This window comes from Neoarius graeffei, chromosome 1, assembly GCF_027579695.1.
Source record: "Neoarius graeffei isolate fNeoGra1 chromosome 1, fNeoGra1.pri, whole genome shotgun sequence".
Lineage (NCBI taxonomy): Eukaryota > Metazoa > Chordata > Actinopteri > Siluriformes > Ariidae > Neoarius > Neoarius graeffei.
Genome location: NC_083569.1, coordinates 24,760,012 through 24,820,959, shown reverse-complemented (window position 1 = coordinate 24,820,959; position 60,948 = coordinate 24,760,012). Strand labels below are relative to the sequence as shown.

At 44.9% G+C, this 60,948-nt stretch overlaps 1 protein-coding gene, 6 non-coding genes and 2 pseudogenes across 7 annotated transcripts; 7 read left to right on the top strand and 2 right to left on the bottom strand.

Annotated features, from left to right (window-relative positions):
• Positions 1-3,121: 3,121 nt before the first annotated feature.
• Positions 3,122-3,194, bottom strand: trnav-cac (transfer RNA valine (anticodon CAC)). The gene has a single exon. It is a non-coding gene; the product is annotated as a tRNA-Val (tRNA).
• Positions 3,195-3,281: 87 nt separating this feature from the next.
• trnag-ucc (transfer RNA glycine (anticodon UCC)) lies at positions 3,282-3,353 on the top strand. The gene has a single exon. It is a non-coding gene; the product is annotated as a tRNA-Gly (tRNA).
• A 2,671-nt stretch (positions 3,354-6,024) lies between these two features.
• LOC132896942 (U1 spliceosomal RNA) lies at positions 6,025-6,179 on the bottom strand (annotated as a pseudogene).
• A 3,163-nt stretch (positions 6,180-9,342) lies between these two features.
• LOC132895886 (U5 spliceosomal RNA) lies at positions 9,343-9,457 on the top strand. The gene has a single exon (XR_009655873.1). It is a non-coding gene; the product is annotated as a U5 spliceosomal RNA (small nuclear RNA).
• Positions 9,458-9,645: 188 nt separating this feature from the next.
• Positions 9,646-9,824, top strand: LOC132898788 (U2 spliceosomal RNA; annotated as a pseudogene).
• Positions 9,825-12,604: 2,780 nt separating this feature from the next.
• Positions 12,605-19,574, top strand: LOC132884326 (carbamoyl-phosphate synthase [ammonia], mitochondrial-like). The gene is made up of 4 exons (XM_060918160.1): positions 12,605-12,685; positions 15,220-15,409; positions 16,900-17,057; positions 19,566-19,574. Exons 1-4 carry the CDS (start codon positions 12,605-12,607, stop codon positions 19,572-19,574), a joined length of 438 nt encoding a protein of 145 aa, XP_060774143.1.
• Positions 18,318-18,390, top strand: trnat-agu (transfer RNA threonine (anticodon AGU)). The gene has a single exon. It is a non-coding gene; the product is annotated as a tRNA-Thr (tRNA).
• Positions 19,575-27,748: 8,174 nt separating the features above from the next.
• On the top strand, positions 27,749-27,831 carry trnal-caa (transfer RNA leucine (anticodon CAA)). Its single transcript has one exon. It is a non-coding gene; the product is annotated as a tRNA-Leu (tRNA).
• Positions 27,832-27,967: 136 nt separating this feature from the next.
• On the top strand, positions 27,968-28,049 carry trnas-uga (transfer RNA serine (anticodon UGA)). Its single transcript has one exon. It is a non-coding gene; the product is annotated as a tRNA-Ser (tRNA).
• Positions 28,050-60,948: the final 32,899 nt, after the last annotated feature.

Below are 60,948 nucleotides of genomic sequence, written 5' to 3'. Positions count from 1 at the left end.
TCGACAAAATACACACCGATGTACATCACATTCTAGACAGATGTTTAACGTGCGCACAGAATAATCCATCTAAACCAGGCGCGGTACATCAGCACCTTCCCATACCTGACACGCCGTTCCAGGAATGGCAGATTGACTTTACTCACATGCCAAAACAGGGCCCCTTTAAGTATCTCTTGGTCATGGTCGACAAATTTTCACGATGGGTGGAGGCTTTCCCTTGCGGGAAAGAAGACGCTCGCACGGCGGTAAACAAATTGACGCAAGAAATCATTCCGCGTTATGGCCTCCCGGTAGGGATAGACTCTGACAAAGGTACGCCGTTCACCTCTAAGGTGACACAAGAACTGTGTAAAGACTTAAAAATCCTTTGGCGATTCCACATCCCGTACCATCCACAATCCTCCGGCATTGTGGAGCGCGCAAATAGAACAATCAAGGGTAAGCTGCGCAAGGCAATGCAAGAAACCGGCACTAAAAACTGGGTACAAATTTTACCCTTAGTCCTCGCTGACATGCGAATGACCGCTCAAGTGGCCCTCGACAACCTGTCTCCGTATGAGCTCGTGATGGGCCGGCCTTTTCCTACACCCTGGCGCAGAGGTATGCAGGCTATAGGAACGAGTGATCTTGATGTACATCTCAGTGAGTACGCCGTGGGTCTCATGCGGGTGTTGGATGAGTACTGGACGAGACTAAATTCCAAAAAGCCTCCCATTCCTGAGGCACCCACTCACCCCTTTGAGGTAGGGGATAAAGTGTTGGTAAAGAAATTTGCGAAATTAGGCGCTCCTTTGGAGGAACCGCCCTACAGTGAACCCACGGATGTGCTCGCTGTAACTCGAACGGCTGTACTAACTGACCTTTTTCCACAGTGGATTCATGCCAGTCGAATAAAGAAGGCTCCAATGTAATAGAAATCTATATTGTTGATGCTTAACAGGTTTTTGTGTTTCAGAAAGTTGCTGTGACAATAGCTGACGGCCTTTTCAGGGATCCCCTTTCCAGCATCCGGAGTGATCCGGTTTCGGCTGATCTACAAAGAGGGGATGGTCGGTGCGTCCCGCAGACTTCTGAACTGAGGAATCTGGAAGACACGTGAGCCTGGGCTACCTTCAACTATCTACATCCTGTGGACACAGAAAGAACAAAGTCAGTGACCAGTATGACTTTCCTTCTGGTATTGGTCTTAGTGCTTGGAGCAGGGAATCCCGCTCAAGCCAGCCACGAGGACAACGTTTTTTGGCAATTTGCCAACTGGACTGCTAAACAACATACTAATGAATCATGTTATGTCTGTCATTTAATGCCTGTGAGCTCAGCATCTGTGTCTCTCGCTCCTAGGTCGCAGAACGGCTCGTTTGGCGCCTTACAACAGTTAGCTCGCTCATGTTTAACTTTGGTGTGTCTGGGAGGGTATACAGTTAATCAAACACACACTCATTCCGAATTCTCTAACCACTCGCAGGTAAAAGGCTTGCACAATTGTCACAAGAACACGTCGAATAACCTAACTGATTGCTTAAAATCTATACGAACGATGCGGAAGTTTTGGATTCCAGAAATGTTTCGACCTCAAGGGTTCTCGGCTCAGGTACCACCAAAATTTGTGTTCCCAGTGTGTGTAGAACGACAGGGAAATACGAACTTTTCATTAGGACTGCTCTCCCGACAGCATTGTGGAACAATCCTGGATGAGTATAATTCTTCGAGTACATATGAAGCCTATCTTCAAAATGCCACATGTACATCTTCCCGGAACTGCTCTGTCATTGCCCCCGACATAGTAGGCACCGACCCGTTAGGCGATGATTGGTATTGGGTCTGCGGGACAAGAGTTTATCTCTCCCTTCCATTTATGTGGAACGGACGTTGTGGTCTAACACAATTTAAAAGCAAAATCATGATTGTCTTGCCATCAGGTAAGTCTCCGGGACGTCCGCGCACCAGGCGTTCTGTAAGCGACGATTCCTTCCCGCCGCCCGAACATCAATTAGAAAGCAAATGGAATAAATTCTGGCAATCATTAGTTCCCCAATACGGTCTAACCCAGGTCTGGAATCAACTGGAAGTGACTCACTATCGTCTGGCTACCTTCGTTAACGCCACTAACGCCGCCATAGAAGGCATCCGTGTCGAGTTAACAGCATTGCGCTTAATGACTACTCAAAATCGCATGGCCCTGGACATTTTCCTCGCCAAGGAGGGTGGTGTCTGTGCTATGGTAGATGATTCATGCTGCACTTTCGTCCCCGCTAATGATGATCCGAGTTTAGGTGACATTACACGTCAGCTAGAAAAAATGCGACAAGTAGCCCATGATTTAAAAATGGACGAGCAGGCCAGCTCTACTTGGGGCTGGGGGTGGCTGCATGTCCTCTTTGGGGGACTGGCCCCATACATCTCTATGATTATTCCTGTACTGGTGATTGGTCTTCTCGTTTGCATATGTGGCCCTTTTCTGTTTCGTTGCTGTATGGATAGGATCTACAATATGATGGTTGCGCACTCTGGTTACACCCCTATGTCTGCCAATACATTAGAGTCTAAACTGTAGTTATACTCTGTAAACAAAGTATAAAAGAGGGGATTGTAAGATTGTATGTGTGTTCTCGTGCATAGCTGTACTGAACTTATGACCCTTTCACACCCTGGTAAACGTGCATAATCGCGAGAACATACTCTTTTATTTTCTCTGTACCTTCTAGTTTCGCTGAAACCACATTCCTGGTTCCTCCTGTTCTAGGGGGTGTATGGTCTGCTCTTTCATGTATAATAAAAACGACTCCTTATCTGGCGAGTTGACCTTGTGCCCCCGAGCCCCTTACTTATCTTGTCACGCAAGCTTCTGATGTATATAAACCCTGCTCTCTGTGTGTATCACTGAGCAGTGCCTGAATAAACCAGATTGATTTAACTCGTGTGGTTTGTTTCAACCCTGCTCCAGAGCGCTCTTACGTCAACGCATCTGAACTGAGACAGACACAGGTTCTAACAGTGTCCATACCTTGGCTGGTGAAAAGCAAACACTTCCGTAGTTGGCACGGTCAGAGCAGAGATCACAGCTCAGCAGTCACTCAAAAAATAAATAAATAAATAAATAAACAAACCCACCCACCGCTGTTTCTGCCCAGTTTCAAACCAGGGACCTCTCGTGTGTGAGACGAACATGATAACCACTACACTACAGAAACCTCAGCGCTTGGACAGAGAAGCTGTTGCCTGGGCCTCAAGTTCAGAAGCAATGGCACATAGGCATCTGTCCCCAGGCCAGGCACGCAGCATTGGTGGTATAGTGGCTAGCATAGCTGCCTTCCAAGCAGTTGACCCGGGTTTGATTCCCGGCCAACGCACGCCCTTTAACGCTTCGTTTCTCTGATGAAAGGCAGAGAGCGTGGCCAGGCACCCTGGAGGAAATGGCAGCAACGGATCGGTTGCTTGTCACTGCCTTGCCAAGGAGGTGACTGAAGGCCGCTCCTTCTGCTTTCCGCTCGCATTGTATGCAGTCGAATGGCATCGGTTTGCGCAAACCTGGGTGTGCTTCAAGGCGTGCTTGTCTTTCGTTGGCGGCAAGCTGCTTCTTTGCATGTTTTCCACAAACAGAGGACTGCACAGTCACGGTTTGAGAGTCAATAAGCAAATGTGTCTGAATGTTGGCCGGCAAATACTCGTTGAGACATGATGAAGCATTCCAGAGTCAATGCCACTTTGCAGCGGTCTGATGCTGTGTGCAGCCCTGTTGACCTGACCTCACTCCATAAATGAGCAATGAAGTGGCAATTGAGAACACCACCTCCCCATGATGAATTGCAATGTCCATGCTTCCACAGTCAACAGAAATGCAGATCGTGCCCTATTTTGTTTATAAAGCAGCCGTCACAGAGCTTGATGGAAAACCAGAGAGGCAGGGAAACCGTGCAACCGAGGTTTTGTCCCGACGGTCGTCTGCACCTAGGAGAACATGACAACCACTAAGCTACAGAAAGCAATCCGGTCACGTTAAGGGTCTGTCTTTCTGGCTGTGTCGAGTGTACCTGATTTTAGCAAGACGATAACTGGAAGTGCCGGCAAGGGCCTTTCTGTGCGGAGTTTGCATGTTCTCCCCGTGTCCGCGTTGGTTTCCTCCGGGTGCTCCGTTTTCCCCCACAGTCCAAAGACATGCAGTTTAGGTTAACTGGTGACTCTTAATTGACCGTAGGTGTGAATGTGAGTGTGAATGGTTGTCTGTGTCTATGTGTCAGCCCTGTGATGACCTGGCAACTTGTCCAGGGTGTACCCCGGCTTTCGCCCATAGTCAGCTGGGATAGGCTCCAGGTTGCCTGTGACCCTGTAGAAGGATAACGCAGCTAGAGATAATGAGATGAGATAACTGGACGTTAAGGGAAGCAGAGCTCAAAAGGCAAAGTATGGCTCTGCCAGGTTTCTCAGGAGCGTCTATTCGCTTGTCAGGTGAAAGGGGAAACCACTGCACAGCAGAAAACACGCAAAGCTTTTTCAGCGTCTCGGTTTGGGACTGTTCCAAAAGGCACGGACGGAGCAGAGATCACAGCTTGACATTTGTTCGCCGCCAAGTTCAAAAAAATGAGCACCGATTCTGCCCAGTTTCGAATCGGGGACCGTTCTCGTGTTAAGCGAACGTGGCAGCCACTACAGAAGAAAGCAAATATCTGCTATTTCTGCAAATCTTATGAAGACAAGGAGGCTTAGGGACCAAAGCGCAGCGTGTTAAGAAAATTTACCTGGCTCCGCATGTTGCTGGTGTTTTCGTTCTGCTCGCACAGCTTTCTGACCACCAGGGAAGAAATAACAGAACAAAGCTTGCAGGCAAGCAATGTGATCCACCATCTCTGGACTACTGTTTACTTCTGCTGTGCACTGTGCAATGCCTTCTGTCGATGACGCATTCTTGATGACAAATTTCTGCTGAAAACTCATGGAGACCCTTGCTCATGCCAAGGTTCCCAGAAGCCTGACCTAAACCCGTTCAAGAACACGTTCCCTGGTGGTCGGAAATCCGTGCAAGCAGAGTGAAAATAACAGCAACATGCGGAGCCAGCTACATTTTCTCCACATGCTGCGTTTTGGTGCCTCAGCCCTCTTGTCTTCATAAGACTTCAAACACATTGTGCAACCTGCACTCCAGCACACAACGTCAGGGGAGGGGAAAGAAGGAAGGAAGGAAATAAATAAATAGGCAGCACGGTGGTGTAGTGGTTAGCACAGTCGCCTCACGGCAAGAAGGTTCTGGGTTTGACCCCGGCGGCCAGCGGGGGCCTTTCTTTGTGGAGTTTGCATGTTCTCCCTGTGTCTGCGTGGGTTTCCTCTGGGTGCTCCGGTTTCCCCCACAGTCCAAAGACATGCAGTTAGGTTGAAGTTGGGCGGCCTTGGGCTGGGGTGCCCTTGAGCAAAGTACCGAACCCCTGACTGCTCCCCGGGCGCTCTGGGCTGCCCACTGCTCTGGGTGTGTGTGTGTGTGTGTGTGTGTGTGTGTGTTTGTTCACTGCTTCAGATGGGTTAAATGCAGAGGATGAATTTCACTGTGCTTGAAGTGTGCATGTGACGAATAAAGATAGATAGATAAGCCACCAGCTCTATTTTTGACTCTGTCAGGGTTATGGAAAAGAGGAGAGAGCAGGAACGCATTCCCCCACTTTCAGAAATGATACAGTTGATATTCCTGCATTTGAGAAATTCACAAAGATCTGCACAACCCCAGTGAAATTCCCTCCATCCACAGTGCATCCTCAATAACCATTTCCTGCTCAAAACTCGTGGAAACGCTAGCTGGGTACTGAGGATAAAAAAAAGCCTGAACAAAACCTGTTTCCTAGTGTTCAGAAACCCAGCAATACACAGAACCAGAGAGATTTTTTCCACACATTAACCTTAAGAGCACAGCCCTCCTTGCTCCTCAAAAACTTCAAGCAGCCAGTAGCTCTTGATATAAAACGCCTGAACACCAAAAAAAAGAAAAACTTCAAAAAGACAAACAGCTCTATCTTTGATTCCAACAGATTTATACAAAAGAGGAGAGCACGAACACAGTCCCCCACTATCAGAAATTATGCAGTTGAGGTTTCTGCATTTGAGAAAGTTTGCACAGCCTGAGTGCAATGGCTGGGCCTCACTTTGTGCAAACCACCTTTTTGATCATGGTATTGCCCCTGCCAAGTAAATATAAGATTCTTTACCTGGCTGAGATGTAACCCTGCAAGGGTGTAGGCTGCTCCATGAGGGCAGGCAAAGCATCCGAGCAGGGTTTTGCATAATTTTTGGCCCCCCCCTTCCAAGTTATCACAAGACACTGGTGGTGATTTCATGTGCGCTCCCTCTACTGGTCAGACAAGATATGGACCCGACAAGACTTTGCACCGACCTACACGTAGCCCTTTCCCACCAACAGGGAACGGGTTCCCTTCTGGTTCGTGCACCAAAGTTTGATCCGTTCGGAGCATTTTGATCAAAAACCCATTGGTTCAGACAGTGGTTTAATTGCCTTTTGTAAGGAGGAGGAGCCCTTACACTCACAGTGGTCAATATCTCTCAAAACATTTTTATTTATCACACCATTGGTTTAATACATATTTTATCAACTTATGGCCTACTTATTTATATCTCACATCAGTGAACATATTGCTAACTTATTAAGCCTATGTTTCACCATCAATCTACACTGTAATTTGTAAAACTTATTCACAATATACACCACCAATTCACATATTAGCAATAGTTATTTACATCTCATCAATCTACACTATTATTTGCATTACTTGTTTACATCTCACACCATCAATTCACATATTAACAATAGTTCTTTACATTTCACACCATAAATCTACATCAATCAAATCAATTGTTTGCTAAACTTACTTACATGTCATATCAAACCACATATCAGCAATAGCCAGTCATTAGTCAAGTCAAGTCAAGTCAACTTTATTGTCAAATATGCTATACATGCTCGACATACAGCACAGATGAAATATCAGTCCTCTCTGACCCACGGTGCAAACTGGCAATGCAATAAATAAAAATAGAATAATTGAAAAAAACAAACAATATAAACAGTATAAACACTCTAGATAGGAACTAGACATAGACTAAACACTCAAACAGTATAAACAGTATAAATAAACAGTATAAACACTAGATAAGAACAAGACAGACTAAACACTCAAACAGACAATATAAACAGTATAAACACTCAAGATATGAACTAGACTAAACACTCATACACACACATATAAATTGGTACAAATAACCAAACAGTCAAGGGCACTTGAGGTATAGCAGGTAAACATGAAATAAGCAGTATAAACAAACTAGCAGCTGTTAAGGTGAGGTAGTGCGGAATAGTGCAAATGGGCGAGGTAAAGTGAGATGTGCGGTCCCTGAGTTCAGTGTGTTAATGAACGATGAGATGTATGTGTGTGTGTTGGGCGGGGGGACTGTGAGGATGACATATCAGATGCTGAAGGGGGGTGTGCGAGCAGAATCTGTGGCGGGGGGGGAGCTGAGCCTCTTGACTGCCTGGTGAAAGAAACTGCTCTTGAGCATGCTGGTTTTGGCCCAGAGACTCCGCAGTCTCCTCCCCGACGGTAGCAGGCTGAAGAGGCTGTGAGATGGGTGGGTGGGGTCACCTGCAATCCTGATGGCTTTGAGGGTGAGGCGGGAGTTATATATATCCATAAGAGAAGGGAGAGAGACACCAGTGATCCTCTCAGCTGCTCTCACGATGCACTGCAGAGTCTTGCAGCAGGACACGGTGCAGGCGCCGTACCACACGGTGATGCAGCTGGTCAGGATGTTCTCGATGGTGCCTCTTTAGAATATGTGCATGATGGGGGCCGGGACTCTTGCTCTCCTCAGTTTGCGGAGGAAGTCCAGACATTGTTGGGCTTTTTTGGCCAGTGATGCGGTGTTGTTGTTCCAGGACAGGTCTTCAGAGATGTGCACACCCAGAAACTTGGTGCTGCTCACCCTCTCCACTGCAGCACCGTCGATAGATAGTGGAGCATGCTGGGTGTGCTCTCTCCTGGAGTCCATAACAATCTCCTTCGTCTTCTCCACGTTCAGATGGAGTTTGTTGTCCTTGCACCACATTACAATTTAATTTACAACTTTCCAAATAAGACTTAGATCAAGTTTCTCCTGCCTTTCGTGTCTCTGTCTACATGCTCCTGGGGAGACTCCCAGAGCGTCTGGGAGACTAGGGATGTCTGAATCATTTAATTTTGTTATTTAGTCTAGTCTTAGTACCCCACAGCAACCTCATAACTTTGGCCGACCAAAGTAACATTGGATTGGGGGTCGAGCGTGCGAGCCAATGGAAAAGTCCAGGCTGCCAGTTCTCACTATCACGAGGGAGGTTTGCTAACGCTCCATGCGCAAAGATAGGTTAGCGGGCATCCATTAAATTAGCTAACTCAATTTTCTGATATTTACCTAAAAGCTAAAAACACAGAAAACTTTTTTTTTGTCTGACTTTTACTAGACTTAGAAATAGAATATTATTAGAACATCATCAGAGGGTCTACCATTGGCAATTTATAATAGTCATAATTGACATTAACATTGACTTTAGGCATATTAAAGTATGGTCTATAGTCACTGGACTTATCTAGATCTGTTACTATTAATAAGATTTAATTGACACAAAACATGATTATTCATATATACACGCTCAAGGGCACTTCCACCCAACTACAGTACATGTCTTTGAACTGTGGGGTTAACCAGAGCTGACACAGGGAGAACACACAAACAGGCCCCCGCCAGCCGCTGGGCTCAAACCCAGAACCGTCTTGCTGTGAGGCGACAGTGTGAACCACTCCATACCCCTGCTGCACTAGTTGTTTTTAAAGCCTCCCCGTCAGGGAATCAAACCCCGGTCTTCCGCGTGACAGGCGGAGATACTGCCCACTATACTAACGAGGATGATGCAATAACTCTCATTTATCAATAAAAAATGTGGTATGGAAAGCACTTACTGCTGGGGTCAACAGCGTTCCTGTCAATAATCAAACTCCAGCTGATGTTTTCATATTTAATTTATAGGCCTACATCCGTGATATTGGACAGATCACACAGCACTCAACTGTTCCTTTTCAAAATTCAACACCCCCACCCTGCTTATCTATCTATCTATCTATCTATCTATCTATCTATCGATTGATCGATCGATCTTTCTTTCAAAAAAGCTCGTTGGTCAGACATTTCTCTGCCTGTGTGCAATGGTTAAGAAAGCTGTAAAGGTGTAAGAGATTGGCCCAGGCCACCTTACCCTCTACCAGCTTTCTGCACCTCCAATCCAGTGTCACTAACCTGATCCAGTGTTAAGTGCAGCTCAGGTTTCTCTTCATTGACGCATAAATCTTTCGCCTTTTACTAAAGATTTCCATGGAGAGAAATGTTAATGAGTTCAGTATGTTTTTGTCGGCTTTGCTCTGGCGGAGTTGAACGTTTTTAGTCAACAAATATTAGAACTATTGATCTTTTTGCATAAAAGCATCTCCTACACGCCTCAAAAGCCGATGTCTCTCTTCAAAAGGATCCAGCTGTTAGGGGCGGAATCTAGCTGTGTTTACCTTTCTGGATTTTAATATGTGGAAGTGGTATATTTAAAGCTATTCACTGAAGTAGTTTATCATTTTTCCGCATTTTAACCAGTTTCGAGTGTAATATTTATTCTAATCAATTTGATATCTGATTTGTTCTCTTAACAAGAGCGTTATATCAAGCAGATTTTTTTTGGAACAAGGAGTTGGGATAGGGGTTTGCTCTTTCGGCTTCATGTACTAACCTGATGTTGTAGTACCTCTATCTTTGTTCTAGAAAAAGTTTATTTTTTCTTATTTGATAAATGGGTTTTTTAGAGTAGAGAATAAAAATAGTAGTTTGGTCCTTTTATTCTATGCTCTCGTGTGGTATTATAGTAGATTTAGGAATGGTTACCTTATTTTAAAAGAGAAAGAAAAAAATCTTTGTTTTGTCTGCCCTAACTTTTTCCCTATTTTCTGGTTTTCTCCATGCTCAACAACAGTGTAGAATTGGGTGTGGGCGGTATGGGAGAGAAATGTTAACGAGTTGAACGTATTTTTGTAGGCTTTGCTCTGGCAGAGCTGAATATTTTTGGTTATCAAGTGTTAGAACTATTTATCTTTTTGCATGGAAGCATCCCCACATACACTCTACAAGGCGATGTCTCTCTTCAAAAGGATCCAGCTGTTGGAGGAGGAGTCTAGCTGTGTTTGCCTTTCTGGATTTTAATATGTAGAAGTGGTATATTTAAAACCATTGACTGCAGTAAATTATTGCTTTTCGGCCTTTGGGTTAAGCGCAAGCGTGTTATTTATTATTAATCTGATATGTTCTGTAAATGAAAGCAGCTTTTTTTCTTCCACTACTGTAAGGAGCATTAAAAATATTTTTTTATCTATCAAATTGCTCAGATTTTCAACAGATGTTCCTGGACCCGGGATTTGTTCTGCTAACCTTGGTCCTACGTTTACAAAGTAATGGTTGAAACTATTAATTACCACATCCATATTATATTCATCTTTGTCATTATTAAGAAAGTACTTTAGATAATTTAAAGATCTTGACCCATTTTTTATAATACTGTTCAAAGTGCTCCAAATTACTTTGAGATTATTTCTGTTATCGTTTAATAATTTCTTATAATATTCTTTCTTAGCAGCCCTTATAATATTAGTTAATTTATTTTTATATTTTTTTATATCTATCCTCTGCCTCTTTAGTTTTCTGCTTTATGAACTCTCTATACAATGTATTTTTCTTTTTATAGGCATTTTGTAAACCCCTTGTAATCCATGGACATACTGTATGTTTGACTTTTTACTTTATTGAACAATTGGACAATTTTTATTATATAATGATATAAATATCCTCAAGAATTCCTCATATGCTTTATTTATGTCTTTTAGTCGGTATATTTCATCCCAATTTTGTGCCAGCAAGTCATTTCTAAAAGTGTTAATTGATTCCTCTGATCTAAGTCGTCTGAAAAGTTTTGTGTTTTCTGATTTATTATTCCCAAATTTTGTTTCATAAACTGAGAAAACTGGTAAATGATCACCGATATGATTTATCAATAGTCCACTTACTAAATTGTCATTAAAACTGTGAGTGAATATATTGTCAATGAGGGTGGCTCCGTGTGAGGTGATTCTGCTGGGTCAAGTAATTTTCGGGAAAAAGGCCATACTGTACATTGTGTTGATAAAATTGTCTGTCATTTTGTGTTTATTTGGATTGAGCAGGTGAATATTGAAGTCTCCGCATATGAAAACTGTTTTGTGACTCACTTTTGAAAACATTTCCTCTATCCAGTTATTGAAGACCTCAATACTAGAATCTGGAGCTCTATATATACAACTAACAATTACATTTTTATGTTTCTCTCTGCAAATTTCAACTGTTATGCATTCCAGTGTGTTGTCAATTACTGTTGATATACTTTCCATCACACTGAATTTCAAGTCCCTATCCACAAATATGGCCATGCCCTCTCCACTCGTGTTTTGTCTATTTATGTAGTTGAATTCATAGCCCTCCAGCTCAAAGTCCGTGCCTTTGACGTTATGTATTCAAGTTTCAGATATTGCTACGATGCTGAACAGATGCGAAAACTGATGTAGATATTCCTTGATGAGATTGAAATTTGCATACATGCTTCTGCTATTGAAGTGGATAATTGAGAGTTTGCCATCAGTTTTAATGCTCCGATTGAACTGTTCATCAGTGTAATAACAGCAGTTGTTGTTAATGGCAGAGAAGAAATTATTGTCCCGGTCTATATCATATTCCAAATCCTGTGATTTGTGATCAGTGTACACAAATGATTGTAGTTCCAGTAAATCCTGTTCCGTAATCCTCTGAGATGTGTGGCTTATGGTCCCGCTCATGATGGTCACTGATACTTTTCCAGGTCCTCGATATTTTTAACAACCAATACTTTGGCCTCCTCAGGTGTACCATTTAGCTTAATAAACACCCTGCAGTTTGTCATCCAAGTATTCTGAATTTTCCTCTGTTTCTTTAAGGCATGTGCATTCCTGGCTATATCTGCATTTTGTTTGGTCAGATGCTCGTTTATGTAGACCCTGGATCCCTTTAGCTTGTACGCTTGCTTTAATAGTGCAGTCTTATGTTTCCTGTTGACAAACCTCATGATGATGGTCTGCTTGTCGCTGGTGTTCCTCCTTGGTAGCGGGTGGCAAGCCTCAATGTTATCGCAGTCCAGGTGAATTCCCTCGGACTGCAGGAAAGCAGATACCTGTTGCTCCATGGAGCTCACATCCAGCTCTCTGGCCCCCCCCCCCGCTGATAGCTTTAATCAGCGGGGGGGAGCCTGGGGAGCTGGATGATAGATATTTGGGCTCCGTGGAGCCCGGGGAGCTTTGATAAATATTTGGGTTTAATCCAAACAGTGGCTGTTTTCACAGATGTGCTGCTTTGAATGTGGCAAAAGAAATTTGATCTTGACTTGGCTGAAAGTGCAGATGATTCAGATGGTTTGCAAAATGACAAGAAAGTTTTTCTCTGTAAAATGCAAACAAGGCAGCAGTTGGTGTTTCGGAAAATGCGAGCAGTGGTCCCACTACTGCTTGCATGCAAAGCAAGTGCTCTACCACTTGAGCTAATTCCCCTGCTGTGTTTAAGGGTTTGTCCAACTAACAACCACAAGCCCCCCAACACTGCCCTTCCTGGCCTGCTCGTTGCTCTCTGGAACCATGCCTGAGTTTCCATTGGTTGTTTGTTTATTTTCACATGGGCGACTGCACAGAAGTGGACTTTTGTTCTGGAGGAGTGTATTCTGACTCCCATTTGCATGAATACCAGGTGGTAAGCTTCAAGGGTTTTGCCACTAAAACAACCCAATCTCCTCACATGGAGTCCCTGGGATGCTTCTCACACTTTTGGGGCATGCCTCAGGAAGCATTTGTTGCTTCATTGTTCAATGAGAGCAGTTGGGTGGAAAGTGGTGAAAAGTGCCTTTTCAGGATAGCAGCTTTAAGAATACAAGCAGGTAAGCATCATATTTTCAGTTTGTGAAAGCTGTCTCAGCTGACTTTGCACTCGAGCGAGAGTTAGAATTTCATAGTGGATGGTGGGAATATGACAAGCCTGTTGAAAAATGTGAGTTGGAGATACTGAGGTCAGTGGGCAATTCAAGAAAGAAAGCCAAGCAAACTGAAAGGAATCTGTGATAGCTCACCTTCGGAGCTCATCAGAGGAGCATATCAGCAGAAAAGTAGCGTGCAGTTAGTTGATTTGGCCATTGTTGCAAACAGTGCCAAGGTTGTGGGTTTAATCCAAATAGTGGCTGTTTTCACAGATGCGCTGCTTTGAATGTGGCGAAAGAAATTTGATCTTGACTTGGCTGAAAGTGCAGATGATTCGGTTGGTTTGCAAGATGACAAGAAAGTTTTTCTCTGTAAAATGCAAGCACAGGGGCAGTAGGTGTTTTGGAGAACGTGGGCATCGATCCCACTACCTCTTACATGCAAAGCAAGTACTCTACCACTTGAGCTAATTCCCCTGTTGTGGCTAAGGGTTTGTCCAACTAACAACCGCAAGCTCCCCAACCTGCCCTTCCTGGCCTGCTCATTGCTTTCTGCAACCATGCCTGAGTTTCCATTGGTTGTTTGTTTATTTTCACATGTGCGACTGCACAGAAGCAGACTTTTGTTCTGGAGGAGTGTATTCTGACTCCCATTTGCATGAATACCAGGTGGTAAGCTTCAAGGGTTTTGCCACTAAAACAACCCAATCTCCTCACATGGAGTCCCTGGCATGCTTCTCACACTTTTGGGGCATGCCTCAGGAAGCATTTGTTGCTTCATTGTTCAATGAGAGCAGTTGGGTGGAAGGTGGTGAAAAGTGCTTTTTCAGGACAGCAGCTTGCTTTTCACCAGCAGCTTTAAGAATACAAGCAGGTAAGCATCATATTTTCAGTTTGTAAAAGCTGTCTCAGCTGACTTTGCACTCGAGTGAGAGTTAGAATTTTATAGTGGATGGTGGGAATATGACAAGACTGTTGAAAAATGTGAGTTGGAGATACTGAGGTCAGTGGGCAATTCAAGAAATAAAGCCAAGCAAACTGAAAGGAATCTGTAATACCTCACCTTCGGAGCTCATCAGAGGAGCATATCAGCATAAAAGTAATGTGCAGTTAGTTGATTTCGTCATTGTTGCAAACAGTGCCAAGGTTGTGGGTTTAATCCAAATAGTGGCTGTTTTCACAGATGTGCTGCTTTGAATGTGGCAAAAGAAATTTGATCTTGACTTGGCTGAAAGTGCAGATGATTCGGCTGGTTTGCAAGATGACAAGAAAGTTTTTCTCTGTAAAATGCGAGCACGGGGACAGTGGGTGTTTTGGAGAATGCGGGCATCGATCCCACTAGCTGTCTCAGCTGACTTTGCACACGAGCGAGAGTTAGAATTTCATAGTGGATGGTGGGAATATGACAACCCTGTTGAAAAATGTGAGTTGGAGATACTGAGGTCAGTCAGCAATTCAAGAAATAAAGACAAACAAAGTGAAAGGAATCTGTGATAGCTAACCTTCGGAGCTCATCAGAGGAGCATATCAGCATAAAAGTAATGTGCAGTTAGTTGATTTCGTCATTGTTGCAAACAGTGCCAAGGTTGTGGGTTTAATCCAAATAGTGGCTGTTTTCACAGATGTGCTGCTTTGAATGTGGCGAAAGAAATTTGATCTTGACTTGGCTGAAAGTGCAGATGATTCGGCTGGTTTGCAAGATGACAAGAAAGTTTTTCTCTGTAAAATGCGAGCACGGGGACAGTGGGTGTTTTGGAGAATGCGGGCATCGATCCCACTAGCTGTCTCAGCTGACTTTGCACTTGAGCGAGAGTTAGAATTTCATAGTGGATGGTGGGAATATGACAACCCTGTTGAAAAATGTGAGTTGGAGATACTGAGGTCAGTCAGCAATTCAAGAAATAAAGACAAACAAAGTGAAAGGAATCTGTGATAGCTAACCTTCGGAGCTCATCAGAGGAGCATATCAGTCTAAGCTGACTTTGCACACTAGCGAGAATTAGAATTTTAGATTTGATTCTAGTATGATCTTTTATTGCCATGATGGAGTTTGTGGAGGAAATGCAGCTGTTGCTAATTAGACCTGTTGCACTGGAACAGAGTAAATATCCACCCTGTTGCACTGTGTGCAGGAGGAGAACCTGAAGACGGTGCTGATGAACCTGACCAGTGCCTCGGTGCAGACTAACAATGTGGGAACCAAGCAGGCAGACACCGTCTACTTCTTGGCCATAACACCCCAATTGGTGACGGAGGTGGTCAAAGCTGAGAGTCCGGATGGCATCCTGTTCTCCATCGGCGGACAAATGGCACTCAACTGTGGTGCGACCTGTTCTGAATTATATCTCTACATGTGTAGATATAGAGTGAGAGCTACAATTATCAACAGTACATAATTACTGACACCTTTTCAGATTTACCAATTGAAAACAATTTTACAAAGGTGAGTTTCAGTTCCAACAGTTTTTATTGGTTAATTAATCAACCGGAAGACACCCCTCGCCCTTTGATCTTGTCGTCTGATGACTCGTTATCTGAGATGGAATTTTTTTTTAGCACGATGAGCAAGTTGAGGAAAACCTGGATGCTATCATTGCATGTAAGTATGGTGGAAAGATCATGGACATGTTTTTACTTCTCAAATTCACCGATATTTCATGATATCCTTGTCGAAACCTACTTTGTTTCTTACTCTTTCATTTGACAGTCGGCATTTTGTATCTTATCATGCGTTTGAGAAGTCATGTGAGGTGTTGATCATCGTGATCACTTTCACCGGTGTCCACCATTATCGACACCTTGTGGAATTAAGTGACATTTACAACTGTTATGGATTGATCTTTGTGTAGCATTGTTGAAGCAGATGAAGTACTTTAAAAAATATATAAGTGCTGTGATTTATCATAATTTTTTCCTGATTCATAACAGAATGGAATGCTTAGAGAGTATTTGGAATCTGATTGAAATAAATAGAATTAGACCAAAATCAAATTCCTAGTGTATATATATATATATATATATATATATATATATATATGTGTGTATATGTATTATAAATTACATGCTTGAAATATTCAGGTTTTTCTATTCCATTTAGAATTTTTTTTGCAGTTTGTTGTAAATATCTACCATATATTACAATATCAGACATTTTATATTTTTAGATATAGAAATATAAAGTTTTGGTTCGAGAACTGACATGCGACCTTTTACCTGGATTTTCATGTGGTTATAATATCAATTGCCTGTTGACATTTATTGGTAAACTACAAACCTACAAAAATTAATACAAACGACAATGAGTGATTTAACAAAATTTAATGTACAAAAGTACTTAGAAAGTGGGTAGAAAGTGGAACAAAAAGATTTTCTGACACAGGTTAAACATTATCAGTTCATTTGTTTACAACCATTAGGATTACTTCCTCATTTACCTAAGCACTGACTTCGATATATTTATATAAAACATATTTTGGACTTAATACAAGTCTATATAAAAAAATTAAATAAAAACTGTTTTGTTAACTTAATTCCACCTACCATTTAAAAAAAATAATTCTCATCTCAATGTCAATAATTGTGGAACGGTGTCGATAACTGTGGAACGGTGTCACATCATCTGACATGCTAAGTAATCGGGAATCAACTTATTTTTTTCCAGTGTAAGTTTGAGTGACTATTCATGCACAATTTATGTATTGAAAGTCTCTTCTACTTTTGCAATGGCCAAAAGATCATTAAGGTGTCGATGATTGTAGCCGCAGGTCTAGTTCTGGATACTTAAACTTACGACCTACGATACCCTGTGAGAGGAGTGGTGCTGTTTCAGATTGGCATGCTGCAGCAGTACAGTGTGAAGGTTTTGGGCACACCTGTAGAGTCCATCATTGCCACAGAGGACAGACAGCTGTTTGCTAACAAGCTGAAGGAGATCGATGAGAGGATCGCCCCCAGTGTGGCTGTGGAGTCAGTGAGCCCTGCTCTTCTCTCGTTACACTCCACACATGTATATCCAATATCCAGCACACGATATTCCCAGTCACCCGCTTTTAAAGGCCTATATAGATCAAATGGGTGTGCTTTTATACGAATATTTGCATGTGTAACATTATTTATGATAATATTTACTCAGCATGTAATGATATATTGCAATGATAAATCATGATACATATTTATGACAATTTGAATAAATGAATTACAAAACAATGTCAACTGTGAACTACTACTCACTTACATATACCCTCACTCTCGCTTATATCAGAATACAAGCAATTGAAGGAATAGGACACTTATTATGAATGTTGACTTCAACAAATAATTAACCCTGAAACAAGTAAGTAAAGAGCGGTGTTCAACCCAGGTATTTCAAATAGCATCCTGGTAAACCGTCATTTTGAAATAGCATTTTGCTTCTTGAAATAGCGTCTAAATCCACCCTATAAATTTCATAAAGACATTCAGTCGGTAAACAGATAGTCGATGTGCGACAGACTTGAAAACGGTATACACAGTATAGAACACCAAGCTGAAGTTTGGTACTAAGTGACTATGATTTGTGGTTGCTGAGAAAAAGGGTGTTTCGGATGGACGGAGATACAGACGAACGGACAGAGGTAAACCAGTATATCCCCACTTCTTTGGAGTGGGGGTATAAAAAAATGAATTGTAATTATCAGGCTGTGTAATCACAAAGATAGATAGATAGCTCCCAAGCTGGGAATTTTTGTTGCAGCAGCAAGTTATCAAATATGTGAAAAGAAAAAGACACACTGTGCAACATAAAATAGAATTAAAAAAAAGAACAAGTTGACTTTGCAATATACAGATAAAAATGTAACAATAAAAAATAGCTATATATGCACTTTGTACATGTGACTGTGCATTAATAGTGCTAAAATCAAGAATTGTGATGAATGAAGATAAAAACTGTGCAAAAGTGTCAGTATTGAACAGAAGACAAATAAATAAATAAAAACAAATCAACTCAAACAGTGCAAATGACTAATGACAGTAAACCCAAAATTTTGCCTCTTCAGGTAGCTTTTTATTTCCTTTGCCATGACCCGGACTCGAACCGGGGTTGCTACAGCTACAATGCAGAGTACTCACCACTATACGATCATGGCAAACTACTCGGGCAATTGGACACTTACTTTCAAGACCATACCATGCATAATTTTCAAGTTCTGCTCCAGAAACAAAACCTCCCCCTCAGACTAGCATCACTATGTGCTCCATAGCTCAGTGGTGAGAGCCCTGGTCTAGTAAACCAGGGGTTGTGAGTTCAAGCCTCACTAGAGCCTGTAAGGGACATTTTGAAGGTGGAAAGATGATCCAGATAAAAGAGGGGATATTGAGAACACTGACACCAGAAGGTGAGCAAGTACTACTCATGATTTCTCATCACCTGAAGATCACTTTCTGCTGGTGAGAATGGCCCCAGATGGACAGTTTGAAGATCAGTGAGATCACTGTGGATGAGATTGAGGACCTGAAGGTGTCTTTGGTATGCAATTTCTGCAAAGCACTTTGCACTCAAATCTCCATCAATGCACATAGTCAGGTGGTATTTGTTTATATTTGGAGGCTATTTTGCAAGATTTACCAAGTCTTGTTTTTGGTAATAGTATACAAGTTCAGATATAAATTCATAAATCTGGACTTCTTGTAATGTTTGTAGGCTGCTGTTTCATAGTTAATTATGCAGGGGAACTTTGTGCATAAAAAGATCCCTGAAACCACATGTACGAAATTGGTATAAAAGTATTACATCATTAATATGCAATTATTATATCCATAATAGCGGAGCTCCCAGCGGAGCACCATACCTAAGAAAAAATGGTAAACCCATCGAGTCGATTTTTTGTGACATGTGATGTCATTTGCGCCAATACCTTCTTTTATGTCCCCACGGCCTCTATACTATTCTCTGCAGTGATGTGCGTTCTTGATACCGATTCTTTTGAAAAAGACATGAAAGCTCTTCAAATTCATCCTCAATCTTTGGTTGGTTGTCTGAGAATGATTTAGAACCTATAGCCACAGAGAAAGAGGCGGACGAATACACAAGCCAAGTCACTCGTGAAAAAGAAGAGCAACAACTGCGCCAGCTGTTTTCTGGAACCCGGGAAGTTAATACATGGTACAAATCATAGTTTGCTATTTTTTTTTAACTGATTTGGTGTTCAGCTTTCACAGTTATGATGCAGCAGTGTCTCTTTCTAATTGTGACCTTTGTAAGCTCACTTGCTCGGCAGAAGGCTCAATAATGGCAGTAAATAGACACTTACTCTCACTTTACAGTGCTGGAGCTGCAGGAGCAGGTGGCGCACAACAGGCAGGAATTTGTTCGGATTCACCTCCAAAACTAAGTTGCTCATAAAACTACCAACCTTTTCTGGTTCTAACAGAACCAATTAGGACCATGTAAGTACACAATTTTCAGTGGACCTTTGCCACTTGATTTCCTTGTGTGCAGGAAAAGTGATTCAGTCACATTAATTGCAAAATTATGATTGTTTGTTGTGCTTTAGTCAATATTTCTCCATCCTTGATAGCCTTTCATTAAGAAATTTGAGTAAGTTCAGCAATTTCTTGCTAATTATGATAGCAGACAGCTTGATCCGACTATCCTCGGTATCACAACATTTGCTACAGAATTTGTCTCACATGCAAAGAGAATTTAATTATAGCCCTGGTTGAACAGAGCAAAATCAGTAAAGCCATAGAGATTTTCTGAAGAAAGCAAAAGTAACATGAACCTGCTTTCCTCCACACATCTCATGCAACCATCTCAAACGTTGACACTTTATTTTGGCCTGTTGGTCTAGGGCAGGGGTGGGGAACGTTTTTCCTATCAAGGGCCATTTCGAGTTTTATAACATCCTGTGGGGGCCAAACTAAATGTTTTAACCCATAACCTCTGCTGAAAATTTTAAGATGCAGCCCATTTATTTTAGCTTTCTTTCATGCTATTCAAATAAAGCAACTTTATTGTTGTAACTTTCTCTTTTATCCCTTTTTAATCTTCCCATTTTCTTTTTAAATTTTATCTACCTCTTATTGTTTTAATGCTCTGTTTTTAGTCTTGTGTTCTTATTGATTTTATATGTCCTGATGTAAAGCACTTTGAGCATTTTATGTAATGAAGATGCTACAATATAATAATATTTTACCAAGTTTTATTATTACATGTGGCCGATCTAATGTGAAGGCTGGAACTGTTTCTCTTTGGCGAGGCGTCTGATGTCAGATGGTAGAGATGACGATGCTACTCGCAGCTGGTTTTCCAGGTTTGGGTCAGTCAGTCTTGAGCGGAACCGATTCTTTGCAAGGGTCAGTTCTGAGAAGAACTGCTCACAGCAGTAGGCTGTCCCAAACAGTGATGCAAAGCAGAGGAAGGTTGTTGTACCTAGCTTTGAGCTCATTGTTGCTTTACAGCTCAGTGATTTCGTGCTGTAGGTTGTCAGGCACATCAGCTGGTTCCACATTGAATGGTGTTGCAAATATGTTCAGGTCCTTCTTGTAACTTCTCATCAGCTGGAACCTCTCTCCAAAGGCCTGGAGTAGTTTTGCACACTCCCCAGCATATTCAGATGTCACAGCAGGCTTTTGTTCTTGCAAAGTAGGAAAGTGCACAGTGTTTCCCCTTTCCAGTTGCACTTGCCACAACTTCAGTTTAACGTCAAATGATTTCACATTTGAAAACAGTGAGCTGAAAAGCTGGTTGGGACCTTGGAGCTTAACATTCAGTTCTGAGAGGTACTTGGTAATGTCCACCATGAAGGCCAAATCACACAGCCACTTGCTATCATTGAGTTCTGCGACTGGTTTGCTCTTCATCTCCATGAACTGCTTTACTTCTTCCCTCAAGTTGTAGAAGCGTGCAAGCATATCTGCACGACTCAGCGACCACACCTCACAATGGTAAACCAGGTCTCCATACTCTGACTCAAGCTCAGTCAGTAGCTCTTTAAACTGGCGACTGTTAAGTCCTCTGCTTTTAATGAAGTTGATGGTGGAAACAACAGTAGTCATCACATTATTGAGCTTCAGGGAATGTGTACACAGGCTCTCTTGGTGTATGATACAGTGGCACACAGCCAACTCATTTGGATCCAGACTGAGATGACTCATTTCTTTTTTAACCAACACAGTCAATCCTTTCTGCGCGCCAACCATGGCTGGGGCTCCATCTGTAGCCGGTCCACTTAGCTTGTCAAACTGCAGTTCGAATTTGTTCATAGACAAAACAACTTGCTCAAACAAATCCTCACCTTTGGTAGTGCCATGCATGGCTTGCAAAGATAGCATTTCCTCTCGTGTATCAAACTCAGCTGTAATCCCACGCATGCATATATTTTATATATATATATATATATATATATAAATATTTTATCTTTTTGTGTGTGAGAGTAATTATGAAATCATCTTGCAGGCCAGATCAAACAGTCTCGCGGGCCGTATACAGCCCGGAGGCCGGACTTTCCGCACCCCTGCCCTAGACCAACCAGCCAAACAACCCATAAAATTATTTAAAACATACATAAATAATAATAAAAAAAATCAGTCCGCCTCTTTCTCCATGGCTATAGGTTCAAAATCATTCTCAAAAAAAAAAAAAAAACCCACAGATTGAGGACAAATTTGAAGAGCTTTTGTGTCTTTTTCAAAAGACTCGGTATCAAGAACGCACACTACTGCAGAGAATAGGATAGAGCCCTTGTGGAAACAAAAGAATGGACTGGTGGAAATGACATCATGCGTGCAGCGCCGCTGACCTGTAAATCGCTGCGATCTAATAATGGCGGATGAGCTTTTAGTGATTTTTAGTGATTTTCAGATGCAAAAAAACATTTTTTTAAACTAATTTTTTTATTTATCCAGCAACTTTAGAGTGTATTTGAGCACATCACACACAACATTTTCTGAAGTAACTTTTATTACATGAGCACTTGAAGAACAATTCAGCCAAGTGAAATCCCTGTTACCCCAGTCCAGATCGACCACTTAAGGTAAAACCTGGGCTTGTCCAGGAGTTGAACCCAGGGACCTCTTGCACCCAAAGCAAGAATCATACCTCTTGACCAACAAGCCAAACTATTCAACAACAAACAAGCAAACAAAAAATTCCATCCTCTTCTTTCTCAATGTGAGTTTTGAATGAAAAACTGGGGTCAATAATCACTCAGAGGTCTTTTACTGCTACACGTGAAGAAACAGAAAGGCCATCCAGAGTTACTGTGGAATCAGAAAACTTACTTCTAGCTGCATGTGGTCCTAATACAAGTACTTCAGTTTTGTCAGAGTTAAGCAGAAGGAAATTAATAAGCATCCAGTATCTAATGTCCTTTCTCTTTTATCCCTTTTTAATCTTCCCATTTTCTTTTTAAATTCCTCAATTCAGATGCAAAAAATGAATAAATAAATAAAAATTTCAAACCAATTTTCATTTATCCGCCAACTTTACAGTGTATTTGAGCACATCACACACAGCAAGCCAGGGATTTTCTGATGTAACTTTCATTAGACTAGCACTTAAAGAATGATGCAGCCAGGTGAAACCCCTGTTACCCCAGCACAGATCCACCATTTAAGACAAAGTCTGGGCTTATCCGGGAGTTGAACACAGGACCTCTCACACCCAAAATCATACCCCTAGACCAACAAGCCAAATTATTTCTAAGAAGGAAGCTAGGAAAAAAAAATCTGTCCACTTCTTTCTCCTTGGCAAACGGTTCGATATCATCCTCATACAAAAAGCCAATGATTGAGGATGAATTTGAAGAGCTTTTGTGTCTTTTTCAAAAGACTCGGTATCAAGAACGCACGCCACTGCAGAGAATAGAATAGAGTCCATGTGGAAACAAAAGAACGGACTGGCGGAAATGTCGTCACGCGTGCAGCACCGCCGACCTGTAAATCGCTGTGATCTAATAATGGCAGACAAGCTTTTAGTGATTCCCTTGCCTGTAAAAGAAACAGAGTATCTTATTGCACGATGCTTCTCCCGCCCGCATTCCCTTGCCTGTAAAAGAAAGAATACCTCGCTGCACTTTGCCTCTCCCACCCATATTCCCTTGCCTGTAAAAGAAAGAGTACCTTGCTTCACTTTGCCTCTCCCGCCCGCATTCGCTTGCCTGTAAAAGAAACACAGTAGCTTGTTGCACTTTGCCTATCCCACGCATGTTGGCTTGCCTGTAAAAGAAAGAATCAAAGAGTACCTCACTGCACTTTGCCTCTCCCACCCGCATTCTTTTGCCTGGAAAAGAAAGAATCAAAGAGTACCTTGCTTCACTTTGCCTCTCCCACCTGCATTCACCTGCTGTAAAAGAAAGAAAGAGTACCTCGCTGCACATTGCCTCTCCCATCCACATTCGCGTGCCTGTAAAAGAAAGAAAGAGTACCTTGCTGCAGTTCGGCTCTCCCGCCCGCATTCCCTTGCCTGTGAAAGAAAGAAGACCTCGCTGCACTTTGCTTCTCCCTCCCGCATTCACTTGCCTGTAAAAGAATGGACAAAGAGTACGTCGCTGCACTTTGCCTCTCCCACCCGCATTCACTTGCCTGTAAAAGAAAGAACAAAGAGTACGTCATTACACTTTGCCTCTCCTGCCCGCGTTCGTTTGCCTGTAAAAGAACGAATCAAAGAGTACCTCGCTGCTCTTTGCCTGTCCCGCCCACGTTCACTTGCCTGTAAAAGAAAGACTACCTCGCTGCACTTTGCCTGTCCCACCCACATTCGCTTGCCTGTAAAAGAAAGAACAAAGAGTACCTCGCTGCACTTGGCCTCTTCGGCCCGCATTTGTTCACCTGTCAAAGAAAGAATCAAAGAGGACCTCGCTGCACTTTGCTTCTCCCTCCCGCATTCGCTTGGCTGTAAAAGAATGAACAAAGAGTACGTCGCTGCACTTTGCCTCTCCCGCCTGCATTCATTTGCCTGTTAAAAAAAGAAACAAAGAGTACCTCGCTGCGTTTGGCCTCTCTGGTCCGCATTTTTTCACCTGTAAAAGAAAGAATCCAAGAGTACCTTGCGGCACATTGCCTCTCCCATCCACGTGCCTGTAAAAGAAAGAAAGAGGACCTCACTGCACTTTGCCTGTCCCGCCTGTGTTCACTTGCCTGTAAAGGAAAGAAACAAAGAGTACCTCCCTGCACATTACCTCTCCCACCCTCATTCCCTGGCCTGTAAAAGAAAGAGAGTACCTCGCTGCACTTTGCCTGTCCCACCCATGTTTGCTTGCCTGTAAAAGAATCAAAAAGATTACCTCACTGCACTTTGCCTCTCCCGCATGCATTCACTTGCCTGTAAAAGAAAGAGTACCTTGCTTCACTTTGCCTCTCCCGCCCACATTCCCTTGCCTATAAAAGAAAGAAAGATTACCTCACTGCACTTTGCCTCTCCCACCTGCATTCGCTTGCCTGTAAAAGAAACAGAGTACCTTGCTTAACTTTGCCTCTCCTGCTCGCATTTGATTGCCTGTAAAAGAAAGAAAGATTACCTTGTGGCACTGTGCCTCTCCCAGCCGCCTTCGCTTGCCTGTAAAAGAAAGAAACAAAGGAGTACCTGGGTGCACTTTGCCTCTCCTGCCTGCATTCGCTTGCCTGTAAAAGAAACAGAGTACCTTGCTTAACTTTGCCTCTCCTGCTCGCATTTGATTGCCTGTAAAAGAAAGAAAGATTACCTTGTGGCACTGTGCCTCTCCCAGCCGCCTTCGCTTGCCTGTAAAAGAAAGAAACAAAGAGTACCTGGGTGCACTTTGCCTCTCCTCCCTGCATTTGCTTGCCTGTAAAAGAAAGAAAGAGTACCTTGCTTCACTTTGCCTCTCCCACCCGCATTCCCTTGCCTATAAAAGAAAGAAAATTTACCTCACTGCACTTTGCCTCTCCCGTCTGCATTCGCTTGCCTGTAAAAGAAAGAAACAGTACCTTGCTTAACTTTGCCTCTCCTGCCTGCATTCGCTTGCCTGTAAAAGAAAGAAAGAGTACCTTGCTTCACTTTGCTTCTCCCGCCCACATTCCCTTGCCTATAAAAGAATCAGAGTACCTCACTGCACTTTGCCTGTCCCACCCAAGTTCGCTTGCCTGTAAAAGAAAGAAAGAGTACCTCGCTGCACTTTGCCTCTCCCGCCTGCATTTCTTTGCCTGCAAAAGAAAGAAAGCCTCGCTGCACTTTGCCTCTCCCGTCTGCATTCCCTTGCCTGTAAAAGAAACAAAAAGTGCCTCGCTGCACTTTGCCTCTCCTGCCTGTGTTTGCTTGCCTGTAAAAGAAACAAAGTACCTTGCTTCACTTTGCCTTTCCCGCCCGCATTCGATTGCCTATAAAAGAAAGAATACCTTGCCACTTTGCCTCTCCCGCCCGTGCTCGCTGGCTTGTGAAAGAAAGGAACAAAGAGTACCTTGCTGCAATTTGCCTCTTCCACCCATATTACCTTGCCTGTAAAAGAAAAACAAAGGGAACCTCGCTGCACTTTGCCTGTCCTGCCCATGTTCGCTTGCCTGTCAAAAAAAGAAAGAAAGAGTACCTCAATGCACTTTGCCTCTCCCACCTGTGTTTGCTTGCCTGTAAAATAAAGAATACCTCTCTGCACTTTGCCTCTCCCACCCACATTCACTTGCCTGTAAAAGAAACAAAGGGTACTTCGCTGCACTTTGCCTGTCCCACCCGTGTTGGCTTGTTTGTAAAAGAAAGAAAGAGAACCTCACTGCACTTTGCCTGTCCTGCCCATGTTCACTTGCTTGTAAAAGAAGGAAAGAGAACCTCACTGCACTTTGCCTCTCCTGCCCGTGTTTGCTCGCCTGTAAAAGAAAGAAACAAAGGGTACCTCGCTGCACTTTGCCTCTCCCACCTGTGTTTGCTTGCCTGAAAAAGAAACAAACAAAGGGTACCTCGCTGCACTTTGCCTCTCCTGCCCGTGCTCGCATGCTTGTAAAAGAAACAAATTCCTCAGTGGTTAAAACATTTTTTTTAAATGCCTTGAAATAAAGCTAAACAAAACCCAAAAAGTAAGCTCCTTTATACTGATATTATCTCTCCATACAAGATGTTTGAGTGTTCACTCATTCATATTTGTATCTGTATACTATGTACAGATTTTATTTTAAAAGAACAACGTTTCTGTGCGGCACCATCTTTCTCTCTCCAAATTTTGCACTCTGAGGACAAATTGTGACATCACAGATTCTAAGCTCTCCGTAAAAATCTGGAACATTCATAGCCTATTCCCTGCTGTTGAGATGAGTGAAGCCATCTGGCTGCCATCTTACCACTTACATTGCGTGTATTTGGCTTCTGTCTTCAAGTTTCATGTCCGATCAAATTTGCCCCCAGAAAAGTATCTCCTGACATTTTTTCCTTTCATTACCTCTTCTTATTTTCTCACCTTTACCCTCATTCCTTACATATCTTTAGTGCTCCCATCACTGTTATTGGTTTGTTTTTTTCCTTTTCCAGTTCAGTCTCTGATTATTTTTTTCTGAATGGGGGTTTTACTAAAATAATTATTTTTACAAAAATTATTTCAGTTTTTCTTTGTCCAGGAAATCATATATCAGATGTTGATATTTTAAATTGCACTCAGTTTAAACTAAAATCATGTTAAAATGGACAATCATGCCCATTTTGTCAATTTGTGCAAGTGGGCGTGACGTGTGTAGATAATCGACATTGTCATTTGTGCGGGGCGGCAGTCTTCTTTTGATCACCGAATATAGGCATTTGAGCAGTGACCCAAGTGCATTGCCAACTCACGTGGTCAGCACAAGACCTGCATGTGGTCAACGATGCGTCTCGCTTTGGTGTGTGCCCATGCGGACTAAGGAGCAGTGTTCGGCTAGCGGTATCCAGCGGAGATGCGTTCTTCAATCTCCGTCCTGAGGTCTGTTACGACCTGTTTACTGATGTTCGGGATGGTGTGCTGATACCACGCCGAAATGCAGTTTTGCATCTTAAGGTGTTGAAACGGATGCCTTGATGTTTCCCTACGTAATTTAGCATGCTTACGAGTAAGTTTGAGATTCCCTTTGCCATACGATGGGTGAAAACTGGTCATTGCAGTCCATTCTAGGGTTTCATTTTACAAGACTGGCTTTATTTAGCAGTGCTGCCTATAGATGGCTGTACATCCAGTGAATCAACGAGGCTAGGCCGTAGACTCGTTCACGTCCAACTTGAGGATTTTGCCTCCCTGAAGCGTATGCGTTTTGAAACGAAGTGCACTGAAGCATCTCCTAACATTTGTCCACGCTGTCCCGAGGCCCCGTGTGCAGTCGTGGCCACCTGGTTAAAGCGATGTCCTCGACGTCTGCTCGACGTCTCCCACGCTGCTTTGAGTGTGCTGCCGACGCCATCTGAAATTGGGTTTGTTGAAAGGCAGCCGGAGCCTTGTTCTGTGGCGGCTTTTACCCGAGCTTGTCTGGCAAAAGAGGGAGCGGTTCCAAGTCAAGGTATCTGTCCTAAACAGAAAGGGCTTCTCTCCCGGACAGGTCGAGTCAAAGCACTGTCGTAAAACATTTGCCGGACAGTCCATGTTTTCTGCAAACTTGTAAAAGCACTGCCCAGAGTATTGCAATAGTGAGCCAAGCGCATGGCCCACGCGTGAGAGCAGCACGAGACCTCAGAATGTTCCACGCCGGATTCATGCTAGGCATGGCAAGTCAGGGTAAGTCAGGGTGGCTGAGTGGTCTAAGGTGCTGTGTTCAAGTTGCAGTCTCCTCTGGAGGCATGGGTTCAAATCCCACTTCTGACATTTGCTGCAGTGGGTTGTTGATGGGCCTCATGGCCCATGCTTGGCATGAGAACGGAGGCTTTGACTGGTGTGCCTTTGCAAAAGAAAAAAAGTGCTCAAAATGATTTTTTGTTGCACTTGAATTTCAGCGCCTCCAGAAGTCATGGCCGAGTGGTGAAGGCGACGGACTTGAAATCCGTTGGGGTTTCCCCGCGCAGGTTTGAATGCTGCTGGCTACGTGTGGTGTGAAATTTGGGGCCCGTCGAGTGTTGCCCGTATCAGTCCGGCTGGCAGTGGATGGGTTTTGCCAGGGCCCCTGTGCTCTCGGCCTGAAACGGGGTGGCGGTCTTCTTTTGATCACCGAATATAGGCATTTGAGCAGTGACCCAAGTGCATTGCCAACTCACGTGGTCAACTCAAGACCTGGGCAAGAACAACGGTGCTTGCCTGCAAGGGAACGAAAGAGTACCTGGCTGCACTTGGCCTGTCCCGCTCACGTTCGCTTGCCTGCAAGGGAACAAAAGACTACCTGGATACCCTTGGTGTGTGCTGCTCACGTTCGCTTGCCAGCAAGGGAACGAAAGGGTGCCTGGCTGCACTTGGCCTGTGCCGCTCACGTTCACTTGCCTGCAAGGGAACGAAAGGGTACCAGGCTGCACATGGCCTGTCCCGCTCACGTTCGATTGCCTGCAAGGGAACGAAAGGGTAACTGGCGGCACGTGGCCTGTGCCGCTCACGTTCGCTTGCCTGCAAGGGAACGAAAGGGTACCTGGTGGCACATGGCCTGTCCCGCACACATTCGCTTGCCTGCAAAAGAACGAAAGGCTACCTGGCTACACGTAGCCTGTGTCGCTCATGTTCGTTTGCCTGCAAGGGAACGAAAGGGTGCCTGGCTGCACGTGGCCTGTCACGCTCACGTTCGCTTGCCTGCAAGGGAACAAAAGGATGCCTGGCTGCACGTGGCCTATGCCACTCACGTTCGCTTGCCTGCAAGGGAACGAAAGGGTACCTGGCTGCACGTGGCCTGTCCCGGTCACGTTCGTTTGCCTGCAAGAGAACGAAAGGGTGCCTACCTGCACATGGCCTGTGCCGCTCACGTTTGCTTGCCTGCAAGGGAACGACAGGGTACCTGGCTGCACTTGGCCTGTCCCGCTCACATTCGCTTGCATGCAAGGGAACGAAAGGGTGCCTGGCTGCACTTGGCCTGTGCCACTCACGTTCGCTTGCTTGCAAGGGAACGACAGGGTACCTGGCTGCACTTGGCCTGTGCCGCTCACGTTCGCTTGCATGCAAGGAAACGAAAGGGTGCCTGGCTGCACTTGACCTGTGCCGCTCACATTCGCTTGCTTGCAAGGGAACGAAAGGGTACCTGGCTGCACGTGGCCTGTGCCGCTCACGTTCGATTGCCTGCAAGGGATCGAAAGTGTATCTGGCTGCACGTGGCCTGTGCCACTCACGTTTGCTTGCCTACAAGGGAACAAAAGGGCGCCTGGCTGCACGTGGCCTGTCCCGCTCACGTTCGCTTGCCTGCAAGAGAACGAAAAGGTGCCTGGCTGCACGTGGCCTGTCCCGCTCACGTTCGCTTGCCTGCAAGGGAACGAAAGGGTGCCTGGCTGCACGTGGCCTGTCCCGCTCACGTTCGCTTGCCTGCAAGAGAACGAAAGGGTACCTGGCTGCACTTGGCCTATGCCGCTCACGTTCGCTTGTCTGCAAGGGAACGAAGGTGCCTGGCTGCACGTGGCCTGTCCCGCTCACTTTCGCTTGCCTTCAAGGAAATGAAAGGGTGCCTGGTTGCACTTTGCCTGTCCCTCTCACGTTCCCTTGTCTGTAAAAGAAGGGAAGAGTACCTGGCTGCACTTTGCCTGTCCCACTCACGTTCGCTTGTCTGTAAAAGAAGGGAAGAGTACCTGGCTGCACTTTGCCTGTCCCACTCACGTTCGCTTGTCTGTAAAAGAAACAAAGAGTACCTGGCTGTGCTTTGCCTGTCCCACTCAAGTTCGCTTGCCTGTAAAAGAAAGAGTACCTGGCTGCACTTTGCCTGTCCCTCTCACGTTCCCTTGTCTGTAAAAGAAGGGAAGAGTACCTGGCTGCACTTTGCCTGTCCCACTCACGTTTGCTTGTCTGTAAAAGAAACAGAGTACCTGGCTGCGCTTTGCCTGTCCCACTCACGTTCGCTTGTCTGTAAAAGAAAGAAAGAGTACCTGGCTGCTCTTTGCCTGTCCCACTCACGTTCGCTTGTCTGTAAAAGAAAGAAAGAGTACCTGGCTGCTCTTTGCCTGTCCCACTCACATTCGCTTGTCTGTAAAAGAAAGAAAGAGTACCTGGATGCACTTTGCCTGTCCCACTCACGTTCGCTTGTCTGTAAAAGAAAGAAAGAGTACCTGGCTGCACTTTGCCTGTCCCACTCACGTTCGTTTGTCTGTAAAAGAAAGAAAAAGAGTACCTCGCTGCACTTTGCCTGTCCCACTCACGTTCACTTGTCTGTAAAAGAAAGAGTACCTGGCTGCACTTTGCCTGTCCCACTCACGTTCACTTGTCTGTTGTAGGTATCATGCCGCCATTTTGTGCCTAAGAACTACAACTCCCAGTCCTCTTCCGCGTGACCTACGTCATGCGTGGGCGGGATCATCTACGTCAGTCCACCATGCGCGCATAAGTCCAGGCGGAAGCTCCGCTCTTTGTCTCTTGTGTCTGGATTCCAAGAATCTAGACGCACAAAAGAGATGCTCTCAAACCCGAAAACACTTCTTTCTTGCAAGATTCACCATCCAGCGCGTTCTGTGCTTAACCACTGGCCAAGGTAAAAGTCCAAAATAGCGAGATCTTTAAACTCAACCCGAGTTACAACCGGTTTATTCGTATTAGAAGTGACGTCACGACTGCAGCTCAAACGCAGTTTTAATTTGTAATTAGGAGCGACCAGAATTCCTCCTGATTGAAGTTCTGTGCACATTAATCAGAGACTTTCCTTTCATCATGAACGACGCGTCGGATTAAGAGAAGTTCTCTGTCCACTGAATCGACTCACGGAATCGACTCACGTGCTTCATGAACAGCAAAGCTCTGCAACGGTGAACATCTTCTCAGAACTTTGCTAGAGGCAAGATATTGAGTAAAATATATTTGGGCATAATAATTAAGCTAGTTTTAGGAAGTTGCTTTATTGAAAGTGTGAATTTAAACCCAGGTTTATTCATTACACTATTAGACACGCAGCGTGTCGAATTGAAATGTTCTGTTTGTTTAATCTTATTTGTTTTCAGTTGATAGGCTGTGCATGTTTTTCTTTTATCTCTTACTAACAATTCTCTTAACACACATTTTGATCTTAAGAGTTCAGGGGTTGGGTAATGTTATGAGTGTGGAATCCTTTTGTTACTGAGAAAACATGTGCTCAACAGGCCTGACCAGGCCTGATACACTTTAGATAGCTTCCCTTTTGTCTTAGCTTAGCAACACGAAGCTAATCTGGGCCTACCTCGTGCTCAAACACATTTTGGTTAGCTATACAGAACTAGCCTTTTGTCTAAACACATGGTCAAGCCCCTCCTCCACACTCAACATACCAAGACATCAGATAAGAAAATTTCAAATTTTATAGCTCCATCATACACACACACACACCTTGGCTCAGGCCTAGGGGCCTAACACACATACACACACATCACACATATATACACACACCTCACTACTTGTATATATTGATTATTTTTATCTTTGTATAATAAATTCATTTATTATCAAAACTGTGTGTATTCATCTTGTTGGTGTGAACAATATCTGAAGTCCCCAATCGCAAAGAATTCAAAAAGGTGCAGATTTAAGCAATATAGTAAGTGATCAATAATAATTTGGAAATATACCATAATCTAGCTGTTTGGTAATTTATCCAGGATTAATGGTATGATTCACTAAAAGATTCACTGAATGATTCACTTCAAATGAGACTGATTCTGTGGTATGATTCAATTCAAATGAGGCAAAGTAAACGATTCAATGGGATTGATTCATTTTAATTATTAACCTTCAAATTTAATGAGATTGATTTAATGAGATTGATCACTTAATTTCAATAATTAACTGATTGCACCTACACTGTAAAAGAAAGAAAGAGTACCTGGCTGAGCTTTGCCTATCCCACTCACGTTCACTTGTCTGTAAAAGAAAGAAAGAGTACCTCGCTGCATTTGCCTGTCCCACACACGTTCGCTTGCCTGTAAAAGAAGGGAAGAGTACCTGGCTGCACTTTCCCTGTCCCGCTCATGTTCCCTTGCCTGTAAAAGAAAGGAAGAGTACCTCGCAGCACTTTGCCTGTCCCACTCACGTTCTCTTGCCTGTAAAAGAAAAAAAAAGAGTACCTGGCTGCACTTTGCCTGTCCCACTCACGTTCGCTTACCTGTAAAAGAAAGAAAGAGTACCTGGCTGCACTTTGCCTGTCCCACTCACATTCGCTTACCTGTAAAAGAGAGTACCTCGCAGCACTTTGCCTGTCCCACTCACGTTCGCTTACCTGTAAAAGAAAGAAAGAGTACCTGGCTGCACTTTGCCTGTCCCACTCACATTCGCTGACCTGTAAAAGAAAGAAAGAGTACCTGGATGCACTTTGCCTGTCCCACTCACGTTCACTTGTCTGTAAAAGAAAGTAAGAGTACCTCGCAGCACTTTGCCTGTGCCACTCACGTTCGCTTGCCTGTAAAAGAAAGAAAGAGTACCTGGATGCACTTTGCCTGTCCCACTCATGTTCGCTTGCCTGTAAAAGAAAGAAAGAGTACATGGATGCACTTTCCCTGTCCCACTCACATTCGCTTACCTGTAAAAGAAAGAAAGAGTATCTCGCAGCACTTTGCCTGTCACACTCACGTTCGCTTGCCTGTAAAAGAAAAAAAGAGTACCTGGCTGCACTTTGCCTGTCCAGCTCACGTTCACTTGTCTGTAAAAGAAAGAAAGAGTACCTGGCTGCACTTTGCCTGTCCCACTCACATTCACTTGCCTGTAAAAGAGAGTACCTCGCAGCACTTTGCCTGTCCCACTCACGTTGGCTTACCAGTAAAAGAAAGAAAGAGTACCTGGCTGCACTTTGCCTGTCCCACTCACATTCACTTGCCTGTAAAAGAAGGGAAGAGTACCTCGCAGCACTTTGCCTGTCCCACTCACGTTAGCTTGCCTGTAAAAGAAAGAAAGAGTACCTGGCTGCGCTTTGCATGTCCCACTCACATTCGCTTGTCTGTAAAAGAAAGAAAGAGTACCTGGATGCACTTTGCCTGTCCCACTCACGTTCGCTTGCCTGTGAAAGAAAGAAAGAGTACCTGGCTACGCTTTGCCTGTCCGACTCACTTTCGCTTGTCTGTAAAAGAAACAAAGAGTACCTGGCTGCGCATTGCCTGTCCCACTCACGTTCACTTGTCCGTAAAAGAAAGAAAGAGTACCTGGCTGCACTTTCCCTGTCCCGCTCATGTTCCCTTGCCTGTAAAAAAAAGAAAGAGCACCTCGCTGCACTTTGCCTGTCCCACTCACATTCGCTTGCCTGTAAAAGAAAGAAAGAGTACTTCGCAGCACTTTGCCTGTCCCACTCACGTTTGCTTGCCTGTAAAAGAAACAAAGAGTACCTGGCTGCACTTTGCCTGTCCCAGTAACATTCGCTTACCTGTAAAAGAAAGCAAGAGTACCTGGCTACACTTTGCCTGTCCCACTCACGTTCGCTTGGCTGTAAAGGAAAGAAAGAGTACCTCGCTGCACTTTGCCTGTCCCACTCACATTCGCTTGCCTGTAAAAGAAAGAAAGAGTACCTGGCTGCACTTTGCCTGTCCCACTCACATCCGCTTACCTGTAAAAGAGAGTACCTCGCTGCACTTTGCCTGTCCCACTCACATTCGCTTGCCTGTAAAAGAAAGCAAGAGTACCTGGCTACACTTTGCCTGTCCCACTCACGTTCGCTTGGCTGTAAAGGAAAGAAAGAGTACCTCGCTGCACTTTGCATGTCCCAATCACGTTTGCTAGCCTGTAAAAGAAAGAAAGAGTACCTGGCTGCACTTTGCCTGTCCCACTCACATTCGCTTACCTGTAAAAGAAAGAAAGATTACCTGGATGCACTTTGCCTGTCCCACTCACGTTCACTTGTCTGTAAAAGAAAGTAAGAGTACCTCGCAGCACTTTGCCAGTCCCACTCAGGTTCGCTTGCCTGTAAAAGAAAAAAAAGAGTACCTGGCTGCACTTTGCCTGTCCCACTCACGTTCGCTTAACTGTAAAAGAAAGAAAGAGTACCTGGCTGCACTTTGCCTGTCCCACTCACATTCGCTTGCCTGTAAAAGAAGGGAAGAGTACCTCGCAGCACTTTGCCTGTCCCACTCACGTTCAGTTGCTTGTAAAAGAAAGAAAGAGTAGCTGGCTGTGCTTTGCCTGTCCCACTCACGTTCGCTTGTCTGTAAAAGAAAGAAAGAGTACCTGGATGCACTTTGCCTGTCCCACTCACTTTCGCTTGCCTGTAAAAGAAGGGAAGAGTACCTCGCAGCACTTTGCCTGTCCCACTCACGTTCGCTTGCCTGTAAAAGAATGAAAGAGTAACTGGCTGCGCTTTGCCTGTCCCACTCACGTTCGCTTGTCTGTAAAAGAAACAAAGAGCACCTGGCTGCGCTTTGCCTGTCCCACTCACGTTCACTTGCCTGTAAAAGAAAGAAAGAGTACCTCGCTGCACTTTGCCAGTCCCACTCAGGTTCGCTTGCCTGTAAAAGAAAGACTCCCTCGGTGCACTTGGCCTGTCCCACTCACGTTCGGTTGCCTGTAAAAAAAAGAAAGAAAGAAAGAAAGAAAGAAAGAAAGAAAGAAAGAAAGAAAGAGTGAGTACCTGGCTGCACTTTGCCTGTCCCACTCACGTTCGCTTGCCTGTAAAAGAAAGAAAGAGTACCTCGCTGCACTTTGCCAGTCCCACTCAGGTTCGCTTGCCTGTAAAAGAAAGACTACCTCGGTGCACTTGGCCTGTCCCACTCACGTTCGGTTGCCTGTAAAGGAAAGACTACCTCGGTGCACTTGGCCTGTCCCACTCAAGTTCGCTTGCCTGTAAAAGAAAGACTACCTCGGTGCACTTGGCCTGTCCCACTCACGTTCGGTTGCCTGTAAAAGAAAGAAAGAAAGAAAGAAAGAAAGAAAGAAAGAAAGAAAGAAAGAAAGAAAGAAAGAGTACCTGGCTGCACTTTGCCTGTCCCACTCACATTCGCTTGCCTGTAAAAGAAGGGAAGAGTACCTCACAGCACTTTGCCTGTCCAACTCACATCCGCTTACCTGTAAAAGAGAGTACCTGGCGGCACTTTGCCTGTCCCACTCACGTTCGCTTGCCTGGAAAAGAAAGAAAGAGTACCTCGCTGCACTTTGCCAGTCCCACTCAGGTTTGCTCGCCTGTAAAAGAAAGACTACCTCGGTGCACTTGGCCTGTCCCACTCACATTCGGTTGCCTGTAAAAGAAAGAAAGAAAGAAAGAAAGAAAGAAAGAAAGAAAGAAAGAAAGAAAGAAAGAAAGAAAGAGTGAGTACCTGGCTGCACTTTGCCTGTCCCACTCACGTTCGCTTGCCTGTAAAAGAAAGACTTCCTCGGTGCACTTTGCCTGTCCCACTCACGTTCGCTTGCCTGTAAAAGAAAGAAAGACTACCTCGGTGCACTTGGCCTGTCCCACTCAAGTTCGGTTGCCTGGAAGGAAGGAAGGAAAGAAAGAAAGGAAGGAAGGAAGGAAGGAAGGAAGGAAGGAAGGAAGGAAGGAAGGAAGGAAAGAGAGTACCTGGCTGCACTTTGCCTGTCCCCCTCACGTTCACTGGCCTGTAAAAGAAAGAAAGTGTACCTCGCTGCACTTTGCCAGTCCCACTCAGGTTCGCTTGCCTGTAAATGAAAGACTACCTCGGTGCACTTGGCCTGTCCCACTCACGTTCGGTTGCTTGTAAAGAAAGAAAGAGTGAGTACCTGGCTGCACTTGGCCTGTCCCACTCACGTTCGCTTGTCTGTAAAAGAAAGAAAGTACCTGGCGGCACTTTGCCTGTTCCACTCACGTTTGCTTGTCTGTAAAAGAAAGAAAGAGTACCTGGCGGCACTTTGCCTGTCCCACTCACGCTCGCTTGTCTGTAAAAGAAAGAAAGAGTACCTGGCGGCACTTTGCCTGTCCCACTCACGCTCGCTTGTCTGTAAAAGAAAGAAAGAGTACCTGGCGGCACTTTACCTGTTCCACTCACGTTCGCTTGTTGTGATGGTCTGCTGGCCTTGTCTGTGTTTGTCTTGCTTTGTGTATGTGTGTTCCTTGTAGGCATGGCTGCAGACCATCCCAGGAATTGGCGACACCTGGGCCCGGTGTCGCCACGTCCTTAAAACCACTTTTTCCCCCGTTTCCCGTGGAAGCTTCTTTTTTTTTCTTTCCTTTTGTTTTTTTTTTTTGCATGTAACACGCACAAGCTCATTGTTCACGCATTCCACTTTGTTGATTTTTCTTGTATTTTGTTATTATAATAAATTAATTATTATTTGAACTTTACCCCTGTGTCTTCCTCTTTGTCATGGTTTGAGCCAAGCCGTGACAAATGGGGGCTCGTCGAATTTAGAACCCGTTTGTTTTTTTTTAAATTGTTTGATGCAGTTTTTTTGATCTGCAAGCGTTGCGGGTCAATTTTGTGAATGGCATGTCGTCATTTGGTACGTCATTTCGTAGTGGGTATTCCCTCACGTTTAGCTCAGGTTACAGGTGTAGAGCTAATGAAACGGGAAGTCTCTATTATTTGAGGAGGCGCAGTTTTGTTTGAGGTAAACTTTGGAAGCTCTGCCTCGGTGCGCAACGCTTAATAAGGTAAGTGTTTGACTTGTTGCACTGGTTCGAGTTAAATGAGCAATGAATGTCCCTTGTTAGGTGGAGCGGCGTTGTCCCTTTGGACTTCGTCGGGGGGGTTTTTGTAGTGTTGTGGTGAAAGCGGTCAGAGCAATTGTCTCGGGAGTGTTTCCATAGTGTGAGAGGAGTCGCCAGTTTCTGGTTGCTTTTTCTCCCTACTGGGCTTTGGCACTTAATTACCCACCGCCAGTAGCTACATGAAGAGTTAGGCCGCAGCTTAAATAGGTTGTGGGGCTTTGTAGGTAGCGGGACAGGCATTGTTTTTGTTTGGCCTTCAGTTTGGGGGGCTTGTGCATGGAGTCAGACACTTAATTTTGTTTTGTTTAACGTTGCCCACTGCGGTATAATGCCTACGGTGGAAGTTAAAGATTTTATTGCTTCTCCGTTGGAGGAGATATTAGACCAGTGTACAAAGGATCAGCTGCTTAAGTTAGCAGAGCATTATCAGCTGGAGGTAAATGGTCAATTTGCGAAGGATAAGGTTAAGGCAATTGTGAAGAGTAACTTAGTCACTACAGGTGTGTTAATTGAGCGTGAACCAGTTTCAATTACGTCTCCGTTGGCTATATCAATGGAAGGCTTGAGTTTTGATCAGTGGAAAGAGTTGTTACTGTTACAAATTCAGCATGAGAAGTATAAGATTGAGGCGGAGTTCCAGAAAGATCTAGCAGTTGAAAAGTTGCGTCAGGAGACTGAACAGACGCGTTTAGATCTAGAACATAAGCTCCAAGTTATCAGGGAGGGCAAAATTATACCTGCGCCTCAGTTAAACTCTGGCTTACATTCTAGCGTCGATCAATCTGACACACTGGGTTTTGACGTGCTGGGTAATTTGCGTTTAGTGCCTAAATTCTCCGAGAGCGATCCTGATACATTTTTTATTTTGTTTGAACGTTTAGCTGATGCGCAAAGCTGGCCCAATTCCGCTCGCGCATTATTGCTTCAGTGTGTGATTACTGGTAAGGCGCAAGAGGCGTTTTCAGCCTTGTCGCCTGGTGATAGTCAAGACTATGATAAGGTAAAATTAGCTGTACTAAAAGCGTATGAGCGTGTTCCAGAGCATTATAGGCAAAAATTTAGATTGTGGAAAAGGGGGCCAAGACAGAGCCATTTAGAGTTTGCACGGGATTTAACAACTTATTTTAACCGCTGGTGTTCTTCTGTCGAAGTGTCCGATTTTGATGGTCTATGTGACCTAATTGTGTTAGAACAGTTTAAATTCTGTTCCTCATCATGTTGCCACTTCTGTATGTGAACACAAGGCTCGTACTGCAGCTGAAGCAGCTGCTTTAGCTGATGATTATGTGTTAATCCATCAAAACATTCCATCTGATCGTCGTTTTCAGGCCAGTACTGGTAGTACACCTGCTGAATTATTTAATCGTTCAAACAGATGTCCTCTGCCTACTAGTGGGCCTAGTGGTTCTGGTAATGCATATAAGATTTGTAATTTTTGTCATAAACGTGGCCACTGGAAAGCTGATTGTTACATGCTCAAGTCTGGTAATACTAAGCCACCTCCAGGTTCGCGCCCTAAGGGTGCAGGCCTGGCTGCACCTGGACATTCTAATAAACCTGTTGCTGTTGATAGCCATATGGTTGATGGCGAGCCACAGCTAATACACTCTGTCAATGCACTTGATTCTTAATTGCCATTCATTAGAACGGGGTTTGTGTCTATGGTTGGCAGTGATGTAAAAGTGCTTGTTAAAATCTTGAGAGACACAGGGGCATTTGACTCTTTTATTAAAGCTGACGTGTTGCCTCTGTCTGAAAATTCTGAACTGGGCAATTTAGTGCCAGTTCAGGGAATGAGTTTAAATGTTATGCGTGTGCCACTACACAAAGTAATGCTTGATTGTGACTTGTTTCAGGGTGAGGCTGCACTTGCTGTTTGTCCTGCATTGCCAATTGAAGAGATCTCTGTGATTCTTGGCAATGGCTTGGTAGGTGCTCAACTGTGGTCTGATGTTTCTCCTGCTTTGGTGGTAGATCCTGTGCCACAGCTGAGAGCTGGACTCGATGAGTGTGCACAAAAATTTCCTGAGACTTTTCCTGCTTGTGCGGTAACGCGTGCTATGATGCGGGAACTTTTCACTCGTTTGGTGGAGGCAAGGCTCACAGTCAACCTCGCAAAGTGTGAGTTTGCGAGGGCGACTGTGACCTACCTTGGCCGGGTGGTGGGGCAGGGACAGGTTCGTCCCGTTGATGCAAAAGTCCGGGCTGTTGAGCAGTTTCCTGTACCAGCAACTAAAAAGGAGTTGATGCGGTTCCTTGGTCTTGTGGGCTATTATAGGAGTTTTTGTAAGAACTTTTCTACGGTTGTGGCCCCTCTTACTAATCTTTTGAGGGAGAAGGAAAAGTTTGTCTGGTCTCCTGCTTGTCATGTGGCTTTCCAACAGGTGAAGAGGCTCCTTTGTGATGCACCAGTTTTGGCAGCACCACGTTTTGATTGTCCCTTTAAGCTCTTTGTCGATGCTAGTCTTGTGGGTGCAGGGGCTGTTCTGGTTCAGGAGGATGAGCGTGGCATAGACAAGCCTGTTAGCTTCTTCTCAAGAAAGTTTAATGCGTATCAGCGGAATTATTCTGTTGTGGAGAAGGAGACTTTGGCATTGGTTCTTGCTTTGAAACATTTTGATGTGTATGTTGGTGGCAGTACTCCTGTATTGGTTTTTACAGATCATAATCCACTCACATTTCTTAGTTCTTTACATTGTCCGAATCAGAGACTAATCAGATGGTCTCTCTTCCTGCAGTCTTATTGCCTGGATATCCGCCACATCAAGGGGACAGACAACGTGGTGGCAGACGCGTTGTCTAGGGCCCCCTAGGCGTGGTGGACTTCTCTGTTCTCACAGTTCTTTGCCTTTTGCACCTTCCTGTACTCTTAAATGTGCTTCCTAGGTGCACCGGTTGCCGAGTTGGGGAGAGGTTGGGTGTGTTGAGCTGTGGGACAGACGTTAACATCTCCAGGTTATGGTTTGTGAATTTATTAAGAGGGTTAGATAATTGTATAGTAGCTGGTCTAATGTGTCCAAATGTTCAAATTAATTTCTATCATGTTTAATTTTGTTGGGATGGCTGTTTATTTGTTAGCCCTGACTGGTGGGCGGGACTCCATTTTGGGAGCCCGCTTTTGTGGGAGGGGGTGTGATGGTCTGCTGGCCTTGTCTGTGTTTGTCTTGCTTTGTGTATGTGTGTTCCTTGTAGGCATGGCTGCAGACCATCCCGGGAATTGGCAACACCTGGGCCCAGTGTCGCCACGTCCTTAAAACCACTTTTTCCCCGTTTCCCGTGGGAGCTTCTTTTTTTTCTTTCCTTTTGTTTTTTTTTTTGCATGGAACACGCACGAGCTCATTGTTCACGCATTCCACTTTGTTGATTTTTCTTGTATTTTGTTATTATAATGAATTAATTATTATTTGAACTTTACCCCTCTGTCTTCCTCTTTGTCATGGTTTGAGCCAAGCCGTGACATTGTCTGTAAAAGAAAGAAAGAGTACCTGGCTGCACTTTGCCTGTGCCACTCACGCTCGCTTGTCTGTGAAAGAAAGAAAGAGTACCTGGCGGCACTTTGCCTGTCCCACTCACGTTCGCTTGTCTGTAGAAGAAAGAGTACCTGGCGGCACTTTGCCTGTCCCAATCATGTCCACTTGTCTGTAAAAGAAAAAAAGAGTACCTGGCGGCACTTTGCCTGTCCCACTCACGGTCGCTTGTCTGTAAAAGAAAGAAAGAGTACCTGGCGGCACTTTGCCTGTCCCACTCACGCTCGCTTGTCTGTAGAAGAAAGAGTACCTGGCAGCACGTTGCCTGTCCCACTCACGCTCGCTTGTCTGTAAAAGAAAGAAAGAGTACCTGGCGGCACTTTGCCTGTCCCACTCACGCTCGCTTGCCTGTAAAAGAAAGAAAGAGTACCTGGCTGCACTTTGCCTGTCCCACTCACGTTCACTCTGTAAAAGAAAGAAAGAGTACCTGGCGGCACTTTGCCTGTGCCACTCACGTTGACTTGTCTGTAAAAGAAAGAAAGAGTACCTGGCGGCACTTTGCCTGTCCCACTCACGTTCGCTTGTCTGTAAAAGAAAGAAAGAGTAGCTGGCTGCACTTTGCCTGTGCCACTCACGCTCGCTTGTCTGTAAAAGAAACAAAGAGTACCTGGCGGCACTTTGCCTGTCCCACTCACGTTCGCTTGTCTGTAGAAGAAAGAGTACCTGGCGGCACTTTGCCTGTCCCACTCACGTTCGCTTGTCTGTAGAAGAAAGAGTACCTGGCGGCACTTTGCCTGTCCCATTCATGTTCGCTTGTCTGTAGAAGAAAGAGTACCTGGCGGCACTTTGCCTGTCCCACTCACGTTCGCTTGTCTGTAAAAGATAGAAAGAGTACCTGGCGGCACTTTGCCTGTCCCACTCACGTTCGCTTGTCTGTAGAAGAAAGAGTACCTGGCGGCACTTTGCCTGTCCCACTCACGTTCGCTTGTCTGTAAAAGAAAGAAAGTACCTGGCGGCACTTTGCCTGTCCCACTCACGTTCGCTTGTCTGTAGAAGAAAGAGTACCTGGCGGCACTTTGCCTGTCCCACTCACGTTTGCTTGTCTGTAGAAGAAAGAGTACCTGGCAGCACTTTGCATGTCCCACTCACGTTCGCTTGTCTGTAAAAGAAAGAAAGAGTACCTGGCGGCACTTTGCCTGTTCCACTCACATTCGCTTGTCTGTAGATGAAAGAGTACCTGGCGGCACTTTGCCTGTCCCACTCACGTTCGCTTGTCTGTAAAAGAAAGAAAGTACCTGGCGGCACTTTGCCTGTTCCACTCATGTTCGCTTGTCTGTAAAAGAAACAAAGAGAGAACCTGGCGGCACTTTGCCTGTCCCACTCACGTTCGCTTGTCTGTAAAAGAAAGAAAGAGTACCTGGCTGCACTTTGCCTGTGCCACTCACGCTCGCTTGTCTGTAAAAGAAACAAAGAGTACCTGGCGGCACTTTGCCTGTCCCACTCACGCTCGCTTGTCTGTAAAAGAAAGAAACAGTACCTAGCGGCACTTTGCCTGTCCCACTCACGTTCGCTTGTCTGTAGAAGAAAGAGTACCTGGCGGCACTTTGCCTGTCCCACTCACGCTCGCTTTTCTGTAAAAGAAACAAAGAGTACCTGGCGGCACTTTGCCTGTCCCACTCACGTTCCCTTGTCTGTAAAAGAAAGAAAGATTACCTGGCAGCACTTTGCCTGTCCCACTCACGTCCGCTTGTCTGTAAAAGAAAAAAAGAGTACCTGGCGGCACTTTGCCTGTCCCACTCACGTCCGCTTGCCTGCAAAAGAAAGAAAGAGTACCTGGCGGCACTTTGCCTGTCCCAGTCACGTTCGCTTGTCTGTCAAAGAAAGAAAGAGTACCTGGCGGCACTTTGCCTGTGCCACTCACGTTCGCTTGTCTGTAAAAGAAAGAAAGATTACCTGGCGGCACTTTGCCTGTCCCACTCACGTTCCCTTGTCTGTAAAAGAAAGAAAGAGTACCTGGCGGCACTTTGCCTGTGCCACTCACGTTCGCTTGCCTGTAAAAGAAAGAAAGGGTACCTGGCGGCACTTTGCCTGTCCCAGTCACGTTCGCTTGTCTGTAAAAGAAACAAAGAGTACCTGGCGGCACTTTGCCTGTCCCACTCACGTTCGCTTGTCTGTAGAAGAAAGAAAGAGTACCTGGCGGCACTTTGCCTGTGCCACTCACGTTCGCTTGCCTGTAAAAGAAAGAAAGAGTACCTGGCGGCACTTTGCCTGTCCCAGTCACGTTCGCTTGTCTGTCAAAGAAAGAAAGAGTACCTGGCGGCACTTTGCCTGTGCCACTCACGTTCGCTTGTCTGTAAAAGAAAGAAAGATTACCTGGCGGCACTTTGCCTGTCCCACTCACGTTCCCTTGTCTGTAAAAGAAAGAAAGAGTACCTGGCGGCACTTTGCCTGTGCCACTCACGTTCGCTTGTCTGTAAAAGAAAGAAAGAGTACCTGGCTGCACTTTGCCTGTCCCACTCACGTTCCCTTGTCTGTAAAAGAAAGAAAGAGTACCTGGCTGCACTTTGCCTGTGCCACTCACGTTCCCTTGTCTGTAAAAGAAAGAAAGAGTACCTGGCTGCACTTTGCCTGTCCCACTCACGTTTGCTTGTCTGTAGATGAAAGAGTACCTGGCAGCACTTTGCCTGTCCCACTCACGTTCGCTTGTCTGTAAAAGAAAGAAAGAGTACCTGGTGGCACTTTGCCTGTGCCACTCACGTTCGCTTGTCTGTAAAAGAAAGAAAGAGTACCTGGCGGCACTTTGCCTGTTCCACTCACATTCGCTTGTCTGGAGAAGAAAGCCTGTCCCACTCACGTTCGCTTTTCTGTAAAAGAAAGAAAGAGTACCTGGCGGCACTTTGCCTGTCCCACTCACGCTCGCTTTTCTGTAAAAGAAACAAAGAGTACCTGGCGGCACTTTGCCTGTCCCACTCACGTTCGCTTGTCTGTAAAAGAAAGAAAGAGTACCTGGCGGCACTTTGCCTGTCCCACTCACGTTCGCTTGCCTGTAAAAGAAAGAAAGAGTACCTGGCGGCACTTTGCCTGTCCCAGTCACGTTCGCTTGTCTATAAAAGAAAGAAAGAGTACCTGGCGGCACTTTGCCTGTCCCAGTCACGTTCGCTTGTCTGTCAAAGAAAGAAAGAGTACCTGGCGGCACTTTGCCTGTGCCACTCACGTTCGCTTGTCTGTAAAAGAAAGAAAGAGTACCTGGCAGCACTTTGCCTGTCCCAGTCACGTTCGCTTGTCTGTCAAAGAAAGAAAGAGTACCTGGCGGCACTTTGCCTGTGCCACTCACGTTCGCTTGTCTGTAAAAGAAAGAAAGAGTACCTGGCGGCACTTTGCCTGTCCCAGTCACGTTCGCTTGTCTGTAAAAGAAAGAAAGAGTACCTGGTGGCACTTTGCCTGTGCCACTCACGTTCGCTTGTCTGTAAAAGAAAGAAAGAGTACCTGGCGGCACTTTGCCTGTCCCACTCACGTTCGCTTGTCTGTAGAAGAAAGAGTACCTGGCGGCACTTTGCCTGTCCCACTCACGTTTGCTTGTCTGTAGAAGAAAGAGTACCTGCCAGCACTTTGCCTGTCCCACTCACGTTCGCTTGTCTGTAAAAGAAAGAAAGAGTCCCTGGCGGCACTTTGCCTGTCCCACTCACGTCCGCTTGTCTGTAAAAGAAAAAAAGAGTACCTGGCGGCACTTTGCCTGTCCCACTCACGTTCGCTTGTCTGTAAAAGAAAGAAAGAGTACCTGGCGGCACTTTGCCTGTCCCACTCACGTTCGCTTGTCTGTCAAAGAAAGAAAGAGTACCTGGCGGCACTTTGCCTGTGCCACTCACGTTCGCTTGTCTGTAAAAGAAAGAAAGAGTACCTGGCGGCACTTTGCCTGTCCCACTCACGTTCGCTTGCCTGTAAAAGAAAGAAAGAGTACCTGGCGGCACTTTGCCTGTCCCAGTCACGTTCACTTGTCTGTAAAAGAAAGAAAGAGTACCTGGCGGCACTTTGCCTGTCCCACTCACGTTCGCTTGCCTGTAAAAGAAAGAAAGAGTACCTGGCGGCACTTTGCCTGTCCCAGTCACGTTCGCTTGTCTGTAAAAGAAAGAAAGAGTACCTGGCGGCACTTTGCCTGTCCCAGTCACGTTCGCTTGTCTGTAAAAGAAAGAAAGAGTACCTGGCGGCACTTTGCCTGTCCCACTCACATTCGCTTGTCTGTAAAAGAAAGAAAGAGTACCTGGCGGCACTTTGCCTGTCCCACTCACGTTCGCTTGCCTGTAAAAGAAAGAAAGAGTACCTGGCGGCACTTTGCCTGTCCCAGTCACGTTCGCTTGTCTGTAAAAGAAAGAAAGAGTACCTGGCGGCACTTTGCCTGTCCCACTCACGTTCGCTTGCCTGTAAAAGAAAGAAAGAGTACCTGGCGGCACTTTGCCTGTCCCACTCACGTTCGCTTGCCTGTAAAAGAAAGAAAGAGTACCTGGCGGCACGTTGCCTGTCCCAGTCACGTTCGCTTGCCTGTAAAAGAAAGAAAGAGTACCTGGCGGCACTTTGCCTGTCCCACTCACGTTCGCTTGCCTGTAAAAGAAAGAAAGAGTACCTGGCGGCACTTTGCCTGTCCCAGTCACGTTCGCTTGTCTGTAAAAGAAAGAAAGAGTACCTGGCGGCACTTTGCCTGTCCCAGTCACGTTCGCTTGTCTGTAAAAGAAAGAAAGAGTACCTGGCGGCACTTTGCCTGTCCCACTCACATTCGCTTGTCTGTAAAAGAAAGAAAGAGTACCTGGCGGCACTTTGCCTGTCCCACTCACGTTCGCTTGCCTGTAAAAGAAAGAAAGAGTACCTGGCGGCACTTTGCCTGTCCCAGTCACGTTCGCTTGTCTGTAAAAGAAAGAAAGAGTACCTGGCGGCACTTTGCCTGTCCCACTCACGTTCGCTTGGCTGTAAAAGAAAGAAAGAGTACCTGGCGGCACTTTGCCTGTCCCACTCACGTTCGCTTGCCTGTAAAAGAAAGAAAGAGTACCTGGCGGCACTTTGCCTGTCCCAGTCACGTTCGCTTGTCTGTAAAAGAAAGAAAGAGTACCTGGCGGCACTTTGCCTGTCCCAGTCACGTTCGCTTGTCTGTAAAAGAAAGAAAGAGTACCTGGCGGCACTTTGCCTGTCCCAGTCACGTTCGCTTGTCTGTAAAAGAAAGAAAGAGTACCTGGCGGCACTTTGCCTGTGCCACTCACGTTCGCTTGTCTGTAAAAGAAAGAAAGAGTACCTGGCGGCACTTTGCCTGTCCCAGTCACGTTCGCTTGTCTGTAAAAGAAAGAAAGAGTACCTGGCGGCACTTTGCCTGTCCCAGTCACGTTCGCTTGTCTGTAAAAGAAAGAAAGAGTACCTGGCGGCACTTTGCCTGTCCCAGTCACGTTCGCTTGCCTGTAAAAGAAAGAAAGAGTACCTGGCGGCACTTTGCCTGTCCCACTCACGTTCGCTTGCCTGTAAAAGAAAGAAAGAGTACCTGGCGGCACTTTGCCTGTCCCAGTCACGTTCGCTTGTCTGTAAAAGAAAGAAAGAGTACCTGGCGGCACTTTGCCTGTCCCAGTCACGTTCGCTTGCCTGTAAAAGAAAGAAAGAGTACCTGGCGGCACTTTGCCTGTCCCGCTCACGTTCGCTTATCTGTAAAAGAAAGAAAGAGTACCTGGCGGCACTTTGCCTGTCCCACTCACGTTCGCTTGCCTGTAAAAGAAAGAAAGAGTACCTGGCGGCACTTTGCCTGTCCCAGTCACGTTCGCTTGTCTGTAAAAGAAAGAAAGAGTACCTGGCGGCACTTTGCCTGTGCCACTCACGTTCGCTTGTCTGTAAAAGAAAGAAAGAGTACCTGGCGGCACTTTGCCTGTCCCACTCACGCTCGCTTGTCTGTAAAAGACAGAAAGAGTACCTGGCGGCACTTTGCCTGTTCCACTCACATTCGGTTGTCTGGAGAAGAAAGAAAGAGTACCTGGCGGCACTTTGCCTGTCCCACTCACGTCCACTTGTCTGTAAAAGAAAAAAAGAGTACCTGGCGGCACTTTGCCTGTCCCACTCACGTTCGCTTGTCTGTCAAAGAAAGAAAGAGTACCTGGCGGCACTTTGCCTGTGCCACTCACGTTCGCTTGTCTGTAAAAGAAAGAAAGAGTACCTGGCGGCACTTTGCCTGTCCCACTCACGTTCGCTTGCCTGTAAAAGAAAGAAAGAGTACCTGGCGGCACTTTGCCTGTCCCAGTCACGTTCGCTTGTCTGTAAAAGAAAGAAAGAGTACCTGGCGGCACTTTGCCTGTCCCACTCACGTTCGCTTGCCTGTAAAAGAAAGAAAGAGTACCTGGCGGCACTTTGCCTGTCCCAGTCACGTTCGCTTGTCTGTAAAAGAAAGAAAGAGTACCTGGCGGCACTTTGCCTGTCCCAGTCACGTTCGCTTGTCTGTAAAAGAAAGAAAGAGTACCTGGCGGCACTTTGCCTGTCCCACTCACATTCGCTTGTCTGTAAAAGAAAGAAAGAGTACCTGGCGGCACTTTGCCTGTCCCACTCACGTTCGCTTGCCTGTAAAAGAAAGAAAGAGTACCTGGCGGCACTTTGCCTGTCCCAGTCACGTTCGCTTGTCTGTAAAAGAAAGAAAGAGTACCTGGTGGCACTTTGCCTGTCCCAGTCACGTTCGCTTGCCTGTAAAAGAAAGAAAGAGTACCTGGCGGCACTTTGCCTGTCCCACTCACGTTCGCTTGCCTGTAAAAGAAAGAAAGAGTACCTGGCGGCACTTTGCCTGTCCCAGTCACGTTCGCTTGTCTGTAAAAGAAAGAAAGAGTACCTGGCGGCACTTTGCCTGTCCCACTCACGTTCGCTTGCCTGTAAAAGAAAGAAAGAGTACCTGGCGGCACTTTGCCTGTCCCAGTCACGTTCGTTTGTCTGTAAAAGAAAGAAAGAGTACCTGGCGGCACTTTGCCTGTCCCAGTCACGTTCGCTTGTCTGTAAAAGAAAGAAAGAGTACCTGGCGGCACTTTGCCTGTCCCACTCACATTCGCTTGTCTGTAAAAGAAAGAAAGAGTACCTGGCGGCACTTTGCCTGTCCCACTCACGTTCGCTTGCCTGTAAAAGAAAGAAAGAGTACCTGGCGGCACTTTGCCTGTCCCAGTCACGTTCGCTTGTCTGTAAAAGAAAGAAAGAGTACCTGGCGGCACTTTGCCTGTCCCACTCACGTTCGCTTGTCTGTAAAAGAAAGAAAGAGTACCTGGCGGCACTTTGCCTGTCCCACTCACGTTCGCTTGCCTGTAAAAGAAAGAAAGAGTACCTGGCGGCACTTTGCCTGTCCCAGTCACGTTCGCTTGTCTGTAAAAGAAAGAAAGAGTACCTGGCGGCACTTTGCCTGTCCCAGTCACGTTCGCTTGTCTGTAAAAGAAAGAAAGAGTACCTGGCGGCACTTTGCCTGTCCCAGTCACGTTCGCTTGTCTGTAAAAGAAAGAAAGAGTACCTGGCGGCACTTTGCCTGTGCCACTCACGTTCGCTTGTCTGTAAAAGAAAGAAAGAGTACCTGGCGGCACTTTGCCTGTCCCAGTCACGTTCGCTTGTCTGTAAAAGAAAGAAAGAGTACCTGGCGGCACTTTGCCTGTCCCACTCACGTTCGCTTGCCTGTAAAAGAAAGAAAGAGTACCTGGCGGCACTTTGCCTGTCCCACTCACGTTCGCTTGTCTGTAAAAGAAAGAAAGAGTACCTGGCGGCACTTTGCCTGTCCCACTCACGTTCGCTTGTCTGTAAAAGAAAGAAAGAGTACCTGGCGGCACTTTGCCTGTCCCACTCACGTTCGCTTGCCTGTAAAAGAAAGAAAGAGTACCTGGCGGCACTTTGCCTGTCCCAGTCACGTTCGCTTGTCTGTAAAAGAAAGAAAGAGTACCTGGCGGCACTTTGCCTGTCCCAGTCACGTTCGCTTGTCTGTAAAAGAAAGAAAGAGTACCTGGCGGCACTTTGCCTGTCCCAGTCACGTTCGCTTGTCTGTAAAAGAAAGAAAGAGTACCTGGCGGCACTTTGCCTGTCCCACTCACATTCGCTTGTCTGTAAAAGAAAGAAAGAGTACCTGGCGGCACTTTGCCTGTCCCACTCACGTTCGCTTGCCTGTAAAAGAAAGAAAGAGTACCTGGCGGCACTTTGCCTGTCCCAGTCACGTTCGCTTGTCTGTAAAAGAAAGAAAGAGTACCTGGCGGCACTTTGCCTGTCCCAGTCACGTTCGCTTGCCTGTAAAAGAAAGAAAGAGTACCTGGCGGCACTTTGCCTGTCCCACTCACGTTCGCTTGCCTGTAAAAGAAAGAAAGAGTACCTGGCGGCACTTTGCCTGTCCCAGTCACGTTCGCTTGCCTGTAAAAGAAAGAAAGAGTACCTGGCGGCACTTTGCCTGTCCCACTCACGTTCGCTTGCCTGTAAAAGAAAGAAAGAGTACCTGGCGGCACTTTGCCTGTCCCAGTCACGTTCGCTTGTCTGTAAAAGAAAGAAAGAGTACCTGGCGGCACTTTGCCTGTGCCACTCACGTTCGCTTGTCTGTAAAAGAAAGAAAGAGTACCTGGCGGCACTTTGCCTGTCCCAGTCACGTTCGCTTGTCTGTAAAAGAAAGAAAGAGTACCTGGCGGCACTTTGCCTGTCCCAGTCACGTTCGCTTGTCTGTAAAAGAAAGAAAGAGTACCTGGCGGCACTTTGCCTGTCCCAGTCACGTTCGCTTGCCTGTAAAAGAAAGAAAGAGTACCTGGCGGCACTTTGCCTGTCCCACTCACGTTCGCTTGCCTGTAAAAGAAAGAAAGAGTACCTGGCGGCACTTTGCCTGTCCCACTCACGTTCGCTTGTCTGTAAAAGAAAGAAAGAGTACCTGGCGGCACTTTGCCTGTCCCAGTGACGTTCGCTTGTCTGTAAAAGAAAGAAAGAGTACCTGGCGGCACTTTGCCTGTCCCAGTCACGTTCGCTTGTCTGTAAAAGAAAGAAAGAGTACCTGGCGGCACTTTGCCTGTCCCACTCACGTTCGCTTGCCTGTAAAAGAAAGAAAGAGTACCTGGCGGCACTTTGCCTGTCCCAGTCACGTTCGCTTGTCTGTAAAAGAAAGAAAGAGTACCTGGCGGCACTTTGCCTGTGCCACTCACGTTCGCTTGTCTGTAAAAGAAAGAAAGAGTACCTGGCGGCACTTTGCCTGTCCCACTCATGCTCGCTTGTCTGTAAAAGACAGAAAGAGTACCTGGCGGCACTTTGCCTGTTCCACTCACATTCGGTTGTCTGGAGAAGAAAGAAAGAGTACGTGGCGGCACTTTGCCTGTCCCACTCACGTCCGCTTGTCTGTAAAAGAAAAAAAGAGTACCTGGCGGCACTTTGCCTGTCCCACTCACGTTCGCTTGTCTGTAAAAGAAAGAAAGAGTACCTGGCGGCACTTTGCCTGTCCCACTCACGTTCGCTTGTCTGTCAAAGAAAGAAAGAGTACCTGGCGGCACTTTGCCTGTGCCACTCACGTTCGCTTGTCTGTAAAAGAAAGAAAGAGTACCTGGCGGCACTTTGCCTGTCCCACTCACGTTCGCTTGCCTGTAAAAGAAAGAAAGAGTACCTGGCGGCACTTTGCCTGTCCCAGTCACGTTCGCTTGTCTGTAAAAGAAAGAAAGAGTACCTGGCGGCACTTTGCCTGTCCCACTCACGTTCGCTTGCCTGTAAAAGAAAGAAAGAGTACCTGGCGGCACTTTGCCTGTCCCAGTCACGTTCGCTTGTCTGGAAAAGAAAGAAAGAGTACCTGGCGGCACTTTGCCTGTCCCAGTCACGTTCGCTTGTCTGTAAAAGAAAGAAAGAGTACCTGGCGGCACTTTGCCTGTCCCACTCATTTTCGCTTGTCTGTAAAAGAAAGAAAGAGTACCTGGCGGCACTTTGCCTGTCCCACTCACGTTCGCTTGCCTGTAAAAGAAAGAAAGAGTACCTGGCGGCACTTTGCCTGTGCCACTCACGTTCGCTTGTCTGTAAAAGATAGAAAGAGTACCTGGCGGCACTTTGCCTGTCCCACTCACGCTCGCTTGTCTGTAAAAGAAAGAAAGAGTACCTGGCGGCACTTTGCCTGTCCCAGTCACGTTCGCTTGCCTGTAAAAGAAAGAAAGAGTACCTGGCGGCACTTTGCCTGTCCCACTCACGTTCGCTTGCCTGTAAAAGAAAGAAAGAGTACCTGGCGGCACTTTGCCTGTCCCACTCACGTTCGCTTGCCTGTAAAAGAAAGAAAGAGTACCTGGCGGCACTTTGCCTGTCCCACTCACGTTCGCTTGCCTGTAAAAGAAAGAAAGAGTACCTGGCGGCACTTTGCCTGTCCCAGTCACGTTCGCTTGTCTGTAAAAGAAAGAAAGAGTACCTGGCGGCACTTTGCCTGTCCCACTCACGCTCGCTTGTCTGTAAAAGAAAGAAAGAGTACCTGGCGGCACTTTGCCTGTCCCACTCACGTTCGTTTGTCTGTAAAAGAAAGAAAGAGTACCTGGCGGCACTTTGCCTGTCCCACTCACGTTCGCTTGCCTGTAAAAGAAAGAAAGAGTACCTGGCGGCACTTTGCCTGTCCCAGTCACGTTCGCTTGTCTGTAAAAGAAAGAAAGAGTACCTGGCGGCACTTTGCCTGTCCCACTCACGTTCGCTTGTCTGTAAAAGAAAGAAAGAGTACCTGGCAGCACTTTGCCTGTCCCACTCACGTTCGCTTGCCTGTAAAAGAAAGAAAGAGTACCTGGCGGCACTTTGCCTGTCCCAGTCACGTTCGCTTGTCTGTAAAAGAAAGAAAGAGTACCTGGCGGCACTTTGCCTGTCCCAGTCACGTTCGCTTGTCTGTAAAAGAAAGAAAGAGTACCTGGCGGCACTTTGCCTGTCCCAGTCACGTTCGCTTGTCTGTAAAAGAAAGAAAGAGTACCTGGCGGCACTTTGCCTGTCCCAGTCACGTTCGCTTGCCTGTAAAAGAAAGAAAGAGTACCTGGCGGCACTTTGCCTGTCCCAGTCACGTTCGCTTGCCTGTAAAAGAAAGAAAGAGTACCTGGCGGCACTTTGCCTGTGCCACTCACGTTCGCTTGTCTGTAAAAGATAGAAAGAGTACCTGGCGGCACTTTGCCTGTCCCACTCATTTTCGCTTGTCTGTAAAAGAAAGAAAGAGTACCTGGCGGCACTTTGCCTGTCCTGCTCACGTTCGCTTGTCTGTAAAAGATAGAAAGAGTACCTGGCGGCACTTTGCCTGTCCCACTCATTTTCGCTTGTCTGTAAAAGAAAGAAAGAGTACCTGGCGGCACTTTGCCTGTCCCGCTCACGTTCGCTTGTCTGTAAAAGATAGAAAGAGTACCTGGCGGCACTTTGCCTGTCCCACTCATTTTCGCTTGTCTGTCAAAGAAAGAAAGAGTACCTGGCGGCACTTTGCCTGTCCCGCTCACATTCGCTTGTCTGTAAAAGAAAGAAAGAGTACCTGGCGGCACTTTGCCTGTCCCGCTCACATTCGCTTGTCTGTAAAAGAAAGAAAGAGTACCTGGCGGCACTTTGCCTGTCCCTCTCACATTCGCTTGTCTGTAAAAGAAAGAAAGAGTACCTGGCGGCACTTTGCCTGTCCCGCTCACGTTCGCTTGTCTGTAAAAGAAAGAAAGAGTACCTGGCGGCACTTTGCCTGTCCCACTCATTTTCGCTTGTCTGTAAAAGAAAGAAAGAGTACCTGGCGGCACTTTGCCTGTCCCACTCATTTTCGCTTGTCTGTAAAAGAAAGAAAGAGTACCTGGCGGCACTTTGCCTGTCCCGCTCACGTTCGCTTGTCTGTAAAAGATAGAAAGAGTACCTGGCGGCACTTTGCCTGTCCCACTCACGCTCGCTTTTCTGTAAAAGATAGAAAGAGTACCTGGCGGCACTTTGCCTGTCCCACTCATTTTCGCTTGTCTGTAAAAGAAAGAAAGAGTACCTGGCGGCACTTTGCCTGTCCCACTCATTTTCGCTTGTCTGTAAAAGAAAGAAAGAGTACCTGGCGGCACTTTGCCTGTCCCGCTCACGTTCGCTTGTCTGTAAAAGAAAGAAAGAGTACCTGGCGGCACTTTGCCTGTGCCACTCACGTTCGCTTGTCTGTAAAAGAAAGAAAGAGTACCTGGCGGCACTTTGCCTGTCCCACTCACGCTCGCTTTTCTGTAAAAGATAGAAAGAGTACCTGGCGGCACTTTGCCTGTCCCGCTCACGCTCGCTTTTCTGTAAAAGATAGAAAGAGTACCTGGCGGCACTTTGCCTGTCCCACTCATTTTCGCTTGTCTGCAAAAGAAAGAAAGAGTACCTGGCGGCACTTTGCCTGTCCCACTCACGTTCGCTTGTCTGTAAAAGAAAGAAAGAGTACCTGGCGGCACTTTGCCTGTCCCACTCACGTTCGCTTGTCTGTAAAAGATAGAAAGAGTACCTGGCGGCACTTTGCCTGTCCCACTCATTTTCGCTTGTCTGCAAAAGAAAGAAAGAGTACCTGGCGGCACTTTGCCTGTCCCACTCACGTTCGCTTGTCTGTAAAAGAAAGAAAGAGTACCTGGCTGCACTTTGCCTGTCCCACTCACGTTCACTCTGTAAAAGAAAGAAAGAGTACCTGGCTGCACTTTGCCTGTCCCACTCACGTTCACTCTGTAAAAGAAAGAAAGAGTACCTGGCGGCACTTTGCCTGTCCCACTCACAAATGAGCGTTAACTCTATTCCTGAGAGCGTTTCCGCCTGTTCACTGCTATTTTTGACCCTTTTTGTAATAATGAGGTGTTTAAAGCGCTTGTTGTTGAAGTGAAAAGGAAAACTGAGAGTTCATTGCTGCCGGTGCGGGAATAAACCCAGTGGTGCTGCAGGAATAACCGCTGTATCAGAGTCGCTGCTGGGATCCTGATCTCGCCGTTTCTGCAAATGACCGTTTTGTGGGAATTTCCAAACATTTAAACACAAACACCTCTCAATTTCAGCGAGGTGGGCGGGGACTTCATGAATATTCATAAAGAAAGTGCCACCTGATTGGCCGGTGAAGTCTTTCTGTTCCACCGCGTTTCTTTATGAGGAAGCGGTTTTGTTTGGTTCCGAATCCATCAGTCCGAGTCCAATAATTATTCTACCATCAGGAAAAGCAGCACAGAATTTACTGCGATTGGTTTCAAATGCATTTTGTTGTGGTTTGTGGATTATTATCCATGAATAAAGTTGGACTTTTCTTCAAAAGGAGTGAAATAAAAGATTTGTACAAAACACAGGTTTATGGCCCAAACCAGCATTATGTAATAATTCATTTACTGTGTTTTGATCCAATCCTGGGAGGGTTAGACACGGGCGCAGATGGGGGGGGGGGGATTCGTCCCACCCAGATTTAAATTCACCTCGTTCGGTCCCCCCCACTTATAGGGAGGAAAAAAACGTCTATTCTGTCTTTCTTTGCATAAGGCAAACCTCGCGGAAAAATCAAAAGACTAATTACCATTCGGTTTATTGAGGTGCACAGCAGTATATACAGTTGCAACTGCGCAGACTGCACAGGTTGCGAGCTCGAGCTTGGTTGCTATGGTTACCCACAAGTTTGACAGGCATATCGGGGACAGCGCCTCCTAGTTCAGGACCCCAACACGGCATGATGAAGGGTGCCAAAAGGCAGAAAACGATTGCATCGTTTTTTTCAAAAAAAAAAAAAACGACTGCAAGTAAACTGTGCCTTACTTTATCATATCACCTTGCAATTTTTTGATAGTCTGTTCAAAGTAATGTCGGAGTGAAAGTAAAATCGTACGGAGTAGTGATGCCTTTCTGGTAGCCTCCTTCTTTCGGTGGTAGCCTGTAGATACAGTGCTCAGAAGGCAGTTTTAATGTTTAATCTGGCGTTCCCTGCCATAATTTCAGCGAGCTTATTGTTTCATAAGGAAACTTTGCGAAGAGTTGTTGACTGACTGCCGCTCACACAACACACAGGCATAGTTAGAAAGTCAGGATGCACTGGTTTACACTTTACACACACACACGTAGCCCAGCCTCTCGCTATGTGAAACAGTTGGAACTTAGCGGTTTTAAAACTAGTTTTGCAATTTCTCTGCGTGATGATAATGTGTAAACTTTGGATTTCCTAGGCTATGTTAAAATGTTCTCATTGTCCTGGCCTGCAGGTAGTTCCTGGTGATGGCAGTGAGGGAGGTGAAATAACATGTATACACACTACCGTTCAAAAGTTTGGGGTCACCCAGACAATTTTGTGTTTTCCATGAAAAGTCACACTTTTATTTACCACCATAAGTTGTAAAATGAATAGAAAATATAGTCAAGACATTTTTCTGGCCATTTTGAGCATTTAATCGACCCCACAAATGTGATGCTCCAGAAACTCAATCTGCTCAAAGGAAGGTCAGTTTTATAGCTTCTCTAAAGAGCTAAACTGTTTTCAGCTGTGCTAACATGATTGTACAAGGGTTTTCTAATCCTCCATTAGCCTTCTGAGGCAATGAGCAAACACATTGTACCATTAGAACACTGGAGTGAGAGTTGCTGGAAATGGGCCTCTATACACCTATGGAGATATTGCACCAAAAACCAGACATTTGCAGCTAGAATAGTCATTTACCATATTAGCACACTCTTAAAACGAATGTGTTGGAAATCAACACATCTTTTGTGCAAGTTAATTTCAACAAGAGTTGTGTTATATTTCAGAAATTTCAACAAGAGTTGTGTTATATTTCAGAAATGTTTAACACCAAAATTGCACAAATAACAAATAATGTGTTAAAATGAACAAAAGTTCTGTTGTCCCAATCTGGACATAGAGATGTGTTAAAAAACAACGCAAGTTGTGTTATTTTCAACACGTGTTTTAAGAGTGCAATGTATAGAGTGTATTTCTGATTAGTTTAAAGTGATCTTCATTGAAAAGAACAGTGCTTTTCTTTCAAAAATAAGGACATTTCAAAGTGACCCCAAACTTTTGAACGGTAGTGTGTATATGTGTATATATATATATATATATATATATATATATATATATATATATATATATATATATATACACACACACATTTTATATATATATATATATATATATATATATATATATATATATATATATATACACACACACAAAATGGAATCATTTGCTGACAGATCAGTCCCCCCCAGTTCAAAAATCCTATCTGCGCCCCTGGGGTTAGAACAAAAAAAAATTTCTATCCCCTCCAAAATATGGAGATGATCTATCTAAGTATGGAAATACCAATATTTGGCCAACTGAAAAATGCTAACCCCCCTGTACATACCCTCTGAAGTTAATAACCCCTCCAAATAGTCAAAAACTGTCTTTTTCACTAATATAAGCATTCCTTAATGGAAATACCTCTTAAATATAACATCAAAAATCACAGTCATAACATTTATTTCTCACAAAAAGAGTTGTTAGAAACCCTCATTTTGTCTCTGTTGACAGGTTTGAATCAGAGTAACAAATTCTCCATAAAGTTTCAAGAGATGCTTCTTTATATGTCTGGTGTGGATGGTGTATAAGTTCCAAAATAACCAGTGCTCTTGAACAAGTTTTGCCAGCAACTGAGCAGCAGCATCCCTGGATCTCTGTGCTTGACCAGCACGCTTCGGCCGCAGCAGATAGAGCATATTCTGAATGATGTCCTTCCCTGTTGGAAGCATCCCCGAAGGGAACTCAGCCTGCTCTATGTACTCGACTACACTGAGTATCTTCTTTGCTTTTGACCGTGTTGCAACAGAAGCCATTATTTACCTGCAAGAATACAAATAATGACTATTTAATACACTGGGAGATATAATTCAGATATGAATCATTTGTGCATACTGGTTCTTAAAACTAAATTAGTAACCTTAAGTAATGATCCTCTGTGCTTAAAAATAGTTCATATTTGAGGTATTACTGCAGAGTGTGACATTCATCAATAACTTTAAAACTTGCTGAAAAAGCGCAGAATTACCATATGTTTAATTTACTTGAATGTAAGGTTATTTACCACTAAGCTTATTACCTTAAAATAATGATCATCTGCACGGAAAATGTTGTAGTCGTACCTAGTGGCATATCTGAAGAGGTTCACATTCATCGATAACTTTAAAACACATTAAAAAAAGCAGCATTCTAATATCAAACAGCACTGTAATGTATTTTGTCATGAATGGAAACTTTCGGGGGGGGGGGGGGGTTAGCAAGGTTCAATTTAATAAAATTTTACATTTTCCCACATAGATGGTATCTCCATATTTCTAGAGGGGTAAAACATGGAAAAGTCAAAATTCTTAAAATAACAACCCCCCCCCCCCCCCCCCCCCCACACACACACACACACACACACCTATAATTCGCCTCTGATCAGGAAAAGGAGCACAAAATTTACTGCTATTGGTTTCAAATGATTATAATTTCATTTTCAGTCAGACTTCAGATGAGCATTTTAGACGGATTTATTTTTGAATATGTAGTTTTCACATTTTCATAACAGGCTTATTAAATAAATATACAGCAACTGTTACTGTGTTATAGAGTTCAACACATTAACACAAACTGTGTTGTCCTTATATAAACACGCTGATGTGTTAAATATGTGTTGTTTTTAACACATCTCTTTTGAGAGTGTGTTACACAGTTAAGGTGATTGAAAACAGTTATAATTATATTGCAACCTGTAGTTTATGGCAGTTTACTTTTATTTGTTCAAAAAAGGTTGAGGTTTGAATTAATAAACTGCAATGGAGTCTGAAAACAAAATATGTGTATGTGTGTCCTGTTTATCTTTTTTTTCTCTTTTTGTCTGGGGGGAGGGGGGGCGCAAAAAAGGTTGAGGTTTGTATTAATAAACTGAAATGGAACTGAAATGGAACATTGTGCAAATTACTTTACATGTAAATAATGTAAAGTGGCAGAACATTGACGTGAGGTAGAAATTAAACTTGCTGTACATTTCTCTTAGCAGTAGGTTGCTAGTGAAGTCTGCCGAATGACAGTCTGAGTAATGAACCTTTTAGTGAATCACAACCGAGGCCTTGTTTATCATGGGTCATGTGGTTTTCTGCTCAACGATACAAAGCCTCAAAGCGGAGCTTCATCTGCCCCCTTATTCTTGATACGCGCTTCGAAGTCTCATTTGGCCATCACGATCTTTAAACAGTGATATCAATTAAAACTATGGTCAGGTTAAAGTAGGACAACAAATGCAAGTGTATGTTGATCGTTGTGGAGTTTATTAAATATATCGCTCAGTAACTGGCAAGGCAAGTCTAAAAAGCCCATTATGAGTCTTGAGAGTATTTGTGTGTGTGTGTGTGTGTGTGTTTTGAATATATTATGAAGCCATTGACAACAACAACAAAAATCTACGAAATCATTGTACTTAGCAACCAAGAAGTGTGATCCTGAGTGTGAACATAGATCTGGAGCAGGAGACAGAGCCAAGACACCTCATCTCATCTCATTATCTCTAGCCGCTTTATCCTGTTCTACAGGGTCGCAGGCAAGCTGGAGCCTATCCCAGCTGACTATGGGCGAAAGGCGGGGTACACCCTGGACAAGTGGCCAGGTCATCACAGGGCTGACACATAGACACAGACAACCATTCACACCTACGGTCAATTTAGAGTCACCAGTTAACCTAACCTGCATGTCTTTGGACTGTGGGGAAAACCGGAGCACCCGGAGGAAACCCACGCGGACACGGTGAGAACATGCAAACTCCACACAGAAAGGCCCTCGCCGGCCACGGGGCTCAAACACGGACCCTCTTGCTGGGAGGCGACAGCGCTAACCACTACACCACCGTGCCGCCCCGAGCCAAGACACACTGAATATAGATTTTATTGACTGATCTAACCCCCCATTTATTTATTTTAACTCATTATATCATTGATATTATATCATCTGGAATTATGTAACTTTGACAAGTGATCAGCCTTCAGTATAATATAACTGTGTGAAAGTTTTTGTATAGTGCAGTTGGATTTCCTTTCACTGTGGGCTGCAGAGCACAGTAGTATAGTGCAGAGTCTGATACAGCAGCAGAGGAGATGAGCAGATCCACTTGGTTATTCTTTTCATCAACTTCAGCAGAGAGACGTGGTGGGATTGAGTCACTTTTATGTCCACTTTGGGATATAAAAAGAAGGAAGTCAGGTTTAGATTTTGGATTTTGTCTGTACCAGTGCAGGTAGTTTCCTGTACCACTTGCTTCGTAGTTGCAGGACAGAGTAACATCACTGCCTTCATCTATAACTGTATGAGTGAAAAGTGGCTTTACTGAAGCTGCCATGGAGTCACCTGTCATAGAGAAGAGAACATGCACATTCTTATTTTTCTTCCCACCACAAAGATGAATAAGGCCCAATCCCAATTCTAATTTCTACCCCTACCCCTCCGCCTTCCCCTTGGCCCTTCCCCTTGAAACTGAGCTACAAGGGATAGGGCTTGAAATTCAACCCTTACGTATTGGGATAGCCCTTCAACGATCGCATACGTCATCGCATACCTCCGTCAGCGTTTACGTTAGCAAAACGCGACGCGTCATTGGCTGCGACCAGCCGCTACAGTCAGAGCCAGAGGCAGAAATCTCTGCTGGCAGGGTGTGATTTGTTAACTAACACCACTGAATGGGATATCTTTAGCGCTTCGTGCACCACATCCGACAGAATGAGGTGTCAGAACACTCATGTAAACAATAAAAGCGAGAATAACAGAAGCAACCGAAAACAATACTCACTCCCAAAGCTTTTTAGCAGCAGCTTGGATTTCAGAAATCGCTGCTCATTCTCAGCTCGAAAGCGAATCAAGCGGCGTGTTTCCTCTGGATAACAACTTAAAACACGTAAATAATGGAGAAAATACATTTATGACAATCTTTCGCCGCGGGAACCGCCATCTTTCTGAAATCCGCATGAAATCTCGCTGAAATCCGCATGGCATTGTGGGAAATCACTCAAACCCCTTCGTTCGGAGTCTGCTCCAGGAAAATCTCCGTTTGGAGGGGTACAGAAGCCCTACGCCTTCCCCTACCCCTCCGCGTTAACTGGGATTGGGATACCCCTACCCCTTCACGTGAACGCGCAAAATGGAGGGGAAGGGCTAAGGGGTACGTCCAAGGGGTGAAATGGGATTCGGCCTAAATCACCATTTCAACGCTTAATATTTCTGCAAGAACAAAAAGTTAAAGTTAACTCACCGAGTGAAAGCCACAGACACATGAATATAAGAGTGAACATGATGAATGGTCTCAGCTGAGTGAAAGTATTCTTTCTGTACTATGATATGTTCACATCATAAAGGTTCATGAAGCTCCAGCCCACAGCACCACATGACAGTGTCACCATTGTTACTGACAGATTGTTGATTCTTACTGAAGCATCCTGGCTTTACATTCAGCCTCACATGGGGAACCTGTCTTCAACTCCGACTGTCAGCAGAATTCATGGAATTATGAAAAATCAATCATTCTGTTCTGTAAAAATATAATCAAATAAATAAATCATTAAATTTCATGTTGCATTTGTTTTATAAGTGGTTTTGCTGCATTAGGGACTTTGGTCTTATCAGAAATTGCTGTGAATAAGTCATGATAAATAATTTAGTATAAAAGCTATTATTACTATTATTATAATGCGATTGATTTATTGACTTTGTAATAATGAAGCCTGAGGTGAGAAACAAACCAGCTGCTGCTCTTGGTAATATTATGAAAGATGCCACCAAGCCATGAGCTTATAATCAAGGGCTCGAATTTAGCTTTTCCCTGCTATTAAAAAACACAACCTACAAAGTTACTGTTATTACATTACTGCACCGACGGTTAATGGAAAAAATAGTGAATTAAAGATTATTAAACTCAGCTGGCGCTGATGCTGCATGAAAAACTCACGCGTCTCTCGACAATCCGGTTTTCCAGTTGCACTCAGTACAGACAGTGTTGTATTGCTCCGCTTATTTTAACAGGCCATTGTTAGGGAAATAGTCTTCTTCCGCCGGTGGAAGAAGTCCCTTCTTGTTTACTGCAAAATATGTATATTTTGGATAGAATTCGAAATATGACTTATCTGCAATGTATTCCCATTCTTCAATGTTGCCTTAAAGACACTGCAAACAGTTGTTTTTTTTCTGTAGCTCCCATCCCCCATTCCCGCCTTATTTTTCCTCTCCTTTTTTCCAACTGATGACTTACAAACCCAAGTTCAATCAAATCTGACAAATTCCCAAATAGTCAACACAATGAATAAGTTTTAATTTCCCGCCTTTTTTCCTCTCCTTTTTTCAACTGATGACGTGCAAACCCAAGTTCAATCAACACATACAAATCTGTGAAATTCTCAAATAGTCACCACAATGGATAGCAATAAGTTTTACTTTCTAAAACTCATAAAGTTGAGTTCAAAATCCAAAAATTGTCAGAGCTCTTTGTGTTAAAGAGAGGTAGTAAGTGGACATAACTAAATGAGGCTGCAATTTTTTACAGTGTACGGTTATTCTGCAGTGCCAAATACATTACTGTTTCTGAAATGTGATCAGGAAATTTTACTGGATCACAGCAGATATATACTGGGGCATGTGCCCCAGTAAAATGGGTCTGGCAACGCCGATGGACAACTCATAAATTCAAGCAACAGGTTAAATGCAAGCTTGACCCTTCCTGTGCGGTGAGCTCTTTGGGATGGCACTTCTGACTTTTGTTTCCAGATCGTAGGAACTGCTCCGTGTACCAGACATCAATCAAATCCTTCTATGTGAATCTGCCTCACAAATTTATCTTTTGCAAAATGTATGGAGCAGACACCAAACCGTCCTGTCGG

Excerpts from the sequence above, each read along its gene's own strand:
- LOC132884326 (XM_060918160.1), top strand. The coding sequence starts at position 12,605 with ATGCGAGCAGTGGTCCCACTACTGCTTGCATGCAAAGCAAGTGCTCTA. Across the intron at positions 12,686-15,219 it reads TTCCCCTGCTGTGTTTAAGG|GAGGAGAACCTGAAGACGGT; the intron begins GTTTGTCCAACT and ends CACTGTGTGCAG. Across the intron at positions 15,410-16,899 it reads ACAAATGGCACTCAACTGTG|GAGTGGTGCTGTTTCAGATT; the intron begins GTGCGACCTGTT and ends ACCCTGTGAGAG.